Source organism: Lepisosteus platostomus, unplaced genomic scaffold (genome assembly GCF_059453375.1).
Source record: "Lepisosteus platostomus isolate fLepPlt1 unplaced genomic scaffold, fLepPlt1.hap1 Scaffold_42_H1, whole genome shotgun sequence".
NCBI classification, from domain to species: Eukaryota; Metazoa; Chordata; class Actinopteri; order Semionotiformes; family Lepisosteidae; genus Lepisosteus; species Lepisosteus platostomus.
This window is the reverse complement of record NW_028291665.1, coordinates 304,522-374,601: the sequence shown is the minus strand read 5'-3', so window position 1 is coordinate 374,601 and position 70,080 is coordinate 304,522. Positions and strand designations below refer to the sequence as shown.

The 70,080-nt window shown below is 43.8% G+C and overlaps 23 non-coding genes and 1 pseudogene across 23 annotated transcripts; 12 read left to right on the top strand and 12 right to left on the bottom strand.

Moving 5' to 3' along the window:
- Positions 1-3,425: 3,425 nt before the first annotated feature.
- trnar-ucg (transfer RNA arginine (anticodon UCG)) lies at positions 3,426-3,498 on the bottom strand. Its single transcript has one exon. It is a non-coding gene; the product is annotated as a tRNA-Arg (tRNA).
- A 1,193-nt stretch (positions 3,499-4,691) lies between these two features.
- Positions 4,692-4,765, top strand: trnan-guu (transfer RNA asparagine (anticodon GUU)). Its single transcript has one exon. It is a non-coding gene; the product is annotated as a tRNA-Asn (tRNA).
- Positions 4,766-6,303: 1,538 nt separating this feature from the next.
- On the top strand, positions 6,304-6,385 carry trnas-uga (transfer RNA serine (anticodon UGA)). Its single transcript has one exon. It is a non-coding gene; the product is annotated as a tRNA-Ser (tRNA).
- A 2,808-nt stretch (positions 6,386-9,193) lies between these two features.
- trnan-guu (transfer RNA asparagine (anticodon GUU)) lies at positions 9,194-9,267 on the top strand. Its single transcript has one exon. It is a non-coding gene; the product is annotated as a tRNA-Asn (tRNA).
- Positions 9,268-10,803: 1,536 nt separating this feature from the next.
- trnas-uga (transfer RNA serine (anticodon UGA)) lies at positions 10,804-10,885 on the top strand. The gene has a single exon. It is a non-coding gene; the product is annotated as a tRNA-Ser (tRNA).
- A 1,554-nt stretch (positions 10,886-12,439) lies between these two features.
- Positions 12,440-12,512, bottom strand: trnar-ucg (transfer RNA arginine (anticodon UCG)). The gene has a single exon. It is a non-coding gene; the product is annotated as a tRNA-Arg (tRNA).
- A 1,193-nt stretch (positions 12,513-13,705) lies between these two features.
- On the top strand, positions 13,706-13,779 carry trnan-guu (transfer RNA asparagine (anticodon GUU)). Its single transcript has one exon. It is a non-coding gene; the product is annotated as a tRNA-Asn (tRNA).
- Positions 13,780-15,315: 1,536 nt separating this feature from the next.
- Positions 15,316-15,397, top strand: trnas-uga (transfer RNA serine (anticodon UGA)). Its single transcript has one exon. It is a non-coding gene; the product is annotated as a tRNA-Ser (tRNA).
- Positions 15,398-21,772: 6,375 nt separating this feature from the next.
- trnar-ccu (transfer RNA arginine (anticodon CCU)) lies at positions 21,773-21,845 on the bottom strand. Its single transcript has one exon. It is a non-coding gene; the product is annotated as a tRNA-Arg (tRNA).
- A 3,378-nt stretch (positions 21,846-25,223) lies between these two features.
- Positions 25,224-25,296, bottom strand: trnar-ccu (transfer RNA arginine (anticodon CCU)). The gene has a single exon. It is a non-coding gene; the product is annotated as a tRNA-Arg (tRNA).
- Positions 25,297-31,551: 6,255 nt separating this feature from the next.
- On the bottom strand, positions 31,552-31,624 carry trnar-acg (transfer RNA arginine (anticodon ACG)). Its single transcript has one exon. It is a non-coding gene; the product is annotated as a tRNA-Arg (tRNA).
- A 1,624-nt stretch (positions 31,625-33,248) lies between these two features.
- trnas-gcu (transfer RNA serine (anticodon GCU)) lies at positions 33,249-33,330 on the top strand. The gene has a single exon. It is a non-coding gene; the product is annotated as a tRNA-Ser (tRNA).
- Positions 33,331-34,669: 1,339 nt separating this feature from the next.
- Positions 34,670-34,751, top strand: trnas-uga (transfer RNA serine (anticodon UGA)). Its single transcript has one exon. It is a non-coding gene; the product is annotated as a tRNA-Ser (tRNA).
- A 1,695-nt stretch (positions 34,752-36,446) lies between these two features.
- On the top strand, positions 36,447-36,517 carry trnag-gcc (transfer RNA glycine (anticodon GCC)). The gene has a single exon. It is a non-coding gene; the product is annotated as a tRNA-Gly (tRNA).
- Positions 36,518-41,960: 5,443 nt separating this feature from the next.
- On the bottom strand, positions 41,961-42,102 carry LOC148633826 (U4 spliceosomal RNA). The gene has a single exon (XR_015933831.1). It is a non-coding gene; the product is annotated as a U4 spliceosomal RNA (small nuclear RNA).
- A 1,292-nt stretch (positions 42,103-43,394) lies between these two features.
- On the top strand, positions 43,395-43,513 carry LOC148633825 (5S ribosomal RNA). The gene has a single exon (XR_015933765.1). It is a non-coding gene; the product is annotated as a 5S ribosomal RNA (ribosomal RNA).
- Positions 43,514-44,148: 635 nt separating this feature from the next.
- Positions 44,149-44,312, bottom strand: LOC148633824 (U1 spliceosomal RNA). The gene has a single exon (XR_015933859.1). It is a non-coding gene; the product is annotated as a U1 spliceosomal RNA (small nuclear RNA).
- A 1,766-nt stretch (positions 44,313-46,078) lies between these two features.
- LOC148633823 (5S ribosomal RNA) lies at positions 46,079-46,197 on the top strand (annotated as a pseudogene).
- Positions 46,198-48,921: 2,724 nt separating this feature from the next.
- trnas-cga (transfer RNA serine (anticodon CGA)) lies at positions 48,922-49,003 on the bottom strand. Its single transcript has one exon. It is a non-coding gene; the product is annotated as a tRNA-Ser (tRNA).
- Positions 49,004-50,392: 1,389 nt separating this feature from the next.
- trnas-gcu (transfer RNA serine (anticodon GCU)) lies at positions 50,393-50,474 on the bottom strand. Its single transcript has one exon. It is a non-coding gene; the product is annotated as a tRNA-Ser (tRNA).
- Positions 50,475-51,070: 596 nt separating this feature from the next.
- On the bottom strand, positions 51,071-51,184 carry LOC148633820 (U5 spliceosomal RNA). The gene has a single exon (XR_015933804.1). It is a non-coding gene; the product is annotated as a U5 spliceosomal RNA (small nuclear RNA).
- A 392-nt stretch (positions 51,185-51,576) lies between these two features.
- Positions 51,577-51,691, bottom strand: LOC148633819 (U5 spliceosomal RNA). The gene has a single exon (XR_015933812.1). It is a non-coding gene; the product is annotated as a U5 spliceosomal RNA (small nuclear RNA).
- Positions 51,692-54,990: 3,299 nt separating this feature from the next.
- LOC148633818 (U4 spliceosomal RNA) lies at positions 54,991-55,132 on the bottom strand. Its single transcript, XR_015933837.1, has one exon. It is a non-coding gene; the product is annotated as a U4 spliceosomal RNA (small nuclear RNA).
- A 12,503-nt stretch (positions 55,133-67,635) lies between these two features.
- Positions 67,636-67,717, top strand: trnas-cga (transfer RNA serine (anticodon CGA)). Its single transcript has one exon. It is a non-coding gene; the product is annotated as a tRNA-Ser (tRNA).
- The last annotated feature ends 2,363 nt before the right edge of the window (positions 67,718-70,080 follow it).

Genomic DNA, 70,080 nt, shown 5'->3' with positions numbered 1-70,080 from the left:
GCAATCACGCTGTGTTTATGTAGAAAAAGCGATTAGGTTTATGAGCAATCTAATTACCTATTCGCTTAAAACGCTATATAAAATAAAGTTTATTTAAAGATGAATGATAAGTGTCGCAGTTTTAATAATTTTCGTAGTAGGGCTTGGACAGATTCCAAGTGCATTTTTGCAATTTACGTTGCATTGTCCAATGTGATGTTGTAATACAGTTTAGAATACAGTAAGTCTAAACTGTATCAGCTTTATTTATGGGTTGCAATTTAGAAAAAGTCAAAAACCGCACTCAAAATCCAATTTAGAGCTTTCTGGCAAGAGGAGACACCCAAATTATAATGTAACATGCCACTGTTTGTGCATGAACAAAGTTATACTGCAATTTTCCTTAGATACGCGATTAAAAAAAATAATTTTTTTGAATCCCCGGCCAAACACATTCCATAAGAATCAGCGCTTTTATACAGTATATCGCCTTTAAACACGCGTTTACGATTTAAATCAAAACTCGATTCAAATCAATATAAATGTTTATTTTGTAACGCATAGGTGACTATTCATTGTTATTAAAAAGACGTAAATTCGATCATGTTGTGATATTTAGAAATATAAATTTGTTTTGATGCGAGTGAGGTTTTATTTAATCTCTGACCAAGGGAAATGTTTCATTTTTTCAAAGAAATGTTTGTTAAAAATTAAAGTCATAGTTCCATGAGATTCAACCACAGACCATGTGACATAGGAGTCAGGAACCTAACCCACAGCACCACCAGCGCAGTCACATGCTGAGGGCTGAAAAAGCACTACAGAAACATTATCGACTATAAAATAATGTAATTAGGCACAGAAGAAGTTTACAGCACAGTACAATAATAAATGCTGACCATGACTTTAGAAGCATAAATTACCTTACACTCAATTTAAACACAAGCTGTCTTTAGCCCTCTAAGCTGGTTCATACAGAAATGTAGAGAACCAGGCTCAGAACACACAGCTTCATTAGCGAATACATATGCAGAACAACTAGAGAAGATGTTTTACAGAGGATGGATTTTTAGAAACATCCCATCAGTGACATCACTGAAGTCAACTCCTAGGTAACTGTCGTGTGGATAGTTTCACAAGAATCAGACAAAGGTTTAAGCATCGCTTATTTTAGATAAAACTGCAAAAAAACAACAACAACCCATAATGTACTTCTTTGCGGCTCTGTTTGCCCAAATCATATATTCACAACGTGAAATTAGAAAATAGTATTACGTAACCAAAAACCGCAATATGGAAACAGAACCTGTGTAATTGTTGACAGATGATGTACTCGTAACATTTTTACAAGACGAACTACAACATTTAAAAAATGACTTGTATGTACTTGATATCTCTAATCAATCCACTGCACTGCATTAAAACAAAACAAAAACTAAAACGCCCTGGGCATACCGTTTCGCGCTTCTCATCAGTTGCTCAAAAGCAATTTGACCGTATGAAATGCATAATATAAACCTAGAAACATATACGTGAGGAGTATTTACGTAGTATCGGTGTCAAGACATACCTCTCAAATACTGTAAATCAAGTTAAAAATATCTCAAGACCGATTCTGGTCATAATGAAACCATGTTTCGTGTATGTTTTCTTTAAAGTACCGAGACCAGCCATATACTGTATGTTTATGTTCCAAAATTAATATCGTTTATGGCCTTCACACGCGTTGCATTACGCTCCTATTCTTTTTATGCTCAGGCACTAAGATTTCCCTTCAGTGGTAAAATTCCATATAAATATTCAATACTTAAACGGGCACAGTTAAGACATTAAATATACATATACATATACATATACATATACAAACTGTATACAGTACAGTTTGCATACGGTAATATGTTTATGTTCCTAAATCAATCTCTTTTATGAGCATGTGAAAGGCATGGTGAATCGATTCTCAAAAATTACTGTACTTTGCATGATTGGAAAAAAATGCGTGATTGCGAAATGCTGTGGTGTTACTTTTACAAAGAAGGTCAGTGAAAAAAATAATGTGGACCAGGGCAATACTTTGAGTTTACAGCTTGTCCAAGGTCATTTATTATTAATACTATTAGTAATATCTTCATTAAAGACTTTGATGGCTACAGCTCAAACATGAGAAGTTGAGCTTTATTAGCTCCACCTTGCGGAAATTCCGGATACTATTATTTTGCTAGCGGTATTTACCGGTAACTCGCGGTAGACTGCGTACAGCGTACCGGAAAATAATGCAGTATCGCCCGCACATTTTGAATGGCTGCATCTGTAGCAATCATATTGTAGCAGACACTCATTTGCCTGTTTCACAAATGATCATATTTTACTAGAGATTCTGTTTGGGATACGGATGTGCATTCTGACACCAATCTCTTACAAAAAATGATTTTACCTTATCGCGGCTTTGCCCTTCTTGCCTCTTTGGACAATATCTCCATCTTGTGGTCGTTGTTGGTAATGTCTAGACAATATCTCCATCTTGTGGTCGTTGTTGGTAATGTCTTCTTATAGATAGATACTTTATTGATCCCGTGAGGGAAATTGCAGTGCAACAGCAGCTTAACACACACAACACAGCCACAGTGTAACGAATTATATAATAATAGTACAATACTGTATATATACTGTATATATATATATGAAACAGAAATAGAAACAGAAACAGGAATCGCTTACTCACCTGGAGAATCTCTGTAGGAATATCTAGCATTTATCAATGGAAATAAAAGCTGCTTTAATACAGTGCATGTTCAAACTCAAACCCTCAGCTGCTGTTCTTGTTTGTTTTGGGACAAATTGCAACTGAGCATCGCATGAGCCGTTACGTACCCTTATCTGTTAGGGAATTTCAAGGGAGGAGTTAGGTCAGAATGGGTAGGCTGCAAAACAACAAGTAAAGATTTATTCCAAGATGAAATGTTGTGGCGGTTTTCTTATCTTTTCAGCATGGACTAAACTTTTACGTGTTCCTTATATGCTATATATGTATATATTAGCACCAATGTCGTTCTTAAAAACTAACATGAAATTGTCAGGGACATTCAGCTATATACAAAGACGAGACAGACAAAGTAATAATTCTGTATTAACTTGGCCTACATACTGACGCAATGATCGAACTAACTGACATGTTCTGATTCAGATCCCCTGCAGTTCATGCCAATTAGAACAATAGCAATGCTGAGTCCTCCCCACCCTACTGAGCACAAATTCATCTGCTCTCCAGTTCTTTTCTGCATGTTTTTTCATTGCAATTGAGCTCGGAGCTGGAGATGATCTCCATACAGTTCTGTGTTCACCAGCCCGCACTTGCGTGCTAATTTACGGGTTGTGGCAAATGCTTTTCTATAGTTCATATACATGACGGCAACCTGTTACCGAGGAACCTGAGAGGTTTAAAAGCCTCACGAGCCAGGCAGGACTCGAACCTACAATCTTCTAATCCGAAGTCAGACGCGTTATCCATTACGCCACTGGCCCATAGAACATGCGCTTGCACTCCACCACAGAGAGCTCTACACTGCTACTAGTAGTACACTTCCCCATCTAAATTTTCACAGCAAGAAACTTGTGTTTCCTACTATTTTTATCAGGTTTAAAATATCATCTCCTTAAAACAGAAAAAGTGTTGATGTGTTGTGCTGAAATTCCGATTGATTTTGAATTCAAAGAAAAAAGGTTTTCTTCCAAAACACCATGAAATTGTCACATCTTGCAGACAATAGGTGTATTCCATGTTGAAAAGAGAAGAAAGAAAACCATGGAGCCTTTTACAGGTGTGAGGCTTCTTCAGGTGTGAGAAGACCTCACAGTCGAAACGCTGTGTTTCCGTTCTTCTCTTTTCAGCATGCAATAAACCTAGTACTTGTTCCTTTGCAGCCGAGGCATGCTGACGTAGCTACCCAGCTGAACATCTTGCAGACTCTACAGTACTTCTCTCCTGTAGAAGTAAAGCAGGGCTTGCTGGGTGAGCTTTTGCTCCGGTAAATTAGGTCACGTGTCATGTTAAATCACTTCTTCTAAACACAACATTTGCTGGTGCTAGCTTTCCCCATGAAAAGAGACATTTCCCTTACAGTACATGACATATCATTTTTATTCTATCAATAAGTATAGAAATTAAACAAAAGAAAAAATGGTGTCGCCAAAGAATGCACAGCTCTGTCACCTTGGGGAGGTGTCAAGGGCATTGAACTCCTTGGACATGAAAAGTGCCCGATAAATGCCATTTCTCATCATTTCTCTTGGCGTCAGTTCTGCTATTAAATGGGACGGAGGCAACGGGCTCAGAGAGCAGGTTAAGTGCACACCGAACGCAGATGTGTCCAAGTGTCTGTAAAAGCGCGGTGCTCCGCTGGCGCTGTTCCCTAGTGGCTTAAAGTGCCCGCCTAGTAAGCAGGCGATCCTGGGTCTGAATACCAGCGGTGCCTCTCTCCGTGTCTTGTTGTGCCGAATGTATCATTTCAGACAAACATGTACAGCTTGGTTCAGTTTAATGCAAGAATTCATTTCCTTTCTGGAATAACTTGTTTTTGAAGAAATCCATACAGCTTGTGAAAGATGAAATCCATTTCTTGGTTGTCAGTGGAAAAAGATTGCCGGCTGCAAGAAGCGCAAGTGATTGTTTTCTTTGACCATAAACCTGCAAATATAGGGAGCACAAGCGGCCGTCAGTCTCTGTGGCGCAATCGGTTAGCGCGTTCGGCTGTTAACCGAAAGGTTGGTGGTTCAAGCCCACCCAGGGACGCATGTCTCCGTTTTTCCAATGTAAACATCATCACCGCTAAAGAAGATGGCGCAGAAGGCTCCACAGTCGAAACGTTGTGCTTCTTTTCTTCTCTTTTCAGCATGGAGTAAACCTTTGCTTGATCCTTTGCAGCCTACGCATGCTGACACAGCTACCTTTCTCTTAACGCGCCTCAATCATTATTCACCAAAACCATCAGCAGAATGTGTCGCCTTTGTGGTGATGTCACTCCTCTGCTTCACAAATGTCCTTAGTGACGGACCATTTCTTTCTGCCATTTTTCCGGAGCGGTTATTGATTGCTCCATCATTTCCCTCATACTTTCCATCCCTAGATTGAAAAAAAAAAACAGAAACAGGCTGACAGGACGACAATCAAATTGCAAAAACTCATCAAAGCACTCGATAGAGTATTTGAATCCACAAGTAGCTACGAGCAACTTTGTCCTGGCTTGTATGAAAGTCGGAAAATGTCAAAAAGACAAAGATGGTGGCTTTTTCATATCTGTTCTTTTATTTTTAGTTCGTTGGCTCTTCTGTCCATTGTCCTCCTGCCTGGCTCTTGACCTGTGACTGTCTGAACGCACACATTAGACTTTCAGGCGGGGGATTTGTCCTGAGCCTCTGTGGAAGACCCACCCACCCCCATAAATAACTGCTCTAGAAACACATGAATGCAAAACTAAACCACAGCTTAAAGAGGAGCTCCAACTCAGTGCCATACTAATGTAAACGAAGTAATACTAAGACATGTTCTTATGGATTTGTCTTACCTTGAGATATGTAATTGGATTTCAGGATTAACTTCCTCATTCAATGTACTGGTGATTCTTTGCCTGGTCAGTACCTGGGTGGGAGACCTCCAGCGAACAATTAAGCTTGCTGCTGGAAGTGGTGTTAAGAGACTCTTAGGATCTTCCAGAGGTGTCTGTCCAATAGCACTAGTTGCCTTAGAGCTGGCTCAAACATTGCTCAAGAGTCTACCTTTCACAGATGCGCAAAGATGAATGATGGGGGTGCACGCTTCAAGGAGCCTTCCAACTGTAGGGACCGATTAGAGACGATCCGTAGCATGTGTTCGTTTCCATATCTGCCCCGTGTCTCAACGGTAGGACAGAGTCAAATACTGCCTCGACACGTAACAGCATTATATATAACCGCAGGACTTGAGGGCTGTTTTGTTTGAATGTTCAAGGCATTGGTAAGAGCGTAGGTCAAGGGCCATTGGTGCATCTCCTGTAACTGGAGTAAAAATGCTATTCAAAGTGCAGTGACTAAAATCGTCGTCCACATGTCTCCGTTGTTGATTGCTTTCTGTCTAAGAACGTTCTGTTTTCATGTCCGAACGGGGAGACTTTATCATTCCAACTTGAAGCCACCCTTAAGTCCTCTGAGGTGTGTGTGTGTGTGTCCTTGCACGTATGGCGTAAAAGGTTTCTTAAACGGAGAGCGAACTTGAAAAAAGTTGCCTCCGCTGCCGCCGCCACCTCGCACTCCCTGTTCGATTGTAGCAAGAAGGCAGCGGCCGCGGTGCTCGCTGTAGTCGTGGCCGAGTGGTTAAGGTGACGGACTTGAAATCCGTTGGGGTCTCCCCGCGCAGGTTCAAATCCTGCCGACTACGGCGTCCTTTGCATTTGGTTGCGTGCGTGCGTGTAAAAGGACCAGCGCCGTTTCGTTTTCGCTGGGACCTTTAACACTCTAAATCGCCTGGACCCGCAGCCTGTGAAATCGATTCTTCAGCACCCACGATGGACGCTTTGCCGCTGGACACAGATAACGATGCTTTTCTGCAACGAGCTTTCCAGCTGAATTTTCTCGGCAGCTCCGTACTGAACCTGTTCTCCATTGCAACATAGCGGAGGCTCGTCACGTCTATAGCAAGGCTGTGTAGGACCGCATACGCCACAGTGACTTGTACACAGACCACATGAAAGGCAAGCAAAATACACTTTTAAAATTCCAAAGACTCACAAGGTCAGAGAAACAGCGATGACCTGAACAGATCTGTTACAGAAGTCTAGGTTGACCTTTTTAGAGCTGTAATTGCATTTTTGTTTAATAGAAGATCAAATCTACTCGCATGTACCAGCACCTTACAGTTTATTGATGTTAATTCTGTTTAAGTAATAAGATTGCTAACGATGTTGGACTTTAGCCGGTGTTTTTTAGAACAAATTGCTTACACTTCTGTAAGGAATACGCAGTACGTGCCTTTGTCAGTCATTGCTCACCATACCTGTAACTTTCTTATCTAACTCACTTCCTCAAATGGTGAAGGTCCACAAACATAAATGAAAAAAAAACCCTTGTTGTAGATGAGGTGCACAAAAAAGCAGCCCCTGATAGTGTATAACACATTTATACTATTGCAGAGACACATGTAACATATATATACTGTATATATATATGAAACAGAAATAGGAATCGCTTACTCACCTGGAGAATCTCTGTAGGAATATCTAGCATTTATCAATGGAAATAAAAGCTGCTTTAATACAGTGCATGTTCAAACTCAAACCCTCAGCTGCTGTTCTTGTTTGTTTTGGGACAAATTGCAACTGAGCATCGCATGAGCCGTTACGTACCCTTATCTGTTAGGGAATTTCAAGGGAGGAGTTAGGTCAGAATGGGTAGGCTGCAAAACAACAAGTAAAGATTTATTCCAAGATGAAACGTTGTGGCGGTTTTCTTATCTTTTCAGCATGGACTAAACTTTTACGTGTTCCTTATATGCTATATATGTATATATTAGCACCAATGTCGTTCTTAAAAACTAACATGAAATTGTCAGGGACATTCAGCTATATACAAAGACGAGACAGACAAAGTAATAATTCTGTATTAACGTGGCCTACATACTGACGCAATGATCAAACTAACTGACATGTTCTGATTCAGATCCCCTGCAGTTCATGCCAATTAGAACAATAGCAATGCTGAGTCCTCCCCACCCTACCGAGCACAAATTCAGCTGCTCTCCAGTTCTGTTCTGCATGTTTTTTCATTGCAATTGAGCTCGGAGCTGGAGATGATCTCCATACAGTTCTGTGTTCACCAGCCCGCACTTGCGTGCTAATTTACGGGTTGTGGCAAATGCTTTTCTATAGTTCATATACATGACGGCAACCTGTTACCTAGGAACCTGAGAGGTTTAAAAGCCTCACGAGCCAGGCAGGACTCAAACCTCCAATCTTCTGATCCGAAGTCAGACGCGTTATCCATTACGCCACTGGCCCATAGAACATGCGCTTGCACTCCACCACAGAGAGCTCTACACTGCTACTAGTAGTACACTTCCCCATCTAAATTTTCACAGCAAGAAACTTGTGTTTCCTACTATTTTTGTCAGGTTTAAAATATCATCTCCTTAAAACAGAAAAAGTGTTGATGTGTTGTGCTGAAATTCCGATTGATTTTGAATTCAAAGAAAAAAGGTTTTCTTCCAAAACACCATGAAATTGTCACATCTTGCAGACAATAGGTGTATTCCATGTTGAAAAGAGAAGAAAGAAAACCATGGAGCCTTTTACAGGTGTGAGGCTTCTTCAGGTGTGAGAAGACCTCACAGTCGAAACGCTGTGTTTCCGTTCTTCTCTTTTCAGCATGCAATAAACCTAGTACTTGTTCCTTTGCAGCCGAGGCATGCTGACGTAGCTACCCAGCTGAACATCTTGCAGACTCTACAGTACTTCTCTCCTGTAGAAGTAAAGCAGGGCTTGCTGGGTGAGCTTTTGCTCCGGTAAATTAGGTCACGTGTCATGTTAAATCACTTCTTCTAAACACAACATTTGCTGGTGCTAGCTTTCCCCATGAAAAGAGACATTTCCCTTACAGTACATGACATATCGTTTTTATTCTATCAATAAGTATAGAAATTAAACAAAAGAAAAAATGGTGTCGCCAAAGAATGCACAGCTCTGTCACCTTGGGGAGGTGTCAAGGGCATTGAACTCCTTGGACATGAAAAGTGCCCGATAAATGCCATTTCTCATCATTTCTCTTGGCGTCAGTTCTGCTATTAAATGGGACGGAGGCAACGGGCTCAGAGAGCAGGTTAAGTGCACACCGAACGCAGATGTGTCCAAGTGTCTGTAAAAGCGCGGTGCTCCGCTGGCGCTGTTCCCTAGTGGCTTAAAGTGCTCGCCTAGTAAGCAGGCGATCCTGGGTCTGAATACCAGCGGTGCCTCTCTCCGTGTCTTGTTGTGCCGAATGTATCATTTCAGACAAACATGTACAGCTTGGTTCAGTTTAATGCAAGAATTCATTTCCTTTCTGGAATAACTTGTTTTTGAAGAAATCCATACAGCTTGTGAAAGATGAAATCCATTTCTTGGTTGTCAGTGGAAAAAGATTGCCGGCTGCAAGAAGCGCAAGTGATTGTTTTCTTTGACCATAAACCTGCAAATGTAGGGAGCACAAGCGGCCGTCAGTCTCTGTGGCGCAATCGGTTAGCGCGTTCGGCTGTTAACCGAAAGGTTGGTGGTTCAAGCCCACCCAGGGACGCATGTCTCCGTTTTTCCAATGTAAACATCATCACCGCTAAAGAAGATGGCGCAGAAGGCTCCACAGTCGAAACGTTGTGCTTCTTTTCTTCTCTTTTCAGCATGGAGTAAACCTTTGCTTGATCCTTTGCAGCCTACGCATGCTGACACAGCTACCTTTCTCTTAACGCGCCTCAATCATTATTCACCAAAACCATCAGCAGAATGTGTCGCCTTTGTGGTGATGTCACTCCTCTGCTTCACAAATGTCCTTAGTGACGGACCATTTCTTTCTGCCATTTTTCCGGAGCGGTTATTGATTGCTCCATCATTTCCCTCATACTTTCCATCCCTAGATTGAAAAAAAAAAACAGAAACAGGCTGACAGGACGACAATCAAATTGCAAAAACTCATCAAAGCACTCGATAGAGTATTTGAATCCACAAGTAGCTACGAGCAACTTTGTCCTGGCTTGTATGAAAGTCGGAAAATGTCAAAAAGACAAAGATGGTGGCTTTTTCATATCTGTTCTTTTATTTTTAGTTCGTTGGCTCTTCTGTCCATTGTCCTCCTGCCTGGCTCTTGACCTGTGACTGTCTGAACGCACACATTAGACTTTCAGGCGGGGGATTTGTCCTGAGCCTCTGTGGAAGACCCACCCACCCCCATAAATAACTGCTCTAGAAACACATGAATGCAAAACTTAACCACAGCTTAAAGAGGAGCTCCAACTCAGTGCCATACTAATGTAAACGAAGTAATACTAAGACATGTTCTTATGGATTTGTCTTACCTTGAGATATGTAATTGGATTTCAGGATTAACTTCCTCATTCAATGTACTGGTGATTCTTTGCCTGGTCAGTACCTGGGTGGGAGACCTCCAGCGAACAATTAAGCTTGCTGCTGGAAGTGGTGTTAAGAGACTCTTAGGATCTTCCAGAGGTGTCTGTCCAATAGCACTAGTTGCCTTAGAGCTGGCTCAAACATTGCTCAAGAGTCTACCTTTCACAGATGCGCAAAGATGAATGATGGGGGTGCACGCTTCAAGGAGCCTTCCAACTGTAGGGACCGATTAGAGACGATCCGTAGCATGTGTTCGTTTCCATATCTGCCCCGTGTCTCAACGGTAGGACAGAGTCAAATACTGCCTCGACACGTAACAGCATTATATATAACCGCAGGACTTGAGGGCTGTTTTGTTTGAATGTTCAAGGCATTGGTAAGAGCGTAGGTCAAGGGCCATTGGTGCATCTCCTGTAACTGGAGTAAAAATGCTATTCAAAGTGCAGTGACTAAAATCGTCGTCCACATGTCTCCGTTGTTGATTGCTTTCTGTCTAAGAACGTTCTGTTTTCATGTCCGAACGGGGAGACTTTATCATTCCAACTTGAAGCCACCCTTAAGTCCTCTGAGGTGTGTGTGTGTGTGCTTGCACGTATGGCGTAAAAGGTTTCTTAAACGGAGAGCGAACTTGAAAAAAGTTGCCTTCGCTGCCGCCGCCACCTCGCACTCCCTGTTCGATTGTAGCAAGAAGGCAGCGGCCGCGGTGCTTGCTGTAGTCGTGGCCGAGTGGTTAAGGTGACGGACTTGAAATCCGTTGGGGTCTCCCCGCGCAGGTTCAAATCCTGCCGACTACGGCGTCCTTTGCATTTGGTTGCGTGCGTGCGTGTAAAAGGACCAGCGCCGTTTCGTTTTCGCTGGGACCTTTAACACTCTAAATCGCCTGGACCCGCAGCCTGTGAAATCGATTCTTCAGCACCCACGATGGACGCTTTGCCGCTGGACACAGATAACGATGCTTTTCTGCAACGAGCTTTCCAGCTGAATTTTCTCAGCAGCTCCGTACTGAACCTGTTCTCCATTGCAACATAGCGGAGGCTCGTCACGTCTATAGCAAGGCTGGTTAGGACCGCATACGCCACAGTGACTTGTACACAGACCACATGAAAGGCAAGCAAAATACACTTTTAAAATTCCAAAGACTCACAAGGTCAGAGAAACAGCGATGACCTGAACAGATCTGTTACAGAAGTCTAGGTTGACCTTTTTAGAGCTGTAATTGCATTTTTGTTTAATAGAAGATCAAATCTACTCGCATGTACCAGCACCTTACAGTTTATTGATGTTAATTCTGTTTAAGTAATAAGATTGCTAACGATGTTGGACTTTAGCCGGTGTTTTTTAGAACAAATTGCTTACACTTCTGTAAGGAATACGCAGTACGTGCCTTTGTCAGTCATTGCTCACCATACCTGTAACTTTCTTATCTAACTCACTTCCTCAAATGGTGAAGGTCCACAAACATAAATGAAAAAAAAACCCTTGTTGTAGATGAGGTGCACAAAAAAGCAGCCCCTGATAGTGTATAACACATTTATACTATTGCAGAGACACATGTAACATATATATACTGTATATATATATGAAACAGAAATAGAAACAGAAACAGGAATCGCTTACTCACCTGGAGAATCTCTGTAGGAATATCTAGCATTTATCAATGGAAATAAAAGCTGCTTTAATACAGTGCATGTTCAAACTCAAACCCTCAGCTGCTGTTCTTGTTTGTTTTGGGACAAATTGCAACTGAGCATCGCATGAGCCGTTACGTACCCTTATCTGTTAGGGAATTTCAAGGGAGGAGTTAGGTCAGAATGGGTAGGCTGCAAAACAACAAGTAAAGATTTATTCCAAGATGAAACGTTGTGGCGGTTTTCTTATCTTTTCAGCATGGACTAAACTTTTACGTGTTCCTTATATGCTATATATGTATATATTAGCACCAATGTCGTTCTTAAAAACTAACATGAAATTGTCAGGGACATTCAGCTATATACAAAGACGAGACAGACAAAGTAATAATTCTGTATTAACGTGGCCTACATACTGACGCAATGATCAAACTAACTGACATGTTCTGATTCAGATCCCCTGCAGTTCATGCCAATTAGAACAATAGCAATGCTGAGTCCTCCCCACCCTACCGAGCACAAATTCAGCTGCTCTCCAGTTCTGTTCTGCATGTTTTTTCATTGCAATTGAGCTCGGAGCTGGAGATGATCTCCATACAGTTCTGTGTTCACCAGCCCGCACTTGCGTGCTAATTTACGGGTTGTGGCAAATGCTTTTCTATAGTTCATATACATGACGGCAACCTGTTACCGAGGAACCTGAGAGGTTTAAAAGCCTCACGAGCCAGGCAGGACTCGAACCTCCAATCTTCTGATCCGAAGTCAGACGCGTTATCCATTACGCCACTGGCCCATAGAACATGCGCTTGCACTCCACCACAGAGAGCTCTACACTGCTACTAGTAGTACACTTCCCCATCTAAATTTTCACAGCAAGAAACTTGTGTTTCCTACTATTTTTATCAGGTTTAAAATATCATCTCCTTAAAACAGAAAAAGTGTTGATGTGTCGTGCTGAAATTCCGATTGATTTTGAATTCAAAGAAAAAAGGTTTTCTTCCAAAACACCATGAAATTGTCACATCTTGCAGACAATAGGTGTATTCCATGTTGAAAAGAGAAGAAAGAAAACCATGGAGCCTTTTACAGGTGTGAGGCTTCTTCAGGTGTGAGAAGACCTCACAGTCGAAACGCTGTGTTTCCGTTCTTCTCTTTTCAGCATGCAATAAACCTAGTACTTGTTCCTTTGCAGCCGAGGCATGCTGACGTAGCTACCCAGCTGAACATCTTGCAGACTCTACAGTACTTCTCTCCTGTAGAAGTAAAGCAGGGCTTGCTGGGTGAGCTTTTGCTCCGGTAAATTAGGTCACGTGTCATGTTAAATCACTTCTTCTAAACACAACATTTGCTGGTGCTAGCTTTCCCCATGAAAAGAGACATTTCCCTTACAGTACATGACATATCGTTTTTATTCTATCAATAAGTATAGAAATTAAACAAAAGAAAAAATGGTGTCGCCAAAGAATGCACAGCTCTGTCGCCTTGGGGAGGTGTCAAGGGCATTGAGCTCCTTGGACATGAAAAGTGCCCGATAAATGCCATTTCTCATCATTTCTCTTGGCGTCAGTTCTGCTATTAAATGGGACGGAGGCAACGGGTTCAGAGAGCAGGTTAAGTGCACACCGAACGCAGATGTGTCCAAGTGTCTGTAAAAGCGCGGTGCTCCGCTGGCGCTGTTCCCTAGTGGCTTAAAGTGCCCGCCTAGTAAGCAGGCGATCCTGGGTCTGAATACCAGCGGTGCCTCTCTCCGTGTCTTGTTGTGCCGAATGTCTCATTTCAGACAAACATGTACAGCTTGGTTCAGTTTAATGCAAGAATTCATTTCCTTTCTGGAATAACTTGTTTTTGAAGAAATCCATACAGCTTGTGAAAGATGAAATCCATTTCTTGGTTGTCAGTGGAAAAAGATTGCCGGCTGCAAGAAGCGCAAGTGATTGTTTTCTTTGACCATAAACCTGCAAATGTAGGGAGCACAAGCGGCCGTCAGTCTCTGTGGCGCAATCGGTTAGCGCGTTCGGCTGTTAACCGAAAGGTTGGTGGTTCAAGCCCACCCAGGGACGCATGTCTCCGTTTTTCCAATGTAAACATCATCACCGCTAAAGAAGATGGCGCAGAAGGCTCCACAGTCGAAACGTTGTGCTTCTTTTCTTCTCTTTTCAGCATGGAGTAAACCTTTGCTTGATCCTTTGCAGCCTACGCATGCTGACACAGCTACCTTTCTCTTAACGCACCTCAATCATTATTCACCAAAACCATCAGCAGAATGTGTCGCCTTTGTGGTGATGTCACTCCTCTGCTTCACAAATGTCCTTAGTGACGGACCATTTCATTCTGCCATTTTTCCGGAGCGGTTATTGATTGCTCCATCATTTCCCTCATACTTTCCATCCCAAGATTGAAAAAAAAAAACAGAAACAGGCTGATAGGACGACAATCAAATTGCAAAAACTCATCAAAGCACTCGATAGAGTATTTGAATCCACAAGTAGCTACGAGCAACTTTGTCCTGGCTTGCATGAAAGTCGGAAAATGTCAAAAAGAAAAAGATGGTGGCTTTTTCATATTTGTTCTTTTATTTTTAGTTCGTTGGCTCTTCTGTCCATTGTCCTCCTGCCTGGCTCTTGACCTGTGACTGTCTGAACGCACACATTAGACTTTCAGGCGGGGGATTTGTCCTGAGCCTCTGTGAAAGACCCACCCACCCCCATAAATAACTGCTCTAGAAACACATGAATGCAAAACTAAACCACAGCTTAAAGAGGAGCTCCAACTCAGTGCCATACTAATGTAAACGAAGTAATACTAAGACATGTTCTTATGGATTTGTCTTACCTTGAGATATGTAATTGGATTTCAGGATTAACTTCCTCATTCAATGTACTGGTGATTCTTTGCCTGGTCAGTACCTGGGTGGGAGACCTCCAGCGAACAATTAAGCTTGCTGCTGGAAGTGGTGTTAAGAGACTCTTAGGATCTTCCAGAGGTGTCTGTCCAATAGCACTAGTTGCCTTAGAGCTGGCTCAAACATTGCTCAAGAGTCTACCTTTCACAGATGCGCAAAGATGAATGATGGGGGTGCACGCTTCAAGGAGCCTTCCAACTGTAGGGACCGATTAGAGACGATCCGTAGCATGTGTTCATTTCCATATACGCCCCGTGTCTCAACGGTAGGACAGAGTCAAATACTGCCTCGACACGTAACAGCGTTATATTAAACCGCAGGACTTGAGGGCTGTTTTGTTTGAATGTTCAAGGCATTGGTAAGAGCGTAGGTCAAGGGCCATTGGTGCATCTCCTGTAACTGGAGTAAAAATGCTATTCAAAGTGCAGTGACTAAAATCGTCGTCCAGATGTCTCTGTTGTTGATTGCTTTCTGTCTAAGAACGTTCTGTTTTCATGTCCGAACGGGGAGACTTTATCATTCCAACTTGAAGCCACCCTTAAGTCCTCTGAGGTGTGTGTGTGTGTGCTTGCACGTATGGCGTAAAAGGTTTCTTAAACGGAGAGCGAACTTGAAAAAAGTTGCCTCCGCTGCCGCCGCCGCCTCGCACTCCCTGTTCGATTGTAGCAAGAAGGCAGCGGCCGCGGCGCTTGCTGTAGTCGTGGCCGAGAGGTTAAGGTGACGGACTTGAAATCCGTTGGGGTCTCCCCGCGCAGGTTCAAATCCTGCCGACTACGGCGTCCTTTGCATTTGGTTGCGTGCGTGCGTGTAAAAGGACCGGCGCCGTTTCGTTTTCACTGGGACCTTTAACACTCTAAATCGCCTGGACCCACAGCCTGTGAAATCGATTCTTCAGCACCCACGATGGACGCTTTGCCGCTGGACACAGAGAACGATGCTTTTCTGCAACGAGCTTTCCAGCTGAATTTTCTCGGCAGCTCCGTACTGAACCTGTTCTCCATTGCAACATAGCGGAGGCTCGTCACGTCTATAGCAAGGCTGTGTAGGACCGCATACGCCACAGTGACTTGTACACAGACCACATGAAAGGCAAGCAAAATACACTTTTAAAATTCCAAAGACTCACAAGGTCAGAGAAACAGCGATGACCTGAACAGATCTGTTACAGAAGTCTAGGTTGACCTTTTTAGAGCTGTAATTGCATTTTTGTTTAATAGAAGATCAAATCTACTCGCATGTACCAGCACCTTACAGTTTATTGATGTTAATTCTGTTTAAGTAATAAGATTGCTAACGATGTTGGACTTTAGCCGGTGTTTTTTAGAACAAATTGCTTACACTTCTGTAAGGAATACGCAGTACGTGCCTTTGTCAGTCATTGCTCACCATACCTGTAACTTTCTTATCTAACTCACTTCCTCAAATGGTGAAGGTCCACAAACATAAATGAAAAAAAAAACCCTTGTTGTAGATGAGGTGCACAAAAAAGCAGCCCCTGATAGTGTATAACACATTTATACTATTGCAGAGACACATGTAACATATATATACTGTATATATGAAACAGAAATAGAAACAGAAACAGGAATCGCTTACTTACCTGGAGAATCTCTGTAGGAATATCTAGCATTTATCAATGGAAATAAAAGCTGCTTTAATACAGTGCATGTTCAAACTCAAACCCTCAGCTGCTGTTCTTGTTTGTTTTGGGACAAATTGCAACTGAGCATCGCATGAGCCGTTACGTACCCTTATCTGTTAGGGAATTTCAAGGGAGGAGTTAGGTCAGAATGGGTAGGCTGCAAAACAACAAGTAAAGATTTATTCCAAGATGAAACGTTGTGGCGGTTTTCTTATCCTTTCAGCATGGACTAAACTTTTACGTGTTCCTTATATACTATATATGTATATATTAGCACCAATGTCGTTCTTAAAAACTAACATGAAATTGTCAGGGACATTCAGCTATATACAAAGACGAGACAGACAAAGTAATAATTCTGTATTAACGTGGCCTACATACTGACGCAATGATCAAACTGACTGACATGTTCTGATTCAGATCCCCTGCAGTTCATGCCAATTAGAACAATAGCAATGCTGAGTCCTCCCCACCCTACTGAGCACAAATTCAGCTGCTCTCCAGTTCTGTTCTGCATGTTTTTTCATTGCAATTGAGCTCGGAGCTGGAGATCTCCATACAGTTCTGTGTTCACCAGCCCGCACTTGCGTGCTAATTTACGGGTTGTGGCAAATGCTTTTCTATAGTTCATATACATGACGGCAACCTGTTACCTAGGAACCTGAGAGGTTTAAAAGCCTCACGAGCCAGGCAGGACTCGAACTTCCAATCTTCTGATCCGAAGTCAGACGCGTTATCCATTACGCCACTGGCCCATAGAACATGCGCTTGCACTCCACCACAGAGAGCTCTACACTGCTACTAGTAGTACACTTCCCCATCTAAATTTTCACAGCAAGAAACTTGTGTTTCCTACTATTTTTGTCAGGTTTAAAATATCATCTCCTTAAAACAGAAAAAGTGTTGATGTGTTGTGCTGAAATTCCGATTGATTTTGAATTCAAAGAAAAAAGGTTTTCTTCCAAAACACCATGAAATTGTCACATCTTGCAGACAATAGGTGTATTCCATGTTGAAAAGAGAAGAAAGAAAACCATGGAGCCTTTTACAGGTGTGAGGCTTCTTCAGGTGTGAGAAGACCTCACAGTCGAAACGCTGTGTTTCCGTTCTTCTCTTTTCAGCATGCAATAAACCTAGTACTTGTTCCTTTGCAGCCGAGGCATGCTGACGTAGCTACCCAGCTGAACATCTTGCAGACTCTACAGTACTTCTCTCCTGTAGAAGTAAAGCAGGGCTTGCTGGGTGAGCTTTTGCTCCGGTAAATTAGGTCACGTGTCATGTTAAATCACTTCTTCTAAACACAACATTTGCTGGTGCTAGCTTTCCCCATGAAAAGAGACATTTCCCTTACAGTACATGACATATCGTTTTTATTCTATCAATAAGTATAGAAATTAAACAAAAGAAAAAATGGTGTCGCCAAAGAATGCACAGCTCTGTCACCTTGGGGAGGTGTCAAGGGCATTGAACTCCTTGGACATGAAAAGTGCCCGATAAATGCCATTTCTCATCATTTCTCTTGGCGTCAGTTCTGCTATTAAATGGGACGGAGGCAACGGGCTCAGAGAGCAGGTTAAGTGCACACCGAACGCAGATGTGTCCAAGTGTCTGTAAAAGCGCGGTGCTCCGCTGGCGCTGTTCCCTAGTGGCTTAAAGTGCCCGCCTAGTAAGCAGGCGATCCTGGGTCTGAATACCAGCGGTGCCTCTCTCCGTGTCTTGTTGTGCCGAATGTATCATTTCAGACAAACATGTACAGCTTGGTTCAGTTTAATGCAAGAATTCATTTCCTTTCTGGAATAACTTGTTTTTGAAGAAATCCATACAGCTTGTGAAAGATGAAATCCATTTCTTGGTTGTCAGTGGAAAAAGATTGCCGGCTGCAAGAAGCGCAAGTGATTGTTTTCTTTGACCATAAACCTGCAAATGTAGGGTGCACAAAAGACTGTCAGACTCTGTGGTGCTGAAAAGTTGGTGGTTCAAGCCCCTCCAGTATGCGTGTCTCAGTTTTTCCAATGTAAACATCATCACCATCGCTAAAGAAGATGGCGCAGAAGGCTCCACAGTCGAAACGTTGTGCTTCTTTTCTTCTTTTTTCAGCATGGAGTAAACCTTTGCTTTATCCTTTGCAGCCTAAGCATGCTGACGCAGCTACCTTTCTCTTAACACGCCTCAATCATTATTCACCAAAACGATCAGCAGAATAAGTCGCCTTTGTGGTGATGTCACTCCTCTGCTTCACAAATGTCCTTAGTGACGGACCATTTCTTTCTGCCATTTTTCCGGAGCGGTTATTGATTGCTCCATCATTTCCCTCATACTTTCCATCCCTAGATTGAAAAAAAAAAAACAGAAACAGGCTGACAGGACGACAATCAAATTGCAAAAACTCATCAAAGCACTCGATAGAGTATTTGAATCCACAAGTAGCTACGAGCAACTTTGTCCTGGCTTGCATGAAAGTCGGAAAATGTCAAAAAGAAAAAGATGGTGGCTTTTTCATATCTGTTCTTTTATTTTTAGTTCGTTGGCTCATCTGTCCATTGTCCTCCTGCCTGGCTCTTGACCTGTGACTGTTTGAACGCACACAGTAGACTTTCATGCAGGGGATTTGTCCTGAGCCTCTGTGAAGGACCCACCCACCCCCATAAATAACTGCTCTAGAAACACATGAATGCAAAACTAAACCACAGCTTAAAGAGGAGCTTGTCATGACCGCCAGGCAGTTAAGACCAACTCTTAAGCAATCTAAACAGCACCAGCAGAGGGTGATTATTAACAAACGCCGCCGCACGAGTTAACCCACCTGCACACACTCCACCGTGGGGTACGCAGTGCTATTTTTACCATCTTTACTTGCTTCCCGCTGGTATTGAGTCTACTCCTTGAGAGCTCTACCTGGCGTTTTTTCCATTACCTCGTTTATTCTGGATATTGGACTCCCCTTCTGCCTTTTCGACTTTGGACCTCGCCTCTCACCTCGGACTGTTTGCCACCAGTGTTCTCCCTGGATTACGACTTACCTTACGCCTCTTGACCACGAAACAAAGCAAAGCAGAGCAAAACAAAATGAACAAACGAAAAGCCTCACGTCCCGCACTTGCGTGTAACGCCGTTACGTGCCCAAGCGGTATTGTACTTCATCTTAGCACTGCACCCCGGGGCGTACGGTATATGGGAACGAGCACACGCCACAAATCGTCTCGAATCACTCCCTACAGCTGTAAGGCACCTTGAAGCGTGCACCCCCAACATTTTTCTTTGCGCATCTGTGAAAGGTAAACTCTTGAGCAAACTCTGAACCAGCTCTAAGGAAACTAATCCGATTAGACGTTACTTTGACTCATCCTTTAAGGGAACCTTGTTAATTGGAGAAATCAATGATTTCGAATGAATTCTGTATGCGTTAAAAGACAGCTATACACAGAAAACATGCAGGACACTTCTCATGATGTTTCCCGAGCCGAAACACAGTGCGTTTTTCCAAGCCCTCTGACAAAGCCCGCCCACTGAAAACTGCAGCAGATCGTGTAAAGACGTTCAAATTTGTAACTACTGCACGCACAGGAAGCAGAATAAATTCCTCTTTTCAAACTGTCAAAGGTTTGCTTTGCGAACACTGCAGGACATCGCACAATCTCTTTTGAATGGGGACAAACGATTTCTTATGGGGCACAGTAAGTACAGACGTTTAAAAAGCTCCACTCATGCCGACGATGCAGCATGAAGAAGCGCAACCTAACGTTTGCATTCCTAGCAAATTCCTTTTATTTTTTGATAAATAAAGACAGTCTTGTTTAACAAACAACACACACAACATTTTACATTGTCAATTCAATTCAAATCAATGTATTTCTATATAGCACCTTTCACAACAAGGTTGTCCCAAGGCACTTAACAATGCAAGTTGTTAAGAGCCTTGTGTCTAATATGCCGCCTAGGTAACGTGCTGTCTCTTTGAGGCAGATGTTTAAATCCTCTGAGTTAAGTGCTGAAGTTATAGTAGTCCTATCAGTATTGTTGCCTCCGATCAACAGATCCTCATTTTTCTCAGAGTTGAGTAACAAAAAGTTTTCACACATCCAAGTATTTCCTTCCTTAATGCATTTAACTAAACTGATAATAGAAGAGTTGTCGTTTGGTGTAAACAAAATGTTTATTTGAGTGTCATCAGCATATGAATGAAAGTTCATATTATTTTTTCATATTATCCTACCTAGCAGCAGCATGTAGAGAGAGAGAGCAATATTGGTCCCAGCACTGATCTTCTGGTACCCCAAATTGAACTGGTGACATTGATGAAGCAGTACAATTATTAGATATTTGAACATAATGAAAACGATGAGTAAAATGTGAAGTAAACCACTGAAGGACGGTTCCAGATAAGCCAACCTCAAACTCAAGCCTGTGTAACAAAACAGAGAGGTCAACCGTGTCAAAGGCAGCTCTAAGATCTAGAAGCAAAGCACAAGCACTGTTGCATTCCCTGCATCAGTAGCTAAGAGAATATCATTTACGACTCTTGTTAATGCAGTTTCAGAAACCAGACTAAAATTTCTCAAGTATATTATTTGAATCCAGATATGATTGACGTTGGGCAACAACTATTCTCCCAAGACTTTTAGATTGAAATGGGACCTTTGAGACAGGCCTGTAGTTGTTAAGAACTTGTTGATCCAAATTTGACTTCTTAAGAGCGGTCTAACAACCGCTACCTTAAATTGATCAGGTACAACGCCTGACTCAAGCGATGCATTCATCATACTAATTATAGGTCCTGCCAGTCCTTCGAGGGAATCTTTGACTAGCTGAGTGGGGATGGGATCTAGCGAACAGGTGGTTGACTTTGTCTTACGTCTGTGTTTATGAGTCCACCATAAGAAGAAATCTGAACAGGAGTGGTGATCATGCGAGGTCACCATGGAGGAAACCACTGCTCTCCCCCCAAAAAAAACCACCACTGCCCCTCTCAAGTTTGCTAAAGACCACATGGATGTTCCACAGCAACTCCTGGAACAATGTTCTGTGGACAGTGACAAAAGTTGAACATGTTGGTAAATGTGCACAACGTTATGTTTGGAGATAACAAAACACTGCATACCAACTCCAAAACCTCATCCCACCTGGGAAGCATAGCGGAGGCTGTACGGCTTGCAATCATCGAGGGACCGATGAATTCCAAGATGTATCAGGAAATTCTACAGCAGAATGTCAGGGTGTCTGCCTGTGATCTAAAACTCGAAAGACGCTGGGTCATGCAGCATGACAAAAACAAAGGAGTACATCAACAACAGAGTGGCTGAAACAATAGAAATTCCGTATTTTGGGATGGCCGAGTAAGAGTCCTGACCCCAATCCCATTGAAGTGCTGTGGCGTGATCTGAAGCAGGCCGTTCAGTGCAAGACATCTCCCAACTGTATGTGAGAGAAAAGCAGAGACGCTCACTGAGTAAGGTGGGGTTGCAGCTTTGCAAATCAAAAGGACATTTGTACGCTCAAAAAGGGACAGTAGCACCCCAGATGGGACTCGAACCCACAATCCCTGGCTTAGGAGGCCAGTGCCTTATCCATTAGGCCACTGGGGCACACTGGGTTGGGTCGATCACGCTGATGAAGAGCCAGTTTTTTTTTTCCTTTGCTTTTTCAAAGGGATCCCCAAAATTAGGAAAGTTAGGCAGCAGAAGGTTTACTGTGACCTGAGAAGGACCGGCATCCAATCACGGTGGTACACACACACACGCTCTCACTCATCTGAGCTACACGGCTACCAAGATGATCTCAGGTGCGCCGAGCTGGTACGGAACATATTGAACTGATCGACGGCGAATTGTCTCTCAGACAGGCTTTTCACCTCTGAGCTCCCTGACTGACAGTAATCAGCTAGGTAGTGAAACAGTCAGCTGCTTCTAAGCCTTAAACAGCTGCATCTCGGCGCTTCCACAGAGAGATGATTTGAAAGCCAAACATCGCCCATTGGGAACACCTTACTATCACTAGTTTAAGAGACTTTTAAGGTCTTGCAGAGGTGCCTGTCTAATAGCATGCGCTTTGCAAGCTATAGGTGTTTAGGCTGAGGCAGAATGCCTGTTAACAAAATGTTTTTCTAAAGGGGCCTCGCACTCTTTTCCAAGCAATGGTCACCATCCCCACCGAGTGTCACAATGTAGTCATGTCCTAGGACATCACCTGTTAGTCTCCATTTGTCTGCCACCAACACTTTAGGTTAAGGGGTCACAACCGCACCCCGGAGAGCAGAGGAGCCGTTGTCGTTCTGGCGGCGCAGATTGGGCTGAAGGTGGGGCGCTTGAATCTCGCTGTTGGAGGCCGTCTGAAACTGACCCAAGCCTTTCCCTTGAATTAAATGTAAATAAATAAATGAACCCCAGATGCACATGGAATCAATCACGTGTTTCCTTTGAGCCGTTTCAAAGACTGCTCCAGAGTTTACCTTGCACAGATGCGCAAAGATTAATGATGGGGGTGCACGCTTCCAGGCGCCTTACAACTGTAGGGACTGATTAGAGACAATTCGTAGCGTGTGTTCGTTTCCATATACGCCCCGTGTTGCAATGGTAGGATGAAGTCAAATACGGCTTGGACGCGTAACGGCATTCTATCCAACTGCAGGACTTGAGGGTTTTTTGTGCTTTGTTCTGTTTTCGTTGACATCGCATTCGTAAGAGCGTCAAAAAAAGGCAATTCCAGCATCTAACACGAATAAAAGGGCTATTGAAACTGCAGGGCTGCGCAGCTTCTAAAATCCTTGCACACAATTCTCCGTTATTGTTACTTCCTTCTTTCTGTCTAACAAAGTTCCCTTTTCCTGACCGGACGGGGAGACTTTATCATTCCAACTTGAAGCCAGCCTTAAGTCCTCTGAGGCGCATTTGTCTGCTAGCATGCATTTTGTGAAAGTTTTTTTTGTTGTTGTTAAACGGAAAGCGACTTTGAAAAAGGTTTCCGCCGCTGCCCGGCACTCTATGTTAGACTGCATCAAAAAGGCAGTGGCGGCGGTGGTGGCCGAGTGGTTAGGGCGATGGACTAGAAAGCCATCGGGGTCTCCCTGCGAAGCTTCGAGTCCTGCCGCCTACGGTGTCGTCGTGTGTCTGCGCAACAAAGGAAAAGCACCTGTTCCGCTTTTCCCGCAACTTTTAAAACGCGAATGATCTGGATTTCTACATGATTGGCTCTTAAAATGTGATCTGATCTTCATCTGACGCATAATAATAAATAAAGACAGTCTTGTTTAACAAACAACACACACAACATTTTACATTGTCAATTCAGTTCAAATCAATGTATTTCTATATAGCACCTTTCACAACAAGGTTGTCTCAAGGCACTTAACAATGCAAGTTGTTAAGAGCCTTGTGTCTAATATGCCACTTAGGTTACGTGCTGTCTCTTTGAGGCAAATGTTTAAATCCTCTGAGTTAAGTGCTGAAGTTATAGTAGTCCTATCAGTATTGTTGCCTCCGATCAACAGATCCTCAGTTTTCTCAGAGTTGAGTAACAAAAAGTTTTCACACATCCAAGTCTTTCCTTCATTAATGCATTTAACTAAAGTGATAATAGAAAAGTTGTCGTTTGGTGTGAACAAAATGTTTATTTGAGTGTCATCAGCATATGAATGAAAGTTCATATTATTTTTTCGTATTATCCTACCTAGCAGCAGAATGTAGAGAGAGAGAGCAATATTGGCCCCGGCACTGATCCGTCTGGTACCCCAAATTGAACTGGTGACGTTGATGAAGCAGTACAATTATTAGATATTTGAACATAATGAAAACGATGAGTAAAATGTGAAGTAAACCACTGAAGGACGGTTCCAGATAAGCCAACCTCAAACTCAAGCCTGTGTAACAAAACAGAGAGGTCAACCGTGTCAAAGGCAGCTCTAAGATCTAGAAGCACAAGCACTGTTGCATTCCCCACATCAGTAGCTAAGAGAATATCATTTACGACTCTCGTTAATGCAGTTTCAGAAAGCAGACTGAAATTTCTCAAGTATATTATTTGAATCCAGATACGATTGACATTGGGCAACAACTATTCTCTCAAAACTTTTAGATTGAAATGGGACCTTTGAGACAGGCCTGTAGTTGTTAAGAACTTGTGGATCCAAATTTGACTTCTTAAGGAGCGGTCTAACAACCGCTACCTTAAATTGATCAGGTACAACGCCTGACGCAAGCGATGCATTCATCATACTAATTATAGGTCCTGCCAGTCCTTCAGGGGAATCTTTGACTAGCTGAGTGGGGATGGGATCTAGCGAACAGGTGGTTGACTTTGTCTTACGTCTGTGCTCATGAGTCCACCATAAGAAGAAATCTGAACAGGAGTGGTGATCATGCGAGGTCACCACGGAGGAAACTACTGCTCTCCCCCCCAAAAAAAACACCACTGCCCCTCTCAAGTTTGCTAAAGACCACATGGATGTTCCACAGCAACTCCTGGAACAATGTTCTGTGGACAGACGTGACAAAAGTTGAACTTGTTGGTAAATGTGCACAGCATTATGTTTGGAGATAACAAAACTCTGCATACCAACTCCAAAACCTCATCCCACCTGGGAAGCATGGCGGATGCTGAGGTTTGTTGGATGTTGAGGTTTTTGTCAATAAAGGAGGTTCCACTAGCTCCTTAATATAAGGGTTCACGTACTTTTTCCATCAATGACCTTGATTGTTTAAACCATTTGGTCAATAAAGAAACAGCAATGTCAAATGTTGGGCGTATGTTGTTTGTGAAATCAGACTCTCTTTATTAATTATTATGACTTAGATAAAGATAAGATCACATGTTAGGAGCCATTCATGCAGAAATCCACATCATTCCGAAGGGCTGTTTACAAAAGTTTTTCTCCCAACTGAGAGAAAAGCAGAGACGCTCACTGAGTAAGGTGGGGTTGCAGCTTCACAAATCACAAGGACATTTGTACACTCAAAAAGGGACAGGAGCACCCCAGATGGGACTCAAACCCACAATCCCTGGCTTAGGAAGCCAGTGCCTTATCCATTAGGCCACTGGGGCACACTGAGTGGGGTCGATCACGCTGATGAAGAGCCAGTTTTTTTTTTCCTTTGCTTTTTCAAAGGGATCCCCAAAATTAGGGAAGTTAGGCAGCAGAAGGTTTACTGTGACCTGAGAAGGACCGGCATCCAATCACGGTGGTACACACACACACACTCTCACTCATCTGAGCTACACGGCTACCAAGATGATCTCAGGTGCGCCGAGCTGGTACGGAACATATTGAACTGATCGACGGCGAATTGTCTCTCAGACAGGCTTTTCACCTCTGAGCTCCCTGACTAACAGTGATCAGCTAGGTAGTGAAACAGTCAGCTGCTTCTAAACCTTAAACAGTTGCATCTCGGCGCTTCCACGGAGAGATGATTTGAAAGCCGAACATCGCCCATTGGGAACACCTTACTATCACTAGTTTAAGAGACTCTTAAGGTCTTGCAGAGGTGCCTGTCTAATAGCATGCGCTTTGCAAGCTATAGGTGTTTAGGCTGAGGCAGAATGCCTGTTAACAAAATGTTTTTCTAAAGGGGCCTCGCACTCTTTTCCAAGCAATGGTCACCATCCCCACCGAGTGTCACAACGTAGTCATGTCCTAGGATGTCACCTGTTAGTCTCCATTTGTCTGCCACCAACACTTTAGGTTACGGGGTCACAACCGCACCCCGGAGAGCAGAGGAGCCGTTGTCGTTCTGGCGGCGCAGATTGGGCTGAAGGTGGGGCGCTTGAATCTCGCTGTTGGAGGCCGTCTGAAACTGACCCAAGCCTTTCCCTTGAATTAAATGTAAATAAGAAATGAACCCCAGATGCACATGGAATCAATCACGTGTTTCCTTTGAGCCGTTTCAAAGACTGCTCCAGAGTTTACCTTGCACAGATGCGCAAAGATTAATGATGGGGGTGCACGCTTCCAGGCGCCTTACAACTGTAGGGACTGATTAGAGACAATTCGTAGCGTGTGTTCGTTTCCATATACGCCCCGTGTTGCAATGGTAGGATGAAGTCAAATACGGCTTGGACACGTAACGGCATTCTATCCAACTGCAGGACTTGAGGGTTTTTTGTGCTTTGTTCTGTTTTCGTTGACATCGCATTCGTAAGAGCGTCAAAAAAAGGCAATTCCAGCATCTAACACGAATAAAAGGGCTATTGAAACTGCAGGGCTGCGCAGCTTCTAAAATCCTTGCACACAATTCTCCGTTATTGTTACTTCCTTCTTTCTGTCTAACAAAGTTCCCTTTTCCTGACCGGACGGGGAGACTTTATCATTCCAACTTGAAGCCAGCCTTAAGTCCTCTGAGGCGCATTTGTCTGCTAGCATGCATTTTGTGAAAGTTTTTTTTGTTGTTGTTAAACGGAAAGCGACTTTGAAAAAGGTTTCCGCCGCTGCCCGGCACTCTATGTTAGACTGCATCAAAAAGGCAGTGGCGGCGGCGGCGGCTGAGTGGTTAGGGTGATGGACTAGAAAGCCATCGGGGTCTCCCTGCGAAGCTTCGAGTCCTGCCGCCTACGGTGTCGTCGTGTGTCTGCGCAACAAAGGAAAAGCACCTGTTTTGCTTTTCCCGCAACTTTTAAAACGCGAATGATCTGGATTTCTACATGATTGGCTCTTAAAATGTGATCTGATCTTCATCTGACGCATAATAATAAATAAAGACAGTCTTGTTTAACAAACAACACACACAACATTTTACATTGTCAATTCAGTTCAAATCAATGTATTTCTATATAGCACCTTTCACAACAAGGTTGTCTCAAGGCACTTAACAATGCAAGTTGTTAAGAGCCTTGTGTCTAATATGCCACTTAGGTTACGTGCTGTCTCTTTGAGGCAAATGTTTAAATCCTCTGAGTTAAGTGCTGAAGTTATAGTAGTCCTATCAGTATTGTTGCCTCCGATCAACAGATCCTCAGTTTTCTCAGAGTTGAGTAACAAAAAGTTTTCACACATCCAAGTCTTTCCTTCATTAATGCATTTAACTAAAGTGATAATAGAAAAGTTGTCGTTTGGTGTGAACAAAATGTTTATTTGAGTGTCATCAGCATATGAATGAAAGTTCATATTATTTTTTCGTATTATCCTACCTAGCAGCAGCATGTAGAGAGAGAGAGCAATATTGGCCCCGGCACTGATCCGTCTGGTACCCCAAATTGAACTGGTGACGTTGATGAAGCAGTACAATTATTAGATATTTGAACATAATGAAAACGATGAGTAAAATGTGAAGTAAACCACTGAAGGACGGTTCCAGATAAGCCAACCTCAAACTCAAGCCTGTGTAACAAAACAGAGAGGTCAACCGTGTCAAAGGCAGCTCTAAGATCTAGAAGCACAAGCACTGTTGCATTCCCCACATCAGTAGCTAAGAGAATATCATTTACGACTCTCGTTAATGCAGTTTCAGAAAGCAGACTGAAATTTCTCAAGTATATTATTTGAATCCAGATACGATTGACATTGGGCAACAACTATTCTCTCAAAACTTTTAGATTGAAATGGGACCTTTGAGACAGGCCTGTAGTTGTTAAGAACTTGTGGATCCAAATTTGACTTCTTAAGGAGCGGTCTAACAACCGCTACCTTAAATTGATCAGGTACAACGCCTGACGCAAGCGATGCATTCATCATACTAATTATAGGTCCTGCCAGTCCTTCGAGGGAATCTTTGACTAGCTGAGTGGGGATGGGATCTAGCGAACAGGTGGTTGACTTTGTCTTACGTCTGTGTCCATGAGTCCACCATAAGAAGAAATCTGAACAGGAGCGGTGATCATGCGAGGTCACCACGGAGGAAACCACTGCTCTCCCCCCAAAAAAAACCACCACTGCCCCTCTCAAGTTTGCTAAAGACCACATGGATGTTCCACAGCAACTCCTGGAACAATGTTCTGTGGACAGACATGACAAAAGTTGAACTTGTTGGTAAATGTGCACAGCGTTATGTTTGGAGATAACAAAACACTGCATACCAACTCCAAAACCTCATCCCACCTGGGAAACATGGCGGAGGCTGTACGGCTTGCAATCATCGAGGGACCGATGAATTCCAAGATGTATCAGGAAATTCTACAGCAGAATGTCAGGGTGTCTGCCTGTGATCTAAAACTCGAAAGAGGCTGGGTCATGCAGCATGACAAAAACAAAGGAGTACATCAACAACAGAGTGGCTGAAACAGAAGAAATTCCGTATTTTGGGATGGCCAAGTAAGAGTCCTGACCCCAATCCCATTGAAGTGCTGTGGCGTGATCTGAAGCAGGCCGTTCAGCGCAAGACATCCCAAAAATATACATGAACTGAAACAGTTTTGCATAGAGGAATAGGCCAAAATACCTCCTAACCGCTGCTCAGGTCTGACCAGCCGCTACAGAAAGTGGGGATTGAGGTTTTTGTCATAAAGGAGGTTCCACTAGCTCCTTAATATAAGGGTTCACGTACTTTTTCCATCAATGACCTTGATTGTTTAAACCATTTGGTCAATAAAGAAACAGCAATGTCAAATGTTGGGCTTGTGTTGTTTGTTAAATCAGACTCTCTTTATTAATTATTATGACTTAGATAAAGATAAGATCACATGTTAGGAGCCATTCATGCAGAAATCCACATCATTCCGAAGGGCTGTTTACAAAAGTTTTTCTCCCAACTGTATGTGAGAGAAAAGAAGAGACGCTCACTGAGTAAGGTGGGGTTGTAGCTTTGCAAATCAAAAGGACATTTGTACGCTCAAAATGGGACAGGAGCACCCCAGATGGTACTCAAACCCACAATCCCTGGCTTAGGAGGCCAGTGTCTTAGCCATTAGGCCACTGCGCCACACTGGGTGAGGTCGATCATGCTGATGAAGAGCCAGTTTTTTTTCCTTTGCTTTTTCAAAGGGATCCCCAAAATTAGGGAAGTTAGGCAGCAGAAGGTTTACTGTGACCTGAGAAGGACCGGCATCCAATCACGGTGGTACACACACACACGCTCTCACTCATCTGAGCTACACGGCTACCAAGATGATCTCAGTTGCGCCGAGCTGGTACGGAACATATTGAACTCATCGACGGCGAATTGTCTCTCAGACAGGCTTTTCACCTCTGAGCTCCCTGACTGACAGTAATCAGCTAGGTAGTGAAACAGTCAGCTGCTTCTAAGCCTTAAACAGCTGCATCTCGGCGCTTCCACAGAGAGATGATTTGAAAGCCAAACATCGCCCATTGGGAACACCTTACTATCACTAGTTTAAGAGACTCTTAAGGTCTTGCAGAGGTGCCTGTCTAATAGCATGCGCTTTGCAAGCTATAGGTGTTTAGGCTGAGGCAGAATGCCTGTTAACAAAATGTTTTTCTAAAGGGGCCTCGCACTCTTTTCCAAGCAATGGTCACCATCCCCACCGAGTGTCACAATGTAGTCATGTCCTAGGACATCACCTGTTAGTCTCCATTTGTCTGCCACTAACACTTTAGGTTACGGGGTCACAACCGCACCCCAAAGACCAGAGGAGCTGTTGTCGTTCTGGCGGCGCAGATTGGGCTGAAGGTGGGGCGCTTGAATCTCGCTGTTGGAGGCCGTCTGAAACTGACCCAAGCCTTTCCCTTGAATTAAATGTAAATAAGAAATGAACCCCAGATGCATATGGAATCAATCACGTGTTTCCTTTGAGCCGTTTCAGAGACTGCTCCAGAGTTTACCTTGCACAGATGCGCAAAGATTAATGATGGGGGTGCACGCTTCCAGGCGTCTTACAACTGTAGGGACTGATTAGAGACAATTCGTAGCTTGTGCTCATTTCCCTCTATTCCCCGTGTTGCAGTGGTAGGATGACGTAAATTCCTGCTTCGACACGTAACGGCATTATAATCAAGTGCAGGAGCTGAGGGCTTTAGTTTTGTTTCGTTTTCTATGGCGTTCGTAAGCGCGCAAATCAAAGGCAATTCCTGCGTCTAACACGAATGTAAATGCTTTTGAAAGTGCAGTGTGGTGCAGCTTGTAAAATCCTTGTCCACATTTTTGGTTTGTTGATGTTTTTTCTGTCTGCCAAAGTTGCATTTTGACATCCGGACTGGGGGACTTTATCATTTGAACGTGAAGCCAGCCTTAAACCCTCTGAGGCGTGTCTGTCTGCCGGCACGAATCTTGTGAAAGGTATTTTTTTTAACGGAGAGCAACTTTAAAAACGTTTCCGCAGCCAAATCGCAGTCCGTGTTTGATTATAGGAGAATTGCGGCGGCGGCGAGCTCGCATTTGTCGTGCTCGAGTGGTTAAGGCGATGGGCTCGAAATGCGTTGGGGCTTCCCCGCGCAGGTGCGAAACCTGCTGACTCCGGCGTCTGCCGCACGTCGCCTTGTGCCTGCGCGGCAGAGGCGAAGTGCCGCTTTTCCTTTCCTGGTACTATAACAACGCGAAATCGCTTGGACCCGCTGCCATGGAAATCAATTCTTCAGATAACTACACATTTTGCGTTCGCACCTCTGGTGCTCTACTTATGCCTTTGAAAACCTAATGAATAAAGCTGAAAGAACCGACACGATATGTAGGTGCTGGTAAAGCACGCAGTCAAGAACTGTTAACAGCAAGGGTTTCAGTGGGTTAACTGAGGAGAAGGCGTGATCGCTAATTGTTGACTTTTTATTTGGTGTTAGAAACACTCTTACTGTGCATGACGTGCAACAAATGTAGCCACAGAAATTGCATCACGCTTTCATGTATGCTATTGCAGACACCAACGTTGCCTAGATAGAAAACCGAAAAAGCCGTGGGTTTGCTTGCTGGTCTGAAGGATCTCTCTTCGAATCTCTATCATTTGTCAATGGAAGTAAAAGGCGCTGCAATCTCATACGTTCAGAATCAAACCCGCAGCTGTTGTTCGACTTTTTTTTCTTGACTAATTACAACTGAGTGTCGCATGAGCAGTTACATAAACTTGTCTGGTATATTTGAACACAAATGCCGTTCTTCAATTAAAACTAACAGTACATTGTCAGGGACATTCAGTTCTATACAAACAAGAGACAGACAAGAGAATATTTCTACCGTTCATGTGGACTACGTGTTGACTTACTGATCGGAATAATTGAAAGGTTCGGGCTCATAGCCGATGCAGTGCGTGCTAATTAGAACAGCAACGCTAAGCTCTCAGCACCGTACTGAGCCCAGGTGTTTTTCTAAAGCTGTCAGGTGCAGTTCATTTACATGAAGGAAATATCTTACTGGGTACGATTACAATGCAGTAAGTAGCACAGACTACTTAGGGAGTAGCCCGATGTGTTTAAAAACGACCCGAGCCAGGCAGGAGTCGAACCTGCAATCTCCTGATCCGTAGTCAGACGCGTTATCCATTGCGCCACTGGCCCTGGTGTGACACTGCAGGACTGTAACCCAGTGAGATGAGCACTGCACCTAGTAAAATATTACCCCCGGTCCATTCTTTTCCAAAAGTGAGAAACACCTGTTTTCTACATTTTGTCTGTTTTAAAACCATATCTCTTTAAACCAAACCAAGAGTTTGTCTTTTGCACTGATATTCTGATTCATTTCGATTTCAAAGAAAAAAAAAACATTACCTTCCAAAGCATCATAAAATTGTCCCTTCCTCCAGACTCTACTTCTCTCTTGTAGTAGTACAGCAGACCTTTCCAGGTGAGCAGATCACAGAGTCCGAAATGAGCTTCCTCCATCAAGCAAAGTACCTGAACATGACTCTGTCTTCATAAAAGCGCCCCTGTAATAAAGAAATTAAATCCGAAATCAAGAGGGCAGTTGCCTACTGAAGTTCAAGAAGTCATCAATTTTAACCCAGCAACACATTAAAGGCTGCATCTATACAAGTACGATTCTAGAAATGCTCACCAGATTACGTTTTAAGAAGGAACTGTGCCTCAGGTTCCGCCGAGATCTTAACTCGGATGGCAGGATTCAGAGTCCGGAGTGCGGACTGATGGCGCACGGAGGGTCCATATACTGTGGATCCCTCAGTGATCTTCCGCGTATTCAAACCGCCAGCGTGTGACTCCCCTGTCCCCGTGACCTCATTGCTCTGCTCTCGCCTCTGTGGAGCTGAGCCCGACTCATGGTAAAGTGGAAAAAAATATGCCCTCATCGTGGGATTTACTCTGGATCGAGGATAGATGTCACTTTTTTATCGTTGAACAGGATGTATGTGATGTGGCGACTAGGTTCAATATTGTATCCTTTTAAAAGATTAAGGACTGGGGTGAGCGTGATTTACCACCCTTTCAGCTAAGAACCCGACATGAGCACCGTTTAAGCTGCATAGACTCGGTCGTTTAACTCTTCTCCATTAGCAGGGTTAAGGTTAAAGAAAAAAAACATTGCTGACTTCTTTTTTTTTGCCAGCCGCTAGCGCTGATTAGCAATGTTTGTATTTCATGTTTTGCAAGTTCCATCCATTTTAAGAAAAACAAGTCGCGTTAAAGACAGGAAATGAATACTTGCATTTAATTAAGTCTAGCCGTAGGCGGTTGTCTGTAAGGACCAGTTCTGTTCGAGAAGACAGAACAAAGAAGGCACCACTGGGATTCGGACTCAGGATCTCCTGTTTAAGAGACAAGCGCTTTAACCAACTAAGCAACGGCGCCCCGGTAGTGTTGTCCTTTTGCAGCCACTTGGACACACCACTCAGACACATCTGCATTCGGTGTGTGCTCCGCCTGCTCGCTGAGCAAGTTGCCACCTTTACATACAATAGCAACATCGACACCAAGAGAAAGGATGACAAATGGCTTTTATCTGGAACTTTTCATGTCCAAGGAGCTCAATGTGCTTTCTGTGTACAACAGGGCCACTGAACTCCACAATGGCCACTGAACCACAGCAGTGGCTTGCTGGCTTGACATCTCCCAAGGAAAATGTTGAAATCGCATGTGGAACAGGAAAAGGACCCTTGAGTACGAGGGAAAAAAAAGAAAAAGATCATCTGGAGCGCGCCAACCCATGTCTGGACAGCCCAGTTTCATCGACGAGGTGGCCGAGTGGTTAAGGCGATGGACTGCTAATCCATTGTGCTCTGCACGCATGGGTTCGAATCCCATCCTCGTCGCTCTCTACGTTTGACGTTGGCTCTCCTTTTGTTTGCTCCAGTACTAGAGCCTTACATTTTCTAGCGGTGGCTGAACATGGTATAGTAGGCTAACGTTGGTATCGAGCAGTGGTAGTAACAGTATTTACGTGCCGCTGCTGCCAAGTGGCTCTGGGTTGAGACCGCGTTTTCACTTACTTGCAGCACAAATGGAGAAAGCGATTTTTGACAGTCTCTCGAGAGACTGCGCTAGGTGTTTAGGGATAGACTTTGTCAGTTCCCCCTGGGATGATGGCCTCTCAAATAGTTTGTGATTCCTCTAGACGTTTATACAGTAGAAGCCTGCTTCGTGGCTTAAATCCAAGCTAAGGAAACGAGTTAGAGGTCTGATGCAGAACTGCGAATTCAATGAAGGGGAACACTACAGTACATTGCACTGTATGTGTGAGGAAAGCTGCCCCCTACTGTTCCTTGTCGACCGAACAGAGGACTGTAAAGGATACCGCCAAGAAACTTTAGGATGCTGGTTGGAATCCAGCTCCAAAGAAGCCCCTTTGGGTGTTATGTAATCAAAAAGTAAGAACAGAGAATCTCCCTTTGATCAAAAGCGCAACAGAACTGTTTTCCGTGGAGCAGGTTTCAGACCCGTAGACCTGTTTTATTTGTAGGGCAGGGCGCATTCCCAAACGCGAATCTCCTGTTTTAGAAATGCTTTGGGCGGCATGAAGTGAAAATAAGAAGTGGGCTCCAGATGCACATGGAAGCAATCAAGTGTTTCATCCGAGCTGTTTCAAAGACTGCTCAACAGCTTTCCTTTTACAGAGGCCCAACGATTAATGATGGGGGCCCTTCAATGTGCCTTACGACTCTAGGGAGTGATTGAGACGATTCGTAGCGTGTGTTCATTTCCCTCTATTCCCCATGTTGCAGTGGTAAGATGACGTAAATTCCTGCTTCGACACATAACGGCGTTATAATCAAGTACAGGAGCTGAGGGCTTTTGTTTTGTTTCGTTTTCTATGGCGTTCGTAAGCGCGCAAAACAAAGACAATTCCTGCGTCTAACACGAATGTAAATGCTTTTGAAAGTGCAGTGTGGTGCAGCTTGTAAAATCCTTGTCCACATTTGTGGTTTGTTGATGTTTTTTCTGTCTGCCAAAGTTGCATTTTGACATCCGGACGGGGAGACTTTATCATTTGAACGTGAAGCCAGCCTTAAACCCTTTGAGGCGTGTCTGTCTGCCGGCATGTATCTTGTGAAAGGTTTTTTTTTTAACAGAGAGCGACTTTAAAAAGGTTTCCGCAGCCACCTCGCACTCCGTGTTAGATTATAGGAGGAATGCGGCGGCGGCGAGCTCGCTGTAGTCGTGGCCGAGTAGTTAAGGCGATGGATTTGAAATCCATTGGGGACTCCCCGCTCAGGTTCGAATCCTGCCGACTACGGCGTCTGCCGCACGTCACCTTGTGCCTGTGCGGCAAAGGCGAAGTGCCGCTTCTCCTTTCCTGGTACTATAAAAATGCTACATCGCTTGGTCCTGCTTCCATGGAAAGCAGTTCTTCAGGTAATTCTACTCTCTTACCAAAGCTGTTAGGTTCCTTTCCGTGGTGAGATGGGTTGTCATGCAACGCTGCCACATAGTGCCGACAGACAAGTGTGTTGCGGGAGAAGAGAAAAGTGTTTGAAGATTTAAGAGTGTCTTAGGTGGAGCCAAAATCAAGTGTCACAAATGCAAGTGGGAAGATTTCCAATGTTTAATATGGTCAAAATAAGCGGAAGTTACCAGCTGGTCCGGCACAGTCTGCCATGCTTTTGTCATATACTGTAAAGTGGTGTGGAACTGGGTGTCGAACTGGAGCCTCACCATTTGCATATGTGAGGCTCCAGTTATACATCGAGTGTCACATTAAATGACAAAAATGAAGAGAGTTAAAGCACCTGGAGAGGTTTTCTTACAACTTTTGAGCTGACACAGTTTTGGAAAATGTTTCCTTCACGGTGCACTGAACAACATAGGCAGCCAAGAGTCTCCAAAACAAAACAGAATGGACAGATAGGAGAAAATTCCCACTCGTCCTGAAGTTCCCAAAATCCAGCACTGAGCGTAAACAAAGTGTCTAAGTAGCGTGGGAATGCTAACCCTAACCCTAGCTGGAGTTTGAGCAATCCGGCACTGAGCGTAAGAAGATGAGTCAAAGTAACGTCTAATCGGATTAGTTTCCTTAGAGCTGGTTCAGAGTTTGCTCAAGAGTTTACCTTTCACAGATGCGCAAAGAAGAATGTTGGGGGTGCACGCTTCAAGGCGCCTTACAGCTGTAGGGAGTGATTCGAGACGATTCGTGGCGTGTGCTCGTTCCCATATACCGTACGACCCGGGGTGCAGTGCTAGGATGACGTACAATACCGCTTGGGCACGTAACGGGGTTATATGCAAGTGCAGGACGTGAGGGTTTTCGTTTGTTCGTTTTGTTTTGCTCTGCTTTGCTTTGTTTTGCTTTCCATCGCGTTGGTAAGAGCGTAAATAAAAAGGCGATTCCTGTGTCTACCACTAATGTAAGAGCTATTTCAAGTGCGACGTGGTGCGGCTTTTCAAATGCTTGTGGGCATTTCTCTGTTGTTGATTCTTTTTTTGTGTGTAACAAAGTGGCATTTTCATGTCCGGACGGGGAGACTTTATCATTCCGACATGAAGCCACCCTTAAGTCCTCTGAGGCGTGTCTGTCTGCAAGGCTTGTATTTTGGAAATGTTTTTTTGAAACGGAGAACGACTTTGAAATAGGCTTCCGCCGGCGCCTCGCGATCCAGGTAAGATTGTAGCAAGAACGCAGCGGCAGTGGGGCTTGCTGTAGTCGTGGCTGAGTGGTTAAGGCAATGGACTAGAAATCCATTGGGGTCTCCCCGCAGAGGTTCCAATCCTGCCGACTACGTTGTCCGCTTTCAGTCGGTGTGTTTCGGCACAAGCAAAGAAGCGCGCCTCTTTGCTGTTCCTGGTGGTTTTAAAACGCCCAATCGCTTGTACCCGCTGCCTTAGAAATAAGTTCTTCAGCGTCCGCAAATGGCATTTTGCAGCTGGAAGCAGATGTCGACGCGTTTTGCACAGAGCACCAAAAAAGCGTCTTTTTTAAAGGCCCAGGCACTGAGCATTGGTGGTTCAGTGGTAGAATTCTCGCCTGCCACGCGGGAGGCTCGGGTTCGATTCCCGGCCAATGCAATGGCTTTTGCAGCGAGCGGCTCCATCACTTGCATCCCCTTGCAACTCGCAACTGAAAACCCACTGAAGCTAAGCAGGTGTGAGCCAGGTCAGTACCTGGATGAGGATGAGCTACAGGGAAAAACAAAGCTTCCAGCTGGAAGCGGTGTTAATGGTGCCGGCGGGGGGGCGCTCACCCTGAGGTCTGTGCGGGTCCCAATGCCCCAGTATAGTGACGGAGATGCTGTGTTGTAAAAGGGCGCTGTCTTTTGGATGAGATGTAAAACCGAGGTCACAGCGCTCTGTGGTCATTCAAAATGACCACCAAAACCTTTGACAAAAGCTCTTGGTAATTGATGGTCTTCAATAATGCTTCTCCTTTAGGTACATTTTAAATCAGCTGAAAAATGCTGTGAAATGGGGGGGCACTTCAGGCCAGTGTAGGATTTGGGTTACAAGAACCATGAAACTGCACGAGAAAGCCCGTACACTGATTACACGGCTTTCTATTCAAAGGAGGACAAAAGAAATTCCCTGAGTTTGATTTTTTGCAGCACAGAGAGGAGCACTGTCGTGAGGCTGGTTAGCTCAGTTGGTTAGAGCGTGGTGCTAATAACGCCAAGGTCGCGGGTTTGAGCCCTGTACGGGCTAGGTCCAGGTCCCTGTTTGTGAAACAGGCAAATGACTGTCTCAAGGGCCCATTCCTCATTCTCAAGACACATGTATGCAGTATGTACACTGTGCATTGAGCAATAGGGACTGAATACACCACAGGTAAGGTTAGAAGTCATTCTGAGGTGCCACATGTGAGGGATACAGCTAGGCATCCGAAATGTAGGGTTTGAGACCCTTCAGGAGTACTGCATCCTTTGAGACAGACCCGTGCATGTTAAACAAATGATCATTTCTTTCGGCATTAGGGACTAAATATACTAAACATATGATGCTAAAATGTTATTTTCACATATATTAATGTAATAAATGATTGCTTATGCTTTAGAAACAAATCTAATTAAAATAAAAGCTTAAGTTTTGTATTTATCTTGTACCATAGAACATGATTTTCTTTGTATTTCAAGCCCACAAAGTGTCCAAATGACGCACTACATGATATAAGGAAGATTATCACATGCATATCGGTATTATCTTTCTTATGAAAATGCATTCCTTTCATTACCTTTTACTTTTTAAAATGAACTCAAATTGAGTATAATGTAATAATTTAAGTAGAATAGATTCTAATAATATAATGATCCAGTGTTTTGCACTACTTCACTGCTTCACTGCTCTATGCCATCTGGAAATAAATCCTCAGACTGCTTACTGCCCTGGGCATGTACCAATAAATTAAAGGAGCACATCTGTTTATCACTGCGTTGAAGCAGGAGACACACAGTCTCTGCAAACACATCCTAGATACAGTGTTCCAGCACCTTTGACCTCATCCAGAACATATCATTTCTTGAAAGGGATTGCTGTCCGAATGCACATCTGAATCCCAAGCAGAATCTCTAGTAAAATACGATCATTTGTGAAACAGGCAAATGACTGTCTCAGGGGCCCATTCCTCATTGTCAGACACATGTATGGAATGCTTTCACCGTGCATTGAGCAATAGGGATTAAAAACACCGCAGGTAAGGTTAGATGTCATGTTCTATGATCATTTCTTTCAGCATTAGGGACTAAATATACTAAACGTATGATGCTAAAATGTTATTTTCACATATATTAATGTAATAAATGATTGCTTATGCTTTATAAACAAATCTAATTAAAATAAAAGCTTAAGTTTTGTATTTATCTTGTACCATAGTACATGATTTGCTTTGTATTTCAAGCCCACAAAGTGTCCAAATGTTCTATGATCATTTCTTTCAGCATTAGGGACTAAATATACCAAACGTATGATGCTAAAATCCTGAAAAAAGGATGTGCTCCATCTCGTCAGTAGATTGGATTCCAAAACTGATTTGGGTCAATATACATTACCTTTGAAATTAAAGTACAGTCTACTGTAGGGAACCATCAACTTAGAAAGCATTGGCCTTCCCTGGGGGTCAGGTAGGTGCAAAAGATAAACCTTTATCCTATCTTTATCTTAAGATAAGTGGCCAAGCAGTATTTTTCCAAGTTTCACCAAGCACATCATGTTGCCATAGTAGACAAAGTTCTATAAAATGTTAAATAACTTTTAAAAAAAGCATCTTGGTCTTACAGTACTGTACAAGGTGAATTAAACTGTCCCTGGTAATAAAAAGTAATTAGAAGCATCTCAGAAACTTTATCTCTAGAAACATTAGCTGTTTTATATCATGTAATTTAGTGTGATGTTGTCAGAATTCAAGGACATTATCACACACAGAAATTGGTTCAGTTAAATCTAAAAAACACAGCTAAACATGGGTTTAAATGTAACAGAAGTCTTACCTCTTGTCAAAAGATTTAATTCAAGAAGCGATGTAATAAATGATTGCTTATGCTTTATAAAGAAATCTAATTAAAATAAAAGCTTAAGTTTTGTATTTATCTTGTACCATAGAACATGATTTTCTTTGTATTTGAAGCCCACAAAGTGTCCAAATGATGCACTACATGATATAAGGAAGATTATCACATGCATATCGGTATTATCTTTCTTATGAAAATGCATTCCTTTCATTACCTTTTACTTTTTAAAATGAACTCAAATTGTGTATAATGTAATAATTTAAGTAGAATAGATTCAGGTAGGAAATATAGAGTCATGATGTATATGGCTGACATCATTTCACATGGGTGAATTTTAAGCTAAGAAATAAAAACATTTACAATGAAGATACCATTGCTTAATTTTAAATGCCTTTAAAAAATAAATGCCTCCTGAGAATAATTTGCCACTCCCAGATCCTTGGTAAGGTACTGTTTGAATCCAATCAGGAGAGGAGCATCCAGGGAGTGCTTTCTATAGAGTCCAGCTTGGGCCACTCTCTTCCGGCCTGCTGATACTTTTTAACTACTCAGGGCCTGTAAGGATATAAAACACCGGTTTAAACATTTTATACCTATAAGACAAATTAGAATTTTAGTAAAAAATAGATACATCTGAAAAATAAAAAAGTCTTACTGCTGATAGAGTTCTTCAGAGCTCACATCTTCCCCTTCCTTATCCGCTTCTGTTTCAGTTTCTAGAGCAGCCTCTGGCATCTAATCCTCCTGGACAGCGGCCTCTTGCTCAGGGCCGCTGGAATGCAGGTAGATTCTTTTCAACATGCTTTTACATAATATGTTGTAACAATGATTTCAAAAAGAAACTACAGAAGCCTTACAGATTAAAAATATCTCACCTTGCCAATGTGTCTTCAGGCTTCCCATGTACAAAAAGGCCCAAGGACTCTAGCAGTCTTACAACCACTATCCTGTTTGCCTCACCAGACACGATCTCTATTCTGTGGTAATCCACGATGACCCCCTTCTTCAGGTGATTCATCATGTCCTCCCTCGCCTGTTGAGAGGCCATCCTGATCTTTTCTGCCGTGGCGTGCTTCATACACGCCCTCTTCAAGTGAGCAGGAAGCTGATCAAGAGTATTCAGGTACATCTTGCACACCAGGGGAATCCGCGCGGGTTTCCTTTGAAAATAAATAATACCATCTGTGTATAGAAACAAGCTAAGACTGATTTCTTAAATTATCCTTAATTTTCTCTCTCATAGTTTGAGCATAATGATTTTATTGCATTTATATAAGAATTGCTCATTGCTCCTAAATAAATAATGGTTTCATAAAAAAATGAACACTTACTTGGGCTCAGTCACAGACTTTCCAATAGAAGCCATTGTGGAGTTCAGCAACTGCAGGTCCTAGAAGTGGGGAAGGAATTTTAAAAGAGAAATTGAATTACAATACAGAAGGAATGGCTGAGGGTTCACTGAAATATATAAATATACAAATTCCAAAGACTGAGTCCATATAGAAACAACTACCTTTCATTTTCAGTATAAGAAAAAAAAACATTATCTTCCAAAGCATCATAAAATTGTCCCTTCTTCCAGACTCTACTTCTCTCTTGTAGTAGTATAGCAGACCTTTCCAGGTGAGCAGATCACAGAGTCTGAAATGAGCTTCCTCCATCAAGCAAAGTACCTGAACATGACTCTGTCTTCATAAAAGCGCCCCTGTAATAAAGAAATTAAATCCGAAATCAAGAGGGCAGTTGCCTACTGAAATACAAGAAGTCATCAATTTTAACCTAGCAACACATTAAAGGCTGCATCTATACAAATACGATTCTAGAAATGCTCACCAGATTACGTTTTAAGAAGGAACTGCGCCTCAGGTTCCGCCGAGATCTTAACTCGGATGGCAGGATTCAGAGTCCGGAGTGCGGACTGATGGCGCACGGAGGGTCCATATACTGTGGATCCCTCAGTGATCTTCCGCGTATTCAAACCGCCAGCGTGTGACTCCCCTGTCCCCGTGACCTCATTGCTCTGCTCTCTCCTCTGTGCAGCTGAGCCCGACTCACGGTAAAATGGAAAAAAATATGCCCTCGACGTGAGATTTATTCTGGAGCGAGCCAGTGTTGCGCATAGCTGCCTTCAAAGCAGTTAACCCAGGTTCGATTCCCGACCAACGCAGTTGCGAATGTTTTCAAATGCTGTCATGAGCCTTGGATTGTGACTAGCAAAGCGAAGCCTTTTGAAAGAGCTAAAGCACTGCAAAACGGAATTGAAGGAGAATCTTACAGGGGATTCTGAGCAGCGTCTGCATACATGCAGTCAGATAAAGGTGCTGAAAGCTTGAGCTACTCTCAATGTCATGCTGCCCTTCCCCGGAGTAAATCTGTTACATTGAAAGAATGCTTCTGGCAGGTTCAAAAAGGGACCCTTGTTAATTGGAGAAATCAATGATTTCGAATGAATTCTGTATGCGTTAAAAGACAGCTATACACAGAAAACATGCAGGACACTGCTCACGATGTTTCCCGAGCCGAAACACAGTGCGTTTTTCCAAGCCATTTGACAAAGCCCACCCACTGAAAACTGCAGCAGATCGTGTAAAGACGTTCAACTTTGTAACTACTGCACGCACAGGAAGCAGAATAAATTCCTCTTTTCAAACTGTCAAAGGTTTGCTTTGCGAACGCTGCAGGACATCGCACAATCTCTTTTGAATGGGGACAAACGATTTCTTATGGGGCGCAGTAAGTACAGACGTTTAAAATGCTCCACTCATGCCGACGATGCAGCATGAAGAAGCGCAACCTAACGTTTGACAGACAAAAGCCAGGCGCCGCTATGAGCAATATGAAATCATACTGACAGCACACGGCGTTTCGCGCTGACACAAAAGTAATCTCGACAGACGCTGTTCTCTGCATAAAGCTGAAAGAGCTAAAGAGCGTTCCTGTTGACACGTAACAAGCTCGTTTCTTTCTACCATGATATCACCGTGACCAAATCTGTCTTTAAACACCTTGCTCAGTCTCTGACAAGACTGTCAAAAATTGCTTTCGCCGATTGTATTGCAAACCGGCGGAAGCGGGGTATTGGGAAAAGTTTTCAACTAGCAATAATCGAGCCTCGGCTAAACCTCACAGGCTACGATACTGCCACTGCGCAAAGCTGACGGTTGCCAGGCAACCGCGGGGATCCTATGGAAATCGTTATCGATCGTCTCATGGCATGTCGTTGCTATAACGCTTCATATTTGTCGTCTTCTTCTTCTTCTAGCTTGAGGTTTTGAAGAATTTCATGACAGACAAGGGCTCCGTTGGGAACAAAGGGCGTTGTGAGAAAACCGTTGCTTATTTTCAGCAGCAGAAATACAACCCTTTAAATACAAGATGACAGAACAATGACGAAGGGCATGCCGGGAGGAACTCATGCACTACAGAGGAAAGGGGGCGGGCACGTACAGTTCACATTCAAGCCACAAGTACTCTTCTTGGATGTTGCACAAACAAATCCTAACGTCTTGAAAGCATTGCAGCATGTTTGTGTCCCATTTCCCGTGGCTGCGGGACGACTGACACGAACGGACAAACACAATCTGTGGCGTTTAGCGTGACATAGTCTTGCAGGCATCGTGCTGTCTCACTGCAATATTATACCGCTGGAGGAAACAGTCCATCTGGCCATGAAACTCATTTGAACGTCTAGCTACAGCAACTAACAATATCATGATTTATTCAGGATGTGTGGAATCAGCACGTCCCGGAGACAGCTTCCGAAATCGTGAGCATTCTCTGGTGGTAGGGGCGTTCAAGATGGCGCTCAGGTGGGAGGTAAAGTTTAGTGGTTGGGGAGTTTTTTTGAGTTTTTCATGACCTGAATGTTAATTTTTGCTTTTTTTGACTACAGAAAAATAAGGACTTAACACTAGTTGTTTAAACTTCAGTTTTAATTGAAAGAAAAAAAAACGATTTTTTTTTAGGTTTAAAAAGTCCGATATGAGTAACACTGGGAAAAGAAAAGAGAGTGCTGGGTCTTCGAAGGAGAACTCTAAGATACCTCAATCGTATATGTATAGCACTACAAAAAAATCGATGGCAACTAAAGGGAAAAGTGAAGCAGCTGCAGGGGCAGCAACAGGGCGGAGGCGCCGCGCGCCCGGCCGACGTGTTGGACCGGTGCGCTTTACGTGCTGAAATAAACACGCGACAGCCCCGAAATGTTTCCAGAGTGCTGTGCACTGAAGACTTGGCTGGTGCTCCTCTGTGCAGATTGTTGGTGCTCCTCCAGTGTGGGACGAGCCAACACAAGGGAGCGCATTCGCCAACATCCAGGCACGCAATGCGATTTGGAAAGCAGCTCCTTTCCAAAGAGTTGCACACGAACGATCCTTCAGTCCCGCTCGGGGGGCACGGAACCCCCGCCACACACAGCTTCAAGTAGCGAGTCAGGCGCTGGGGCTTTCGCTTACGGCCACACCACCCTGAAAACGCCCAATCTCATCTGATCTCGGAAGCTAAGCAGCGTCGGGCCTGGTTAGTACTTGGATGGGAGACTGCCTGGGAATACCAGGTGCTGTAAGCTTTTGCTCTCCCGGCCAGCAGGGGTCGCCGTTGGTGCCGTAGGCTTTGGGAGGAAAACCTGCAGGATGGAAAGGTGATCTATAGCCTCATCTCTAGAGATGTTTTGTTGCTGTGGCATGTGTGTGACCCATATTCAAAAAAAAAACCCGTCTGTAAAACGAATATCGAAGCTGCCTCTAAATCTGCAAATGAAGATGAGTCGATAAACCACTCGTTTTTCGTATAACTAGACATATATTCATTTGTTACCGATTTCATTCATTGAGCACGGATACAATAGAGGTACAGCCATTCACTGTTTGACATGTCTGCACTGGTACAGAACCGAGCAATCAGAAAACGGGTGAAACTGTCTTTAGACTCAGCATACAGTACCGAGGCCCCCCATGACCAAATAAAGGCTAACCTCGATAATCAGCCTAAAGAACGCAGACTACAGCAAAACGACTGACTTTGAAAAGGGAATGAACGTCCGGAAGGAGTAGTGGAACTAGCTTGAGATGCTTCTCCGGACCCCTAACTAAAAGCCAGCGAGAACCAGCAGCGGCGTCCACTCCTGTCGAACCGGGATCCTTCCACAGCCACGCAGCTCGTGGTGTCTTAACCCTCCCGTATCTGATTTTGGACCAAGCACATCAGGGGAGAGCGCGAACGCAGTCCCCCACTACCAGAAATTATGCAGTCGAGATTCCCACATTTTGGGAATTTGCAGGGGTCAGCACAGCCGGAGTGCAATGGCCGAGCCTCGCCCTGGGTGAACCTCCTTCTTGATCAAGGTATCTCCCCTGCCAGGTAAGTATGAGTTAAACAGGCCCCTGCAAGCGGCCCGCACCCACAGCACAAATCGCGCAGCCTAGGCCACCTCCTCGCCCCGCACGCCACCGCCTCCTGCTGGGCCCACTCTTTCACACACTCACACGCCACACTAACACTCAAAAGTGTGGGCAAAACGAGAAAACGAGCGCGCCGTTTCCTACACATCTGCAGTCGCCGTTGCGCATTCGCAGCATGTCCCGGGATGCAATTCGGCCTCATTTGCATAACTCCAGACCGGCAGATCGCCACGCAAGCTCGCGACGTGCGCCTGCCACACACCGAACAAACCTTTTCAGCAATTTCCAAAAAACGGGCCTGCTCGCCTGCCCACAAGGCTCCGTCTCTTACCTGCTCTCCAGAGCCTGCTGCCTTCTGTGCTTTTCTCTCGGCACCGCTGCAGTGCACACAACTCCTGCAGCGGGAGGGGGGGAGAAAGTTCCCGCGCTCCGCCGCAGGGAAGGCTCGCTCCGTGCGCACACGTCCTTTCGATGCCAGTCCAACAAGTGCTCCGCATTAGCTGCGTCGGGGCTCCGGCGTGTCGCACCTCACCTCACCTCGCACTGCCCCCTCCTTGAATGTCTGCCGCTGGGCATGCCCCACTCTCCTCCGCCTTATCTTATCGCGTGTGAGCACCGACAATGGCCACAATGCCGGGGAATGGCACCTGTAAAGTGTTAATTGGGGCACAGGAACAGCCCGTCTCGTCTCGGGGGGGCCGGCTTCAGAGACAATACAGCAAACACAGCGGGGCGGGGGAAGAAGACGACACCACACATGCGGGTACATTCAGCTCCGGCGGGAACGAGACATTTGTCGGTCTTTTCAAGTGCCGAGAGCCGAGCAATCCTTCACTTGTATCGTTTCTCCCCGGTGACTAGATCTGGCCCTGCGACTCTCGACTGGGCTCACCCCCGGGGCAGCCCAGCAGGTGTGAGCCTGGCCGGCACCCGGATGGGAGATTCCACCCCGGAAAAGCTCCGGTTGCTGCTGCTCCTGCAAGAGGTGTGACTGGGACCAGTAGGGAGCGCTCACCCTGCGGGCTGTGTGGCTCTCTTACGCCCCAGCCTACTGATGGAGGTCAAACCGAGGTCCCGACCCTCCTTGGCCATTAGGAAACCCCAGGGCGTCTCTCAAAAAGAGACGCCGGGGGTGTCCCTCTGGTGTTAGTGCTCCCCTTTACCCATCAGTCGGGGTCTCCTCCTAATCCCCGTCTCACCTGTAACAATCAATGACGAGGCCCCCCTGTCCGTGAGATTTAGTACTCGCGCAAGAGACCGGGGGCAGAGCGCGAACGCGGTCCCCCGCCCCCCACAAAGTGCGCGCTCCGGGTTCCCTCTCGGGGCCCTGCAACACAGCGGAAGGGCAGCGAGAAGGAGCCTCTTGCTCTGACGCCGCAAGGCCACAAGAGGGCGGAGGCGCCGCGCGCCCGGCCGACGTGTTGGACCGGTGCGCTTTACGTGCTGAAATAAACACGCGAAAGCCCCGAAATGTTTCCAGAGTGCTGTGCACTGGAGGTTTTTGTCTGGTGAAGACTTGCCTGGTGCTCCTCCGTGCAGATTGTTTGTCCTCCTCCAGTGCGGGACGAGCCAACACAAGGGAGCGCATTCGCCAACATCCAGGCACGCAATGCGATTTGGAAAGCAGCTCCTTTCCAAAGAGTTGCACACGAACGATCCTTCAGTCCCGCTCGGGGGGCACGGAACCCCCGCCACACACAGCTTCAAGTAGCGAGTCAGGCGCTGGGGCTTTCGCTTACGGCCACACCACCCTGAACACGCCCAATCTCGTCTGATCTCGGAAGCTAAGCAGCGTCGGGCCTGGTTAGTACTTGGATGGGAGACTGCCTGGGAATACCAGGTGCTGTAAGCTTTTGCTCTCCCGGCCAGCAGGGGTCGCCGTTGGTGCCGTAGGCTTTGGGAGGAAAACCTGCAGGATGGAAAGGTGATCTATAGCCTCATCTCTAGAGATGTTTTGTTGCTGTGGCATGTGTGTGACCCATATTCAAAAAAAAAACCCGTCTGTAAAACGAATATCGAAGCTGCCTCTAAATCTGCAAATGAAGATGAGTCGATAAACCACTCGTTTTTCGTATAACTAGACATATATTCATTTGTTACCGATTTCATTCATTGAGCACGGATACAATAGAGGTACAGCCATTCACTGTTTGACATGTCTGCACTGGTACAGAACCGAGCAATCAGAAAATGGGTGAAACTGTCTTTAGACTCAGCATACAGTAACCACTCGGCCACCTCGTCTAGGAAACTGGGCTGTCCTGACATGGGTTGGCGCACTCCAGTTGATCTTTTTCTTTTTTTCCCCTCATACTCGAGGGTCATTTTCCTGTTCCACATGCGATTTCAACATTTTCCTTGGGAGATGTCAAGCCAGCAAGCCACTGCTGTGGTTCAGTGGCCAGTGTGGAGTTCAGGGGCCCTGTTGTACACAGAAAGCACATTGAGCTCCTTGGACATGAAAAGTTCCAGATAAAAGCCATTTGTCATCCTTTCTCTTGGTGTCGATGTTGCTATTGTATGTAAAGGTGGCAACTTGCTCAGCGAGCAGGCGGAGCACACACCGAATGCAGATGTGTCTGAGTGGTGTGTCCAAGTGGCTGCAAAAGGACAGCACTCCCGGGGCGCCGTGGCTTAGTTGGTTAAAGCGCCTGTCTAGTAAACAAAAAATCCTGGGTCCGAATCCCAGCGGTGCCTTTTTTTGTTCTGTGTTCTCGAACAGAACTGGTCATTATGGACAACCGCATACGTCTAGACTTAATTAAATGCAAGTATTCATTTCCTGTCTTGAACGACTTGTTTTTCTTAAAATGGATGCAACTTGCAAAACATGAAATACAAACCTCGCTAATCAGCGCTCGCGGCTGGCAAAAAAAAAAGAAGTCAGCAATGTTTTTTTCTTTAACCTTAAGCCTGCTAATGGAGAAGAACCTAGTCGCCACATCACATACATCCGTTTCAACGATAAGAAGGTAACAACTATCCTCACTCCAGAGTAAATCTCACGTTGAGGGCATATTTTTTTCCACTTTACCATGAGTCGGGCTCAGCTGCACAGAGGCGAGAGCAGAGCAATGAGGTCAGGGGGATAGGGGAGTCACACGCTGGCGGTTTGAACACGCGGAAGATCACTGAGGGATCCACAGTATGTGGACCCTCCGTGCGCCATCATTCCACACTCCAGACTCTGAATCCTGCCATCCGAGTTAAGATCTCGGCGGAACCTGAGGCGCAGTTCTTTCTTAAAACGTAATCTGGTGAGCATTTCTAGAATCGTACTTGTATAGATGCAGCCTTTAATGTGTTGCTAGGTTAAAATTTATGACTTCTTGTATTTCAGTAGGCAACTGCCCTCTTGATTTCGGATTGAATTTCTTTATTACAGGGGCGCTTTTATGATGACAGAGTCATGTTCAGGTACTTTGCTTGATGGAGGAAGCTCATTTCGGACTCTGTGATCTGCTCACCTGGAAAGGTCTGCTGTACTACTACAAGAGAGAAGTAGAGTCTGGAGGAAGGGACAATTTTATGATGCTTTGGAAGGTAATGTTTTTTTTTTCTTTGAAATCGAAATGAATCAGAATATCAGTGCAAAAGACAAACTCTTGGTTTGGTTTAAAGAGATATGGTTTTAAAACAGACAAAATGTAGAAAACAGGTGTTTCTCACTTTTGGAAAAGAATGGACCGGGGGTAATATTTTACTAGTTGCAGTGCTAAGCTCACTGGGTTACAGTCCTGCAGTGTCACACCAGGGCCAGTGGTGCAATGGATAATGTGTCTGACTATGGATTAGGAGTTTGGAGGTTTGACTCCTGCCTGGCGCTGGTTGTTTTTAAACACATCAGCCTACTCCCTAAGTAGCCTGTGCTACTTACTGCATTGTAATCGTACCCAGTAAGAGATTTCCTTCATGTAAATGAACTGCACCTGACAGCTTTAGAAAAACACCTGGGCTCAGTACGGTGCTGAGAGCTCAAGTTGTACCAATAAACTTGACAGTAAAAGGTTGTAATTAGTCAAGAAATAAAGTCGAACAACAGCTGCGGGTTTGATTCTGAACGTATCAGATTGCAGCACCTTTTACTTCAATTGACAAATGATAGAGATTCGAAGAGAGATCCTTCAGACCAGCAAGCGAACCCACGGCTATTTCGGTTTTCTATCTAGGCAACGTTGGTGTCTGCAATAGCATACATGAAAGCGTGATGCAATTTCTGTGGCTACATTTGTTGCACGTCATGCACAGTAAGAGTGTTTCTAACACCAAATAAAAAGTAAACAATTAGCGATCACGCCTTCTCCTCAGTTAACCCACTGAAACCCTTGCTGTTAACAGTTCTTTAATGCGTGCTTTACGAGCACCTACATATTGTGTCGGTTCTTTCAGTTTTATTCATTAGGTTTTCAAAGGCATAAGTAGAACACCAGAGGTGCGAACGCAAGATGTGTGGTTATCTGAAGAACTCATTTCCATGGCAGCGGGGCCAAGCGATTTAGCGTTTTTATAGTACCAGGAAAGGAGAAACAGCACTTCGCCTTTGCCGCGCAGGCACAAGGAGACGTGCGGCAGACGCCGTAGTCGGCAGGATTCGAACCTGCGCAGGGAGTCCCCAATGGATTTCGAGTCCATCACCTTAACCACTCGGCCACGACTACAGCGAGTTTGCCCTCGCCGCATTCCTCCTTTAATCTAACACGGAGTGCGACGTGGCTGCGGAAACCTTTTCAAAGTCGCTCTCCGTTAAAAAAAATAAATACCTTTGACAAAATACGTGCCGGCAGATAGACACGCCTCAGAGGGTTTAAGGCTGGCTTCACGTTCAAATGATAAAGTCTCCCCGTCCGGATGTCAAAATGCAGCTTTGGCAGACAGAACAAACAGCAACAAACCACAAATGTGGATAAGGATTTTACAAGCTGCACCACACTGCACTTTCAAAAGCATTTACATTCCTGTTAGACGCAGGAATTGCCTTTGATTTGCGTGCTTACAAACGCCATGGAAAACGAAACAAAACAAAAGCCCTCAGCTCCTGCACTTGATTATAATGCCGTTACGTGTCGAAGCAGGAATTTACGTCATCCTACCACTGCAACACGGGGAATAGAGGGAAATGAGCACACGCTACGAATCGTCTCAATCATTCCTGTTAGACGCAGGAATTGCCTTTGATTTGCGCGCTTACGAACGCCATGGAAAACGAAACAAAACTAAAGCCCTCAGCTCCTGCACTTGATTATAATGCCATTACGTGTCGAAGCAGTAATTTACGTCATCCTACCACTGCAACACGGGGAATAGAGGGAAATGAGCACACGCTACGAATCGTCTCAATCACTCCCTAGAGTCCTAAGGCGCATTGAAGGGTGCACCCCCATCATTAATCGTTGCGCCTCTGTGAAAGGAAAGCTCTTGAGCAGTCTTTGAAACAGCTCGGATGAAACACTTGATTGCTTCCATGTGCATCTGGAGCCCATTTCTTATTTTCACTTCACGCCCATTAAAGCATTTCTAAAACAGGAGATTCGCGCTTGGGAATGCGCCCTGCCTTACAAATAAAACAGGTCTACGGGTCTGAAACCCGCTCCACGGAAAACAGTTCTGTTGCGCTTTTGATCAAAGGGAGATTCGCTGTTCTTACTTTTTGATGACATAACACCCAAAGGGGCTTCTTTGGAGCTGGATTTCAACCAGCATCCTTGGCGGTATCCTTTACAGTCCTCTGTTCGGTCTACAAGGGACAGAAGGGGGCAGCTTTCCTCACACATACAGTGCAATGTACTGTAGTGTTCCCGTTCATTGAATTTGCAGTTCTGCATCAGACCTCTAACCCGTTTCCTTAGCTTGGATTTAAGCCACGAAGCAGGCTTCTACTGTATAAACGTCTAGAGGAATGACAAACTGTGATTCTGAGAGACTGTCAAAAATCGCTTTCTCCGTTTGCGTTGCAAGTAAGTGAAAACGCGGTCTCAACCCAGAGCCAACGTTAGCCTACTATACCATGTTCAGCCACCGCTAGAAAATGTACGGCTCTAGTACCGGAGCGACGAGGATGGGATTCGAACCCACGCATGCAGAGCACAATGGATTAGCAGTCCATCGCCTTAACCACTCGGCCACCTCGTCGAGGAAACTGGGCTGTCCGGACATGGGTTGGCACGCTCCGGACATGGGTTGGCACGCTCCAGATGATCTTTTTCTTTTTTTTCCCTCGTACTCGAGGGTCATTTTCCTGTTCCACATGCGATTTCAACATTTTTCTTGGGAGATGTCAAGCCAGCAAGCCACTGCTGTGGTTCAGTGGCCAGTGTGGAGTTCAGTGGCCCTGTTTATTATGCCTAATAAACAGGAGATCCTGCGTGATCCTAGATGATTGCAAGCCGTACAGCCTCCGCCATGCTTCCCAGGTGGGATGAGGTTTTGGAGTTGGTATGCAGTGTTTTGTTATCTCCAAACATAACGCTGTGCACATTTACCAACAAGTTCAGCTTTTGTCACGTCTGTCCACAGAACATTGTTCCAGGAGTTGCTCTGGAACATCCACGTGGTCTTTAGCAAACTTGAAAGGGGCAGTGGGGGCAGACACTTCCCGCCCCCCAAAGAAAAGAGCGCCAATCAGACAGGCGGAGACCAAGGACTCGCAGAGCAGACAACCACAATCGCCATAACAAGAGCGATTGTGAGCGGTTTTGTTTTCTCTCTTTGACCAGCCCAGCTGCGCCCCACCCGAAAGCAGGGAAGCAGAAAAATTGCATGGAACTCATTCATGCTCCTCTCCACGGAAATCTTTAGTAAAAGGCAAAAGATTTGTATGAAATGAATAGAAACCAGAGTGCGTGGCTGCACAGCTTCAGGAGCCCAGGCCACCTTCAAGGCCTCTGCCCTGCCGGTCGTGGTTGGCAATGCACCTGGCCTTACAAACGAGCCAGTGGGGTCCGTTCAGCTCCGGGCTCATCGCCTGCGGCTCTCGGCTTGCGGGCGTGCCCAATCCGTGCGATAACTCGGAAAACACCCGGCCACACTGTGCCGGAAACGACGCACTCTGGGAAGCCGCTTTGCAAAGCGAGGTCCCAAGATCCCCTGCGGCCGGACACTTCCCGCCCCCCAAAGAAGAGAGCGGCAATCAGACGGGCAGAGACCGAGGACTCGCAGAGCAGACAACCACAATCGCCATAACAAGAGTGATTGTGAGCGGTTTTGTTTTCTCTCTTTGACCAGCCCAGCTGCAACCACCCGAAGGCAGGGAAGCACAAAAATTGCACGGAACTCATTCATGCTCCTCTCTACGGAAATCTTTAGCAAAAGGCGAAAGATTTGTACGAAATGAAGAGAAACCAGAGTGCGTGGCTGCACAGCTGCAGGAGCCCAGGCTGCTTTCAAGGCCTCTGCCCTGCCGATCGTGGTTGGCAATGCACCTGGCCTTACAAACGAGCCAGTGGGGCCCGTTCAGCTCCGGGCTCATCGCTTGCGGCTCTTGGCTTGCGGGCGTGCCCAATCCGTGCAATAACTCGGAAAACACCCTGCCATACTATGCCGGAAACGATGCACTCTGCTACAATATGATTGCTACATATCTGCATTTGTTGGTTTTTAAGGAGTAAGAGTGCAGGGAGTTTAAACCTGCGATCCAGTGTGTTGAAGTATTTCACAACACTACCCCTAGCACATCTGGAAATAAATCCTCATAATGATTATTGCCCTGGGCATGTACCATAAAATCAGTGAGCATATATATATATATATAACTGTGTTGAAGCTAGAGACACAGAATAACTGCAAACACATCCTAAATACAGTGTTCCTGCACCTTTGACCTCATCCAGAATGTATCCTTTTTTGAAAGGGATTGCTGTCAGAATGCACAACTGAATCCCAAACAGAATCTCTAGTCAAATATGATCATTTGTGAAACAGGCAAATGAGTCTCTCAGGTGCCCATTGCTCATTTTCCGACACATTTATGCAATACTTTCACCATGCATTGAGCAATAGGGATTAAAGACACCACAGGTAAAGTTTTCGCGTTGAGCAATAGGGATTAAAGATACCAGAGGTAAGGTTTAAAAGTGATTCTGAGGTGTAACACATCAGCTAGGCATCTGAAATGCGGGGTTTGAGAGCCCTTCAGGGAACACCGTACCTTAAAGGTACCAGAAGTCCACTAGTATAAGCATTAAGTCACTGTCACCCCTGTTACAATGTGATTGCTACATATCTTCATTTCTTTGGTTTTTAAGGAGTAAGAGTGCAGGGGGTCTAAATCTGCGATCCAGTGTGTTGAAGTATTTCACAACACTACCTGTAGCCCGTCTGGAAATAAATCCTCATTCTGATTGTTGCCCTGGGCATGTACCAATAAATCACTGAGCATATATATATATAGCACTGTGTTGAAGCTAGAGACCTGTATGTATAATATGATGCTAAAATGTTATTTTCACATATATTAATGTAATAAATGATTGCTTATGCTTTATAAACAAATCTAATTAAAATAAAAGCTTACGTTTTGTATTTATCTTGTACCATAGAACATGATTTTCTTTGTATTTCAAGCCCACAAAGTGTCCAAATGACGCACTACATAATATAAGGAAGATTATCACATGCATATCGGTATTATCTTTCTTATGAAAATGCATTCCTTTCATTACCTTTTACTTTTTAAAATGAACTCAAATTGTGTATAATGTAATAATTTAAGTAGAATAGATTCTAATAATATAAAGATCCAGTGTATTGCACTGGCCTGGTCAGCCTGGCCTGGTGGATGGTGCACATAGCACTTTCAGTGCTGGAGGTGTTAATGGCGGAGGTGTTGGAGAGTGATAGCTGTGTGGGATGGGTGGGTGAGTAGCTGTCGTGGGTTGTAGCTTTTCCTTTGCAGCTTGTCCTATACCTTCCTCCTGTAGGCGTCCTTGCTCTCTCTCAACTTCTGTTTTAGCTCCCATCATGTAATGATGAACATGATTTACATGATAAAAGGAAGATTATCACATGCATATCGGTATTATCTTCCTCATGAATATGCATTCCTTTCATTACCTTTTAATTTTTAAAATGAACTCAAGTTGTGTTTAATGTAATAATTTAAGTAGAATAGATTCTAATAATATAATGATCCAGTGTGTTGCACTACTTCACTGCTTCACTGCTCTATGCCGTCTGGAAATAAATCCTCAGACTACTTACTGCCCTGGGCATGTACCAATAAATTACAGGAGCACATCTATATATCACTGCGTTGAAGCAGGAGACACAATCACTGCAAACATCCTAAATACAGTGTTCCAGCACCTTTGACCTCATCCAGAACGTATAATTTCTCTCAGGGGCCCATTCCTCATTCTCAAGACACATGTATGCAGTACGTACACTATGCATTGAGCAATAGGGATTAAAGACACCACAGGTAAGGTTAGAAGACATTCTGACTATATTCTAAAATATTGGACTCATATTCTTATGATGGCAGACATGATGCTGTGTTTAAAACCGGGGTAAATGGACATTATATGACTGTCAATTCTGTTTTGTTTTGTAGACTCTTGGCTGCCTATGTGGTACAGTGCAGCGTGAAAAAAACATTTTCCAAAACTGTGTCAGCTCAAAAGTTGTAAGAAAACCTTTCCAGCTGCTTTAACTCTCTTCATTTTTGTCATTTAATTGTCTGTCGGCACTATGTGGTAGGGTTGCATGACAACCCATCTCACCACGGAAAGGAACCTAACAGCTTTTGTAAGAGAGGAGAAAGGGACCTGGCCTGTACGGATATCGAACCCACAACCTTGGCGTTATTAGCACCACGCTCTAACCAACTGAGCTAACCAGCCTCACGACAGCAATCCTCTCTGTGCTGCAAAAAATCGAACTCAGGGAATTTCTTTTGCCCTCCTTTGAATAGAAAGCCGTGTAATTCAGTGTACGGGCTTTCTCGTGCAGTTTCATGGTTCTTGTAACCCAAATCCTACACTGGCGTGAAGTGACCCCCCATTTCACAGCATTTTTCAGCTGATTTAAAATGTACCTAAAGGAGAAGCATTATTGAAGACCATCAATTACCAAGAGCATTTGTCAAAGGTTTTGGTGGTCATTTTTAATGACCACAGAGCGCTGTGACCTCGGTTTTACATCTCATCCAAGAGACAGCGCCCTTTTACAACACAGCGTCTCCGTCACTATGCTGGGGCATTGGGACCCGCACAGACCTCAGGGTGAGCGCCCCCCCGCCGGAACCATTAACACCGCTTCCAGCTGGAAACTTTGTTTTTCCCTGTAGCTCACCCTCATCCAGGTACTGACCTGGCTAACAAATGCTTAGCTTCAGTGGGTTTTCAGTTGCGAGTTGCAAGGGGATGCAAGTGATGGAGCCGCTCGCTGCAAAAGCCACTGTTTTGGCTGGGAATCAAACCAGAGCCTCCCACGTGGGAAGCGAGAATTCTACCACTGAACCATCAATGCTCAGTACCCAGGCCTTCAAAAAAGACGCTTTTTTGGTGCTCTGTTAAAAAAGCGTCGACATTACCTCTTTCAAAAGGCTTCACTTTCCTAGTCAGATTCCAAGGCTCATTGAACCCGGGCTGTTTCCTCCAGCGGTATAGTATTGCAGTTAGACAGCACGATGCCTGCAAGACTATGTCACGCTCTGACGAGACTGTCAAAAATTGCTTTCACCGATTGTATTGCAAACCGGCGGAAGCGGGGTATTGGGAAAAGTTTTCAACTAGCAATAATCGCGCCTCGGCTAAACCTCACAGGCTACGATACTGCCAATGCGCAAAGCTGATGGTTGCCAGGCAACCGCGGGGATCCTATGGAAATCGTTATCAATCGTCTCATGGCATGTTGTTGCTGTAACGCTTCATATTTGTCGTCTTCTTCTTCTAGCTTGAGGTTTTGAAGAATTTCATGACAGACAAGGGCTCCGTCGGGAACAAAGGGCGTTGTGAGAAAACCGTTGCTTATTTTCAGCAGCAGAAATACAACCCTTTAAATACAAGATGACAGAACAATGACGAAGGGCGTGCCGGGAGGAACTCATGCACTACAGAGGAAAGGGGGCGGGCACGTACAGTTCACATTCAAGCCACAAGTACTCTTCTCGGATGTTGCACAAACAAATCCTAACGTCTTGAAAGCATTGCAGCATGTTTGTGTCCCACTTCCCGTGGCTGCAGGAGGACTGACACGAACGGACAAACACAATCTGTGGCGTTTAGCGTGACATAGTCTTGCAGGCATCGTGCTGTCTCACTGCAATACTATACCGCTGGAGGAAACAGCCCGGGTTCGATGAGCCTTGGAATGTGACTAGGAAAGTGAAGCCTTTTGAAAGAGGTAAAGCACTGCACAACGGAATTGAGGGAGAATCTTCCAGGGGATTCTGAGCGGTGTCTGCATACACGCAGTCCGATATGGGTGCTGAAAGCTTGAGCTACTCTTAATGTCATGCTGCCTTTCCCCGGAGTAAATCTGTTACATTGAAAGAATGCTTCTCGCAGGTTCAAAAAGGGACCCTTGAATGTGGACATAAAAAAACAAGAGTTCGCTGGCATTATATGCTAGAAGACACAGACCGGCGCCAGACCGGTAAAATGCCAGATGAACTAGGGATTGGACAGTTTCCAAGTGCTTGTACAATCGATGGAAATGTTCAAATAAATGTGCAAAAGAAATAAACAAAATAATCATTTATTTCTTTATCATATTGGCTAGCTAATGTCTTTGCTAGTTAGTGGCTGTGTTTCTGCGTTGGGTAGCAACGGGTGACTGTTCTCAGGCGGAAGATGTAAACAGCTTAATGTTCGTGTTAAATAATTCATTCTATACAGCAATCGCATATTTGGGTACCGTTTCATAAAACTTTCATGCTTAAAATGTTTAGGGAGAAATAGAAGACTGGTGTGTATTTTTTCTTTAAACTACCAAGACAAGCCATACACAGTACAGTTTATGTACATACAGTAATGTTTATGTTCCTAAATTAATATTGTTTATGACCTTCAGATGCGTTATGCTCCTCTTCTTTTTATGCTCAGCTACTAAAATTTCCCTTTAGTGGTAAAATCCATATAAATATTCAAAACTAAGCGGATTAAAATGTGCACAGTAAAGACATTAAATGATTAAATCTTTTCACTACCAACCAATGCACCACGAGTGCCCCTGTCGGTCATTTTGGCCAGCCAAGCACTTACCGCGGTGTCCTCCGGTGCCCTGCAGTGGCTTGTGGGTAGGTTACTGTACCGTGGGTTTTTATCGCGCATTTTGAATGGCTGCATCTGTATGATGTTATATGATGGTTTTTTTTTTTTTCAAATTTTAAATGATCATTTTTCATGGAGCTTTGAAGGGGATAAATTCAGCCTCTTTAGCCAGGCCAGAGCTCCAGGAGCCTGTGTAGGATTCTAGCTTTCTCCCCTTGCAGGCATCGGGCACAGAGGACCTCATGGTTTTCCTAAAAATCTTTTTTTTTTGTATTCCTTGTTGTTCCAAACTTAATTCTAAACACTTTTAATTAGAAATTATATTACAAATAGTGCAAAAAATGACTAATTTCACAAAAAATAATGTAATATAAAACAGATGTTTTTAACTTTATTGTAGTGTTTTAGAAACTAATATGTCTTGAAAAATGGTTATTTTTCACTCCTAGGAATGAAAGCTGTTGTTATATGATGTTTATTTTCAAATTTTGAAAAATCAAAGGATTCTATCTTTCTCCCCTTGCAGGCATCGGACACAGAGAACCTCATGGTTTTCCTAAAAATCATTTTTTATGTTCCCTGGTGTTTCAAACTTAGTTTTAATCAATTTTAATTTGTTATTATGTTAAAAACAGGGTAATAAGTTTCTTATTGGACTATAAATAATGTCATATTGTCTGCTATAAAACTGATGTTTTCAACTCCATTGTAGAGATTCTAGAATCAACCAATAGAGAATTGAAATAAAAAAGGGCATAAGAAGACATTACCAACAACGACCACAAGATGGAGATATTGTCCAAAGAGGCAAGAGGGCAAAGCCGCGAAAAGGTAAAATCATTTCTTGAAAGAGATTGCTGTCAGAATGCACATCCGTATCCCAAACAGAATCTCTATTAAAATATGATCATTTGTGAAACAGGCAAATGAGTGTCTGCTACAATATGATTGCTACATATCTGCATTTGTTGGTTTTTAAGTAGTAAGAGTGGAGGGGGTTTAAACCTGCGATCCAGTGTGTTGAAGTATTTCACAACACTACCCCTAGCACATCTGGAAATAAATCCTCATAATGATTATTGCCCTGGGCATGTACCAAAAAATCAGTGAGCATGCATATATATATCACTGTGTTGAAGCTAGAGACACAGAATAACTGCAAACACATCCTAAATACAGTGTAGTTCAGGTGGGTAGCTGCGTCAGCATGCGTAGGCTGCAAAGGAACAAGTAATAGGTTTATTCCATGCTGAAAAAAAGAAGAAAGAGAACACAACGTTTCGGCCATGGAGCCTTCTTCAGGTGTGAGAGAGACAGGGCAGTAGGCAGAGGTAAAGTAGCGGGAGAACAAAGGTTGGGAGGGTGGAGGAGTGAGAGACGGGAGCAGGGGACAGAAAGAGAGGCCAATCAAGAGGTGTGAAGTCAGAATGGGTGCAGAGAGGTGTGAAATGAAACTTCCAATGAATGGAGAAAATTTAAAAGAACAGTAGTCTGTCATTAAGGGAAGGGAGAATGTGTGATCCTAGCTGCAGAATAATTTTAGTTTCGGTGGTCTTTCTGATGTATGAGTTCCGAAAACCATTTTTGAGAACACAGACGGAGAGATTAGAGTGGTCGGGGCCGTCAGAGGTGAAATGAGAAACAATGGGCTTGGAGAGATCTTTAATCTTCACAGCCCTGACGTGTTCTCTGAAGTGGTCTCCGAGTCTCCTTCCTGTTTCTCCAATGTAGATGGCTGGACATTTACTGCAAGAGATACAGTAAATGAGGTTGCTGGAAGTACAAGATGCTGTCTGGGTGATCCGGAATTGTCCTGAGGGGCCTTGAATGAGTGTGGTGGTGGCTGTGTACTTGCAGGTGATACAACGAGCTCTGTTGCAAGGGAAAGTGCCTGGTGTGGATGGTTGTTGAGGGCGGTCAAGGGAGCTGTGAACAAGGAGGTTACGCAGATTAGGTGGTCGGTGATATGAGATGATAGGGCGATCAGAAAAGAGGGCCCCAATGGAGGGATCATCCTGTAGGATGGAAAAGTTGTGGTTAATGGTCCTGGGGATAGGAAGTGTGTTAGGGTGGTAAGGAAGCACCAAAGGAATGCGGTTGTTACGGCGGGAGTTCCTGATCGGGTTGATGGTCCAGGGGGTGTTTTTGGCTCGGGCAAGGGCCCTGTCAATCACACTGCTGGGGTATCCTCTGTTGATGAAAATTGAGTACATTTCGAGGGCTTGGTTCTCGAAGTCGATGTCATCGCTGCATAGTCGTCGTAACCTAAGGAACTGTGAAAAAGGAAGAGAGTTTTTAGTATGGTTGGGGTGAAATGAGCTGTACAGGAGGTAGCTGTGTGAATCCGTGGGTTTGTAATAAACTGAAGTGGACAGTCGGGGGTAGTTGATAGACAAGTGGATGTCTAGAAACGGAAGAGTGGTGGAAGATATGTTAACCGTATATTTGAGGGACGGGTGGAAGTTGGTGAAATGGTGCAGGAAGAACTCAAGCTGATCGCTGGAGCATGTGGCGGCACCGACGCAGTCATCAATATATCACTTGTAGAGGTCAGGGACATAGCCAGTGTAGGAAGCGAAGAAGCGTTCTTCTACCCAGCTGACAAAAATGTTGGCATAGCTGGGTCCCATTCTGGTGCCCATGGCCACTCCACTGACCTGTTGGTAAAAAAGATTATTGAAAGAGAATGCGTTCAGTGTGAGGACCAATTCTGCAAGGCGTACCAGGGTGTGGGTGGGTGGATCAAGCACTGTGCGTTTGTCCAGCGTGTGCTTGAGGGCTGTAAGGCCGTCATTATGGGGAATGACGGTGTACAGAGATGTGATGTCCATGGTAAAAATGTGGCATTCGGTACCCTGAAATTGGAAATCATTGAAAAGTTGGAGCGCGTGGTTGGTGTCTTTGATGTATGAGGGAAGATCTTCAACCAGCGGTCTCATGAGGCTGTCGAGAAAGGCTGAGATGTAAGTAGTTGGACAGTTACATGTTGATACGATGGGGCGTCCAGGGGTGTCAGGTTTGTGGATTTTGGGGAGGAGGTAAAATTGAGATACCTGTGGATGTTCCATGATGAGCCGGTTCGCCTCCTGGGGGAGCTCGTTACTGCTGATAAGAAGGGAAATGGTGGATACCACTTCCTTTTGGTAGTCAGTGGTAGGGTCCTGTTGGAGAGGGAGGTAGGCAGAAGTGTCAGTTAGTTGTCTAGAGGCTTCAAAGATATATAGATCCTTACCCACACCACAACAGCACCTCCTTTGTCCGCTGGTTTGATGACGATATCATCCCTGTTGCGGAGAGACTGGAGCACCTGATTTTCTCCTTGGGTGAGGTTAGACCTATGTTTACTGGGTATAGAGAGTGCCTTGGGAGCTTGATTAGTGCATTGGTTGATGAAATAATCAACTGGTGGAAAACGGCCAGAGGAGGGAGTCCAACAGCTCTGTTTGGGATTAATGTTGTTAATGACATCAATAACCGGGTTATAAAGGAACAAGTAACAGTGTTCCTGCACCTTTGACCTCATCCGGAATGTATCGTTTTTTTAAAGGGATTGCTGTCAGAATGCACAACTGAATCCCAAATAGAATCTCTAGTCAAATATGATCATTTGTGAAACAGGCAAATGAGTCTCTCAGGTGCCCATTGCTCATTTTCAGACACATTTATGCAATACTTTCACCATGCGTTGAGCAATAAGGATTAAAGATACCAGAGGTAAGGTTTAAAAGTGATTCTGAGGTGCAACACATCAGCGATACAGCTAGGCATTTGAAATGCGGGGTTTGAGAGCCCTTCAGGGAACACCGTACCCTAAAGGTACCAGAAGTCCACTAGTATAAGCATTAAGTCACTGTCACCCCTGTTACAATGTGATTGCTACATATCTTCATTTCTTTGGTTTTTAAGGAGTAAGAATGCAGGGGGTCTAAATCTGTGATCCAGTGTGTTGAAGTATTTCACAACACTACCTGTAGCCCGTCTGGAAATAAATCCTCATTCTGATTGTTGCCCTGGGCATGAACCAATAAATCACTGAGCATATATATATATATAGCACTGTGTTGAAGCTAGAGACCTGTATGTAATAATATGATGCTAAAATGTTATTTTCACATATATTAATGTAATCAATTATTGCTTATGCTTTATAAACAAATCGAATTTAAATAAAAGCTTAAGTTTTGTATTTATCTTGTACCATAGAACATGATTTTCTTTGTATTTCAAGCCCACAAAGTGTCCAAATGACGCACTACATGATATAAGGAAGATTATCACATGCATATCGGTATTATCTTTCTTATGAAAATGCATTCCTTTCATTACCTTTTACTTTTTAAAATGAACTCAAATTGTGCATAATGTAATAATTTAAGTAGAATAGATTCTAATAATATAATGATCCAGTGTGTTGCACTACTTCACTGCTTCACTGCTCTATGCCGTCTGGAAATAAATCCTCAGACTGCTTACTGCCCTGGGCATGAACCAATAAATTACAGGAGCACATCTATATATCACTGCGTTGAAGCAGGAGACACACAATCACTGCAAACACATCCTAAATACAGTGTTCCATCACCTTTGACCTCATCCAGAACATATCATTTCTTGAAAGGGATTGCTGTCCGAATGCACATTCAAATCCCAAACAGAATCTCTAGTAATATACGATCGTTTGTGAAACATGCAAATGACTGTCTCAGGGGCCCATTCCTCATTGTCAGACACATGTATGCAATGCTTTCACCGTGCATTGAGCAATAGGGATTAAAGACGCCACAGGTAAGGTTAGATGTCATGTTCTATGATCATTTCTTTCAGCATTAGGGACTAAATATACTAAACGTATGATGCTTAAATGTTATTTTCACATATATTAATGTAATAAATGATTGCTTATGCTTTATAAACAAATCTAATTAAAATAAAAGCTTAAGTTTTGTATTTATCTTGTACCATAGAACATGATTTGCTTTGTATTTCAAGCCCACAAAGTGTCCAAATGTTCTATGATCATTTCTTTCAGCATTAGGGACTAAATATACCAAACGTATGATGCTAAAATCCTGAAAAAAGGATGTGCTCCATCTCGTCAGTAGATTGGATTCCAAAACTGATTTGGGTCAATATACATTACCTTTGAAGATAAGGTACAGTCTACTGTAGGGAACCATCAACTTAGAAAGCATTGGCCTTCCCTGGGGGTCAGGTAGGTGCAAAAGATAAACCTTTATCCTATCTTTATCTTAAGATAAGTGGCCAAGCAGTATTTTTCCAAGTTTCACCAAGCTCATCATGTTGCCATAGTAGACAAAGTTCTATAAAATGTTAAATAACTTTTAAAAAAAGCATCTTGGTCTTTCAGTACTGTACAAGGTGAATTAAACTGTCCCTGGTAATAAAAAGTAATTAGAAGCATCCCAGAAACTTTATCTCTAGAAACATTAGCTGTTTTATATCATGTAATTTAGTGTGATGTTGTCAGAATTCAAGGACATTATCACACACAGAAATTGGTTCAGTTAAATCTAAAAAACACACCTAAACATGGGTTTAAATGTAAAATAGAAGTCTTACCTCTTGTCAAAAGATTTAATTCAAGAAGCGATGTAATAAATGATTGCTTATGCTTTATAAACAAATCTAATTAAAATAAAAGCTTAAGTTTGGTATTTATCTTGTACCATAGAACATGATTTTCTTTGTATTTCAAGCCCACAAAGTGTCCAAATGACGCACTACATGATATAAGGAAGATTATCACATGCATATCGGTATTATCTTTCTTATGAAAATGCATTCCTTTCATTACCTTTTACTTTTTAAAATGAACTCAAATTGTGCATAATGTAATAATTTAAGTAGAATAGATTCTAATAATATAATGATCCAGTGTGTTGCACTACTTCACTGCTTCACTGCTCTATGCCGTCTGGAAATAAATCCTCAGACTGCTTACTGCCCTGGGCATGAACCAATAAATTACAGGAGCACATCTATATATCACTGCGTTGAAGCAGGAGACACACAATCACTGCAAACACATCCTAAATACAGTGTTCCATCACCTTTGACCTCATCCAGAACATATCATTTCTTGAAAGGGATTGCTGTCCGAATGCACATTCAAATCCCAAACAGAATCTCTAGTAATATACGATCGTTTGTGAAACATGCAAATGACTGTCTCAGGGGCCCATTCCTCATTGTCAGACACATGTATGCAATGCTTTCACCGTGCATTGAGCAATAGGGATTAAAGACGCCACAGGTAAGGTTAGATGTCATGTTCTATGATCATTTCTTTCAGCATTAGGGACTAAATATACTAAACGTATGATGCTTAAATGTTATTTTCACATATATTAATGTAATAAATGATTGCTTATGCTTTATAAACAAATCTAATTAAAATAAAAGCTTAAGTTTTGTATTTATCTTGTACCATAGAACATGATTTGCTTTGTATTTCAAGCCCACAAAGTGTCCAAATGTTCTATGATCATTTCTTTCAGCATTAGGGACTAAATATACCAAACGTATGATGCTAAAATCCTGAAAAAAGGATGTGCTCCATCTCGTCAGTAGATTGGATTCCAAAACTGATTTGGGTCAATATACATTACCTTTGAAGATAAGGTACAGTCTACTGTAGGGAACCATCAACTTAGAAAGCATTGGCCTTCCCTGGGGGTCAGGTAGGTGCAAAAGATAAACCTTTATCCTATCTTTATCTTAAGATAAGTGGCCAAGCAGTATTTTTCCAAGTTTCACCAAGCTCATCATGTTGCCATAGTAGACAAAGTTCTATAAAATGTTAAATAACTTTTAAAAAAAGCATCTTGGTCTTTCAGTACTGTACAAGGTGAATTAAACTGTCCCTGGTAATAAAAAGTAATTAGAAGCATCCCAGAAACTTTATCTCTAGAAACATTAGCTGTTTTATATCATGTAATTTAGTGTGATGTTGTCAGAATTCAAGGACATTATCACACACAGAAATTGGTTCAGTTAAATCTAAAAAACACACCTAAACATGGGTTTAAATGTAAAATAGAAGTCTTACCTCTTGTCAAAAGATTTAATTCAAGAAGCGATGTAATAAATGATTGCTTATGCTTTATAAACAAATCTAATTAAAATAAAAGCTTAAGTTTGGTATTTATCTTGTACCATAGAACATGATTTTCTTTGTATTTCAAGCCCACAAAGTGTCCAAATGACGCACTACATGATATAAGGAAGATTATCACATGCATATCGGTATTATCTTTCTTATGAAAATGCATTCCTTTCATTACCTTTTACTTTTTAAAATGAACTCAAATTGTGTATAATGTAATAATTTAAGTAGAATAGATTCAGGTAGGAAATATAGAGTCATGATGTTTATGGCTGACATCATTTCACATGTGTGAATTTTAAGCTAAGAAATAAAAACATTTACAATGAATATACCATTGCTTAATTTTTAATGCCTTTAAAAAATAAATACCTCCTGAGAATAATTTGCCACTCCCAGATCCTTGGTAAGGTACTGTTTGAATCCAATCAGGAGAGGAGCACCCAGGGAGTGCTTTCTATAGAGTCCAGCTTGGGCCACTCTCTTCCGGCCTGCTGATACTTTTTAACTACTCAGGGCCTGTAAGGATATAAAACACCGGCTTAAACATTTTATACCTATAAGACAAATTAGAATTTTAGTAAAAAAAGATACATCTGAAAAATAAAAAGTCTTACTGCTGATAGAGTTCTTCAGAGCTCACATCTTTCCCTTCCTTATCCGCTTCTGTTTCAGTTTCTAGAGGAGCCTCTGGCATCTTTTCCTCCTGGACAGCGGCCTCTTGCTCAGGGCCGCTGGAATGCAGGTAGATTCTTTTCAACATGCTTTTACATAATATGTTGTAACAATGATTTCAAAAAGAAACTACAGAAGCCTTACAGATTAAAAATATCTCACCTTGCCGATGTGTCTTCAGGCTTCCCGTGTACAAAAAGGCCCAAGGACTCTAGCAGTCTTACAACCACTATCCTGTTTGCCTCACCAGACACGATCTCTGTTCTGTGGTAATCCACGATGACCCCGTTCTTCAGGTGATTCATCATGTCCTCCCTCGCCTGTTGAGAGGCCATCCTGATCTCTTCTGCCGTGGCGTGCTTCATACATGCCCTCTTCAAGTGAGCAGGAAGCTGATCAAAAGTATTCAGGCACATCTTGCACACCAGGGGAATCCTCACGGGTTTCCTTTGAAAATAAATAATACCATCTGTGTATAGAAACAAGCTAAGACTGATTTCTTAAATTATCCTTAATTTTCTCTCTCATAGTTTGAGCATAATGATTTTATTGCATTTATATAAGAATTGCTCATTGCTCCAAAATAAATAATGGTTTCATAAAAAAGTGAACACTTACTTGGTCTCAGTCACAGACTTTCCAATAGAAGCCATTGTGGAGTTCAGCAACTGCAGGTCCTAGAAGTGGGGAAGGAATTTTAAAAGAGAAATTGAATTACAATACAGAAGGAATGGCTGAGGGATCACTGAAATATATATATATACAAATTCCAAAGACTGAGTCCATATAGAAACACCTACCTTTCATTTTCAGTATAAGAAAAAAAAAACATTATCTTCCAAAGCATCATAAAATTGTCCCTTCTTCCAGACTCTACTTCTCTCTTGTAGTAGTACAGCAGACCTTTCCAGGTGAGCAGATCACAGAGTCCGAAATGAGCTTCCTCCATCAACCAAAGTACCTGAACATGACTCTGTCTTCATAAAAGCGCCCCTGTAATAAAGAAATTCAATCCGAAATAAAGAGGGCAGTTGCCTACTGAAATACAAGAAGTCATCAATTTTAACCTAGCAACACATTAAAGGCTGCATCTATACAAGTACGATTCTAGAAATGCTCACCAGATTACGTTTTAAGAAGGAACTGCGCCTCAGGTTCCGCCGAGATCTTAACTCGGATGGCAGGATTCAGAGTCCGGTGTGTGGACTGATGGCGCACGGAGGGTCCACATACTGTGGATCCCTCAGTGATCTTCCGCGTATTCAAACCGCCAGCGTGTGACTCCCCTGTCCCCGTGACCTCATTGCTCTGCTCTGTCCTCTGTGCAGCCGAGCCCGACTCACGGTAAAGTGAAAAAAACTATGCCCTCAACGTAAGATTTACTCTGGAGCGAGGATAGATGTTACCTTTTTATCAATGAACAGGATGTATGTGATGTGGCGACTAGGTTCAATTTTGTATCCTCTTTAAAAGATTAAGGACTGGGGTGAGCGTGATTTACCAACCTTTCAGCTAAGAACCTGACGTGCGCACCGTTTAAGCTGCATGGACTCGGTCGTTTAACTCTTCTCCATTAGCAGGGTTAAGGTTAAAGAAAAAAAAACATTGCTGACTTCTTTTTTTTTGCCTGCCGCTAGCGCTGATTAGCCAGGTTTGTATTTCATGTTTTGCAAGTTGCATCCATTTTAAGAAAAACAAGTCGCGTTAAAGACAGGAAATGAATACTTGTATTTAATTAAGTCTAGCCGTAGGCGGTTGTCCGTAAGGACCAGTTCTGTTAGAGAAGACAGAACAAAGAAGGCACTGTTGGGATTCGGACCCAGGATCTCCTGTTTACTAGACAGGAGCACATTACCCAACAAGTTTCGACGAGGTGGCCGAGTGGCCAAGGTGATGGACTGCTAATCTATTGTGCTCTGCACGCATGGGTTCAAATCCCGTTCTTGTCGCTTTCCATGTCTGATATGTGTGCCTGTTCGACGTTGGCTCTCCTGTTGTTTGCTCTGGTACTAGAGCCATACATTTTCTAGCGGTGGCTGAAGAAGGTATAGTAGGCTAACGTCGGTATCGAGCAGTGGCAGTACCAGTATTTACGTGCCGCTGCTGCCAAGTGGCTCTGGGTTGAGACCGCGTTTTCACTTACTTGCACGGAGAAAAGGAGAAAGCGATTTTTGACAGTCTCTCGAGAGACTGCGCTAGGTGTTTAGGGATAGACTTTGTCAGTTCCCCCTGGGATGATGGCCTCTCAAATAGTTTGTGATTCCTCTAGACATTTATACACTAGAAGCCTGCTTCGTGGCTTAAATCCAAGCTAAGGAAACGAGTTAGAGGTCTGGTGCAGAACTGAGAAATTCAATGAACGGGAACACTACAGTACATTGCACTCTATGTGTGAGGAAAGCTGCCCCCTTCTGTCCCTTGTCGACCGAATTGAGGACTGTAAATGGTACCGCCAAGAAACTTTAGGATGCTGGTTGGAATCCAGCTCCAAAGAAGCCCCTTTGGGTGTTATGTGATCAAAAGCGCAACAGAACTGTTTTCCGTGGAGCAGGTTTCAGCCCGTAGACCTGTTTTATTTGTAGGGCAGGGAGCATTCCCAAACGCGAATCTCCTGTTTTAGAAATGCTTTGGGCGGCGTGAAGTGAAAATAAGAAATGGGCTCCAGATGCACATGGAAGCAATCAAGTGTTTCATCCGAGCTGTTTCAAAGACTGTTCAAGAGCTTTCCTTTCACAGAGGCGCAACGATTAATGATGGGGGTGCACCCTTCAATGCGCCTTACAACTCAAGGGAGTGATTGAGACGATTCGTAGCGTGTGCTCATTTCCCTCTATTCCCCGTGTTGCAGTGGTAGGATGACGTAAATTACTGCTTCGACACGTAACGGCATTATAATCAAGTGCAAGAGCTGAGGGCTTTAGTTTTGTTTCGTTTTCCATGGCGTTCGTAAGCGCGCAAATCAAAGGCAATTCCTGCGGCTAACACGAATGTAAATGCTTTTGAAAGTGCAGTGTGGTGCAGCTTGTAAAATCCTTGTCCACATTTGTGGTTTGTTGATGTTTTTTCTGTCTGCCAAAGTTGCATTTTGACATCCGGACGGGGAGACTTTATCATTTGAACGTGAAGCCAGCCTTAAACCCTCTGAGGCGTGTCTGTCTGCCGGCACGAATCTTGTGAAAGGTATTTTTTTTTTAACGGAGAGCGACTTTAAAAAGGTTTCCGCAGCCACCTCGCACTCCGTGTTAGATTATAGGAGGAATGCGGCAGCGGCGAGCTCGCTGTAGTCGTAGCCGAGTGGTTAAGGTGATGGACTCGAAATGCATTGGGGACTCCCCGTGCAGATTCGAATCCTGCAGACTACGGCGTCTGCCGCACGTCGCTTTGTGCCTGCGCTGAAAAGGCGTAGTGCTGCTTCTCCTTTCCTCGTGCTATAAAAACGCTAAATCAATTGTCCCCGCTGCCATGGAAATCAGTTCTTCAAGTAACCACACACTTTGTGTTCGCACCTCTGGTGCTCTACTTATGCCTTTGAAAACGTAATGAATAAAGCTGAAAGAACCGACACAATATGTAGGTGCTCGTAAAGCACGCAGTAAAGAACTGTTAACAGCAAGGGTTTCAGTGGGTTAACTGAGGAGAAGGCGTGATCGCTAATTGTTGACTTTGTATTTGGTGTTAGAAACACTCTTACTGTGCATGACGTGCAACTAATGTAGCCACAGAAATTGCATCACGCTTTCATGTATGCTATTGCAGACACCAACGTTGCCTAGATAGAAAACCGAAATAGCCGTGGGTTTGCTTGCTGGTCTGAAGGATCTCTCTTCGAATATCTATCATTTGTCAATGGAAGTAAAAGGCGCTGCAATCTCATACGTTCAGAATCAATCTCGCAGCTGTTGTTCGACTTTATTTCTTGACTAATTAGAACTGAGTGTTGCATGAGCAGTTACGTAAACTTTTCTGGTATATTTGAACACAGATGCCGTTCTTCAATTAAAACTAACAGTACATTGTCAGGGACATTCAGTTCTATAAAAACATGAGACAGACAAGAGAATATTTCTACCTTTCATGTGGACTACGTGTTGACTTACTGATCGGAATAATTGAAAAGTTCGGGTCATAGCCGATGCAGTGCGTGCTAATAAGAACAACAGCAATGCTGAGCTCTCAGCACCGTACTGAGCCCAGGTGTTTTTCTAAAGCTGTCAGGTGCAGTTCATTTACAGTACGCCCCCTGTCTCAACGGTAGGACGGAGTCAAATACTGCCTCGACACGCAACAGCATTATAATAAACCGCAGGACTTGAGGGCTGTTCTCTTTGAATGTTCCAAGTCATTCGTAAGAGCGTAGGTCAAGGGCCATTCGGGCATCTCCTGTAACTCGAGTAAAAATGCTATTCAAAGTGCAGTGACTGAAATCGTCATCCACATGTCTCCGTTGTTGATTTCTTTCTGTCTAAGAAAGTTCTATTTTCATGTCCGAACGGGGAGACTTTATCATTCCAACTTGAAGCCACCCTTAAGTACTCTGAGGTGTGTGTCTGCTTACACGTATGGCGTAAAAGGTTTCTTAAACGGAGAGCGAACTTGAAAAAAGTTGCCGCCGCCGCCTTGCACTCCTTGTTCGATTGTAGCAAGAAGCCAACAGCTGGCGTACTTACTGTAATCGTGGCCGAGTGGTTAAGGCAACACACTTGAAATCTGTTTGGGTCTCCCTGCGCAGGTTCAAATCCTTTGCATTTGCTCTCGTGCGTGCATGAAAAAGGACCAGCGCTGTTTTGTTTTCGCTGGGACCTTTAACACTCTAAATCGCCTATACCCGCAGCCTGTGAAATCGATTCTTCAGCACCCACGAGTGACGCTTTGCAGCTGGACGCAGATAACGATGCTTTTCTGCAACGAGCTTTCCAGCTGAATTTTCTCGGCAGCTCCGTACTGAACCTGTTCTCCATTGCAACATAGCGGAGGCTCGTCACGTCTATAGCAAGGCTGTGTAGGACCGCATACGCCACAGTGACTTGTACACAGACCACATGAAAGGCAAGCAAAATACACTTTTAAAATTCCAAAGACTCACAAGGTCAGAGGAACAGCGATGACCTGAACAGATCTGTTACAGAAGTCTAGGTTGACCTTTTTAGAGCTGTAACTGCATTTTTGTTTAATAGAAGATCAAATCTACTCGCATGTACCAGCACCTTACAGTTTATTGATGTTTATTCTATTTAAGTAATAAGATTGCTAACGATGTTGGACTTTAGCCGGTGTTTTTTAGAACAAATTGCTTACTCTTCTGTAAGGAATACGCAGTACGTACCTTTGTTAGTCATTGCTCACCATACCTGTAACTTTCTTATCTAACTCACTTCCTCAAATGGTGAAGGTCCACAAACATAAATGAAAAAAACCCAAATCCAAGTGTCTGTAAAAGCGCGGTGCTCCGCTGGCGCTGTTCCCTAGTGGCTTAAAGTGCCTGCCTAGTAAGCAGGCGATCCCTGGTCTGAATACCAGCGGTGCCTCTCTCCGTGTCTTGTTGTGCCGAATGTCTCATTTCAGACAAACATGTACAGCTTGGTTCAGTTTAATGCAAGAATTCATTTCCTTTCTGGAATAACTTGTTTTTGAAGAAATCCATACAGCTTGTGAAAGATGAAATCCATTTCTTGGTTGTCAGTGGAAAAAGATTGCCGGCTGCAAGAAGCGCAAGTGATTGTTTTCT